This window comes from Vicia villosa, unplaced genomic scaffold (assembly GCF_029867415.1).
Source record: "Vicia villosa cultivar HV-30 ecotype Madison, WI unplaced genomic scaffold, Vvil1.0 ctg.000175F_1_1, whole genome shotgun sequence".
Classification (NCBI taxonomy): domain Eukaryota; kingdom Viridiplantae; phylum Streptophyta; class Magnoliopsida; order Fabales; family Fabaceae; genus Vicia; species Vicia villosa.
This window is the reverse complement of record NW_026705050.1, coordinates 40,632-110,887: the sequence shown is the minus strand read 5'-3', so window position 1 is coordinate 110,887 and position 70,256 is coordinate 40,632. Positions and strand designations below refer to the sequence as shown.

The window sequence follows — 70,256 nt, the reverse complement described above, 5'->3', positions numbered from 1 at the left end:
TCCATTATTCTTTTCAACCAATTTGTACAATATGGTACAGACAGCATAAGCAACCTGGACCATCACCATTAGAAATGCTGCTTTCACTCCATTTATCAGCTTGCAAATAGATGACATTTTTGTATATTAATTAACGCTTATATGTTAATCAATCTTTGCTTTAAAAATAGTTATATATATGACATTACCATATATGTGCAAAGAATGATATTAACGTTATATATATATATATATATATATATATATATATATATATATATATATATATATATATATATATATATATATATATATATATATATATATATATATATATATATATATATATATATATATATAATTCTCTCACGCAAGCGACAAAAATATATCATTCTAACTAAGGTTGGTCAAATAATCCATACAGCCTAACCATACCATAAAATCAAACCATTCTTTTTAATTAATGAGGTCCATCATCTTATCTTGTAAGCTCTATAAATTAAATTAATAGTAAGGCTTAAAGTCCATGAAGTCCGTCTGAAATTTCTACAAATTAAATTAACAGTAGGACCTAAAGTACATAAGGTCCATCATCTTATCTTGTAAGCTCTACAAATTAAATTAAGAGAATTTCTTATTAGACCCCTTGTCTTTTTGTCACCCGCGCTGAAATTTTCAAAATGTTCCTTTATTTTGGAAATGTATTTTCAAAGGCAACTTTTTATGAAAAAAAAGTGGTTTCAGAGATGCACTTCCGAAAACACCTTTTTTGAAACCGCCATCTCAACCGATTAAAACCAAAGGTGCGCCAAAAAAGCCGAAAAGTACCCAAGAAGATACATCAACCAAACGATCTCCTTCCTACTTTGAACATGTTGATGCATTGATCCAAGATTCACCAACACCAGAGTCCAAGTGTAGTGGTAACAAAGGAGCGCGTATTTCGAAGCCGCCTCGCACACCTCCGATCAAAAAATCTCTCATGATCTACATTGATGAGATGCCGCTTTTTATACACAAATATATTGATAACATAATTGATGTTGGCACCGACGGCAATTGTGGATATCGGGCCGTTGCGGGTTTGCTCGGAAAAGGAGAAGAAAATCACACTCTAATTCGACGGGCACTTATTTCGGAGTTTACTTCGCATAGGGACATCTACATCCGACTCTATGAAAATCAAGAAAACTTTGAGAAACTTCATGATTCACTTGTTCCATCACTAAGCGGTATCTCCCCGGTTTCGAAGTTGATGTCATTCCCCGATATGGGTCATCTCATAGCAAGTGCGTACGATCGGGTGTGTGTCGATTTGACGAGATTTGGATTATGTGAGACAATTCTTTCCACTTCATAGACGACCGCCTTTGGACGCGTCGAGCCGCATCATATGTATCGGGTATCTAAGATCGCGCCACTTCTTGCAAGTTTTTTTGAAACCGGAGTGTCCTATACCGGCTACTTCTTATCAGTGGACGGCACATCATACAAATGAGGCGGAGACTTGGCCGGATCCTTTCGTTGAAAGAATGACGGAGTTTGAAGAAATGATGAAGCAAGAGCGTGAGGAAAATAGAGAGCGGTCGAAGAACATACCGATTTTAGATCTAAGCGCTACCGATTGGTTCGGCGAATTTTAGTTTTAACCGGACCATTGTTTTTTGTAATGACCGGTGCGTGTCATTTTTTGTATGTATTGTCGTTTAACATGTAAAATCAAACCGATTCAATGCATATATAATATAAGTATGTTTAATATTGTCATTGTTTATGTTGTGCCTATTTTGTATGTATTTGTTATTGTTATCTCAAAACAGAATGCAATGCACAAAATGTGATTTTTCACCTCTGTTTCTGCATAATTCGGAAGTTCATTTCCGAAATATAGCTATTTTTGGACTTATTTCGGAAGTTCATTTCCGAAACATCCACTGAATGTAAGATAAGGTTTGTTGGGCCATTATTACTCCAATAAGTCTATAAATACAACACAATTTTTTTCATCCTCATCACACCACAAAACACCAATGACACAAACCTAACCCCACCTAGCATTCGTCTACTTCACCAGTGGCTACCCGATGTCGTTCCAATTCCGCTTCTCGCGCGACACGCCGTTTGCGGAATTGATAACGTCGCTTAACACGCTATTGCAATATCTGGAAAATCGGAAGGTTGTCAAGCTTGAGTACCGTTCGCCATCGCTAAACGACGAGGGAAACGTTCAATTCACCCCATTTGAAGTCAAGAACGACGAAGATTTAGCGGTTTTGGGGACAACTTTCAACCAATTTTCTTCGAAGGGTCTGATCGAGTTGGATGCGAAACTTCAAAGATCGGGGGAAGACGTTATCAAAATGTTGACTCATCCTCACCTACCCGTGTTTAGGGCTGTATTTGGGAATGTGGATCCGAGATCCGGACCGGTGGAACTGGTCCAATGGACCGACCGAAACAGTGAATGGGATGGTAATGGATAAAAAAATTATCCGAATCTAGAATGAAGAACCGGACCAAATATCCAATGAGTAACCGAAAATAAAAATATAAATAGCCTTGTCATTTCATTTCCTCACTTTTTCCCACTCCCTCTCTCTCTCATTCACTCTCAGACTCCTCCGGTCCTCCCTCTATCACTCACTCACGTCTCTCTTCCTCTCCTCCCATGTCTCTACCTCAGCCACCTCCGACGGCCTCCTCTTCCCCTCCTTGTCTCCGATGATAACTCCTCACACACTAGTTATTGTTTTTACTTCTTCTTGAATCGTGATTTCGTGTATCTGTTTCAGAGAGATTTCTTGGAGTATCTTCTTCGTATAACTGTAATGTATTCAAACTTTTTGTATTGTTATATTTCACATAAATTTCATGCTATTTACCATGTTTGCATGTTAGGTTTGATGCTTCGTTCTATAGTATGTTGCTGTTTTTCCCTAATTTGTTTTGACCTAATTTGTTTTTCCCTAAATTGTTTTGACCTAAAATTTTTATAAATGAAATGCATGTTACAATTTTGACCTATGTTTTGCCTATTTCAATTTTCAAGTTTGATTAAGATTAGTAAAGCGTTAGGGTTTTTTTATACTGAGTTTTTTTTATTCATAAATCATAATAAAGCTCGATTAGGGTTTTGATCAAATTTTTGGGTATCTTCTAAATAAAGTTGGGCTTCTGTTGTTGAGTTTTGTTATAGTTTACTATTATATTATTGTTTAATTCTTTGTATTTTTTTCCATGTCGTTTCAAGATTCATCATTGACTCCTCCAACAATGGTGGATGATCTCATTGATATTGAGTTGTTGCTTGGTGACATCGGGGAAGAGGAGACAACGGATGGAGGTAATTTAGAGCTTGGTGAGATGATGGATATGGAGGTTCCAGTTCCGAGTGATACAACTACAAAAACCAACCCCACTGATAATACTACTACTCAGACCCCACTAAAAATACTACAAACACAAACACTGATGCTTCAACCCCTCAGGTTGCCCAAGCTCAAAGTTCCCAAAGTCAGAGAAATGCTGATGGTAGAGCTCCTCGTCCTAAAAAATCTGCTGTTCATTCTGAAATGGTGCTTATTGTAGGTCCAGATGGCATTAAGAAGTGGAAGTGCAGATGGTGTGGAAAGCTTTACACATATGATGCAAAGTGGAAGAGTACCTCTAATGGTAAGAAACATTTAGAAGCATGTATTCAGAGAAGGTTAAGGTTGAAAGGAAATAATGAGAAAGAGTTTGCTCAGTCTAGATTAAACATAGGTGATAATACTCCTAGTTTAGCTACTTGGACATATAATCATGCTAGGGTTAGAGAAATTGCAGCACACATGATTCTAGGTCATGAATTTCCTTTTTTTTGTTATGGAAGGTGTTATTTTTAATGAGTTTCTAAAAGAGATTTATCCATGGTACAAAAAGATTACTAGGCAACAGGTTAAGTTTGATTGGAGACATTTTATGAGGCTGAGAGAATTAAAATGAAAAGGTCTATGGCTTTGATTAACAGGGTCAGTCTCACCACTGACTTGTGGTGGTCTGGTGAACAGAGGATAGGCTATATGACTGTGACTGGTCATTTCATTGATTCAAAATGGCAGCTTCATAAAAGAGTTTTATCTTTTAAGAATGTGCCACCACCACATTCTGGAGAGGTTTTGTGCAGGGAACTGATAAAGGTAATGGATGATTGGGGAATAAGGGATAAGGTAGCATCTATTTCTGTTGATAATGCCAGTGCCAATGATAATTGCATTGCTAGGTTGAAGAGATATTATTCTGGTAGGAGAAATTTACCCTTAGATGGTAAGTTATTTCATGTAAGGTGTTGTGCACACATCTTAAATTTGTTGGTGCAGGATGGGCTTGATATGATTAAGATGTCTGTTGATAAGATAAGAAATGGTGTCAAATACTTGCTCAATTCTGAAACAAGATGCAAATCATTCAAAAAGATTGTTGATGAGTTGCAACTTGAAGGCAGAATGCAAGTGTTGGATACAAAGACTAGGTGGAACTCAACTTGGTTGATGTTGTCTACTGCATACCATTACAGAGAAGTGTGGCCTAGATATGCTGAGGAAAATGGTGCATTTCTCAGTTTTTTGCCTGATGCAAATGATTGGGAAGATGTTCATGATATTTTCAAGTTTTGGAGGTTTTTGATGATGTGACATCAATTATTAGTGGCACATCTTACCCTACTGCTAATCTGTTTTTGTCTGAGCTTTACAGAGTGAAGGTTTTACTTGATAATCCTTCAAGTATCTCACATAATCCTCAGTTGCAGGCCCTTGCTAGTGAAATGAAGCTGAAATATGACAAGTATTGGTCAGAGTCTAATACATTGATTTCGATTGGTGCAGTTCTTGATCCAAGGTATGAACATCTTAGACTATGATGTATGATTATTATCTGAGGCATGATTATTATTCTCTAATCTTGATATGAATGATTATTATCTGATGCATGATTGGTATCCTGTTATTGATATGTATAGTGAGTTGTGACTTAATTGTGTCTTATTAAGTTGCCTTGCTGCTGGTTGTGGTTTAATAGTGCCTACTGCCTGCCTATGATGTAATCTTTTCTTGATAATCTCATTTAAGTTGCCTTGATGTTGTGGTTTAATAGTGCCTATGATGAAATCTTTTCTTGAATTGTATGAATTATGATTACCTGAGGCTTATGATGGATTGTTTTGTTGATATGCATATTAGTGAGTTGTGACTTAATAGTGCCTATTTTCTCATTTAAGTTGCCTTGCTAGTTGTGGTTTAATAGTGCCTATGATGACATGTTTTCTTGATCTGCATTATTAGAATTCAAGATTCTGAGGCCTATTCTGTCACCTCTTGGTGACTTTAGTTGGGGTTGTGGCCTATTCTGTTACCTCCTTGTATGTTGCCAATGATGAACAATAATTCTGAGGTCATTAATTATTAATGTTGCCTTTCCTAATGAATTATTATGAGGCCATTGTTGTTACCTTATACTTTATTTATGCAATAGGTATAAGATGATCTTCATCAAATGGGTATACCCCTTTTTGTATCCAAATCTCACTCAATCAGATACATATCAACAACAGTTGTCTGAAAATTTAAGTACCCTCTTCCAATTGTATCAAAATTCCTATGGAACCAATGATGCAACTACCCCTACTGCTGCATCTGAATCTCCAGAAGTAGGATCTATTTCTGGATTGGGAAGGAGAAACTTTGAAATGTTTTTAGAAACTGTTGTGGGTAATAATTCCAAAACTGATCTTGAATTATATTTTGAGGAGCCTCCTTTGAAAGTTCCCCCTAATGTTAAATTTGATGTTTTAACTTGGTGGATGGGAAATGAGGCCAAATATCCTGTTCTTAGTAAATTGGCAAAGGATATCCTAACTGTTCTAGTTACTACTGTTGCTTCAGAAGCAACTTTTAGTGCTGGGAAAAGGATTATTAATCCGAAAAGATCTTCTATGAAAACTAAGACAGTTGAAATGGTGCTTTGTGGAGGTGATTGGGTGAAGAAGAAATATGGAATAAAGAAGGGGTGCACTGCTTCTATTGTAAGTTTATTTTTCATGTCTTCTTTCATTTCTAACTAATACATGTTTATTATTATTCTATCTTAACTAATACTTTTCAAATTTGTGTTGTAGCTTGAGGAACCACAAGATGAACCTTTGACATATCATTTTGGTGAAGATTTGGGTGTTTCATCTACTGCTGCTGCAACTTGAAAACAATGCCAATGATGAGATTGTTCTGAGGCATTATGAAATGTAATGATCTTTTGAGTTTATTTTGACTTATCATTTTGAAACCTCATGTATTTTTGATACAATTATCTTTGGTAGCCTCTTATCAAAACATTAACATTTGTCTTGGTATATTATATAAGTTGGTATATTATATAAGTGATTATGAAATGTTGTTGGGTTGTTAATTTGATATGTAAAATCATTAGTTTCATTTCATGTACAGTTTGGAAACCCATAAATAAACATGAAATTTCATTAATTTTTTCTTGTGTATCGGGTGGTCCGGTTACCCGACCAACAACAACGGTCCGGTTTCGGTTATTTTATTAAAAAAAACTAATTCGGTTCGGTCTTCGGTTACCCAAAATTGTTGGATCGGTTTCGGTCCAACAATTTATCCATCACTGTGTTGGACCGGTCCCGGTTTACCCGGATAAGTTTTCGGTCCATGAATCGGGACATCAATTATCCGGACCGAACCGGACCGATACCAGCCCTACCCGTGTTTAACAATATGTAACTTTAATTTTATGTAATGTGATCTTTGTAATCTTCATTCTTTAAATAAATCGAATCGTTGTTGTTTGTTATTTTTCTTCTGTATCAGACCTTATTTCGGAAGTACATTTCCGAATTCTTCCAAGGGGGTGAATTCAGAGATGCACTTCCGAATTCACCTATTTTCTAGAAAAAAACATTATTTCGAATGTACATTTCCGAAATCAATTTTTTTCATAAAAAAAACATGTTTTCGGAAGTGCATTTCTAAAACCACCTTTTTTCTCATAAAAAAGTGACTTCGGAAATGCATTTCCGAAATAAAGAGGCATTTTAGGATTTTCGCCACTTCAATAAAAAAATTCTAAAATTAAATTAACAGTAGGACCTAAAGTACATAAGGTCCATCATCTTATCTTGTAAGCTCTACAAATTAAATGAATCGTAAGGCTTAAAGTCCATGAAGTCCGTCTGAAATTTCTACAAATTAAATTAACAGTAGGACCTAAAGTACATAAGTTCCATCATCTTATCTTGTAAGCTCTACAAATTAAATTAATAATAAGGCTTAAAGTCCATGAAGTCCATCATCTCAACTTGAAATTTCTACAAATTAAATTAACAGTAGGACCTAAAGTACATGAGGTCCATCATCTTGTAATTTATACAAATTAAATTAATATAATAGTAATGTCTAAAATTCATAAGGGTCCATCATTTCATCTTGCAAGTTCTACAGATTTAATTAATAATAAGGCATAAAATCTATGAGGTTCATCACCTCATCTTGCAAGTTCAGCAAATTAAATTAACACTAAGACCTAAAATCTATAAGGTCCGTCATCTCATCATACAAGTTTTACAAACTAAATTAAAATTCATGAGGCACACCATCTCATCTTGCAAGTTCTACGAATAAAATTAGACAATTTATCTTCTCATTTTTATAGGTTCCTCAGTTTTTAGAGATGTGTCTTCAAACACACCATTTTTTTATTTTACTTAATTTTTGTTTGGAAATGCATCTCAGAAATTATAAGTAATATGCTTCAAAGATGTATATTCAAAATACCTATAATACTTCAAATGAAAAACAGAAACAAATACGGTATGAGGAAATTTATAATTGATAATCATAACAACTTGACATTAAATTAAAACACAAAACATTACATAGATCATTGATAATCGAAAAAATTAACATTACACGTCTTTATAAACGGGTAGTTTCAGACGTTGCAACATGTTGATAATATCTTCGACTGCTCTTGAAATCTTCGCATCCACTTCAATTGGACTCTTCGTTTCATATTGGCGAAAAGTACTCCACACAACCTTTAAATTTGCATCTGTCTTCAGTTCAAAGTTGATAACTGTATCTTCTCGTTGTTGTGAAACGAGGGTGAACGATACTCGAGCGTGATAGCATGTCGATTTTATGGATATCGCGGGAGCGTATTCAGTTTGGATATTAGGTCGGCGCGAGTTAAGTCCTTGCAAAACCTAAACTGAAGTGGCGGCTTCTCACCATTGAAATACACAAATGCAAGGTGGGATATGTATTCATTTTTTGACATTGTATGTTTTGTAAAAAAAATGGGATGAGAAACACCCTATTTATACAAGGCTTGGATTACTTTGGATCTTACAGACTTTATCCTCACAAACTGTGTACCTAGAAACATAATGGTTGTCATCCAAAAGCTTCAAAAGTTGTTGCATTTTGGATCTTGGACCTCTTATCGCCGTATTGTTTAGATAACGCGCATTGTATACCTGCTTGATATTTGAAACACTTACAGGTCTTTTCCGTTTCAAATATGCAAGTATGTTTTTAGGCGCCACACTAACTAAAGACATGTCTGAAACAATTTCTTTCTCCTCTGGTTTAAGGCGACGTACGATGGGATGACCAGCTAACTTGGATTGTAATGCATGATTATGTAAATCAGAAATCACATTAAATTTCCATGTATCATCTTCCAGACAGTATCCACACAATTTAAACAGAAACTGGCATTTTTTTATCTAATGTCATCATGTTTCAACTTCTGAATCGGTAGAATATTCGGGCCACTTCTCTCGCATCTCATGGTTACATATTTTTGCCTTTGGCTAGAACCATTGTCGGACCTTCCTATTACAGTGTTAAACCCCAAATTCCCAACCACCATGCAGACCCATTCGAGGATATGTTCACGAACAGTAAACAATTTTTCATTTGTAAATTGTTGACCAACATCTATCTCGACATCAACAGGTCTAACATCGTCTTTCACCTGATCCGGTTTAACATCGTCATTCACCTCATCCGGTTTAACATCATCCTTCACTTCATCATGTTTTGTATCATTACTTACAACAACTTTGGTGCTCTATGTTATAAATATACCACTGCTTATAAAAAAACTTACAACAACTTTGGGAAACATATCCGGTGCACCATATCTAATTCAAATCAAAGCAGAAAAACGGTTAAAAAAATCACAAGAACAAACAATTTCGAAGATGCATCTCCGAAATATATAGCAAATGAATTCAGAGATGCATCTGCAGACTCAATGTACATGTTTTCAACACAAAAACAAGATTAATGCAAGAAATTAAGGATGAAATGAATGAACTTTACCTTAAATTGCAACTTCTTTTGTTCCCTTTGTTGTGATAAAACACAAGAATGATAATTTGGAGTCAAAAAGTTGATTGAGAATGAATTTTTTTTAAGGTTTTTGGGTTATGGAGGATGAATGAAGTATGAGAGAGATGATCAAGTAAGGTGGTGATATATTCAATTTCCCGCTTGACATTTTCGGAGATGCATCTCCGAAAATTTCACAAAATGAATAAATGATAATTTACATTGAAAAACGTTGGGAAAATGGATTTAGGGATGTTTTGGAGATGCATCTCCGAATACACCCCAGAAATATTCGCAGATGCATTTCCGAACTAAATTTTGGTAAAAATGATTCATGGTGCATTCAGAGATGCATCTCTGAAAATTTCTGAGGGTATTTTCAGGTTTTCAAATGTGTGATTCACGACACAAGGGTGGAAAAAATTGTCTAAAATTAACAGTAAGGCCTAAAATCCATTAGGTTCATCTTCTCATCTTGCAAGTTCTACAAATTAAGTTAACAGTAAGACCTACAATCTATGAGGTTCATCATCTCATCTTGAAAGTTCAAAAATTAAATTAACAGTAAGGCCTAAAATCCACGAGGTCCATCATCTCATCTTGGAAGTTCTACAAATTAAATTAATACCAAGGCCTAAACTCCATGAGGTTCATCATCTCATCTTGCAAGCTCTACAAACTAACAGTAAAGTCTAAAATCCATGAGGTTCATCTTCTCATCTTGCAAGTTCTACAAATTAAATTAATAGTAAGGTCTAAAATCCATGAGGTTCATCCTCTCTTCTTGCAAGTTCTACAAATTAAATTAACAATAAGGCCTAAAATTTATTAGGTCCATTATCTCATCTTGCAAGTTCTGCAAATTAAATTAACAGTAAGGTCTAAAATACATGAGGTCCATGACCTTCAATTGGGGTCTCGAATGTGGGGGTTTTAAAAGAGAAAATGCAAGAATTTTATTATTCATTGTATGTGTCATACCCCAAAATTTGCCCATCATATTTCAAAATATTTTGGTTCAAGCACTGAGAGTAAGCCTGACTATCTCTCTCCTAAGCAATCAACCCACAGCTAGGGTTTTGTTTCTCTCAAAGTAAAATCAGGTTCTGACACCTCAAGTGGACCTCATGGCCTCTCACATGCTTCAAAGTATCCTCATGACAATTTTCAAGCTCTGATTCACAAGATTGCTCAATAAACTGCTCAAATGTTCAACAGTCGGCTAGTTTGACCTAAAAGTCAACTGTGGTCAAAATACCGTCAAAACTCTTGATTTTTTGTCAACATCCTTATTTTGAAGTCACATTCATCATTTGATCAAGGGATGATCATGATTCATCAAGAAAATCTCCAAAATCATCAAAAGGAAAAGTTTCTAAATTAGGGTTTTGAATGAAAAGTCAACTGAATTTTGACTACCCATAACTTTCACATGGAACATCAGAAATTTTCCATCCAAAGCTCATTTTGAAGGAAATTGAATTCTCTACAACTTTGTCTCTCACATGCCAAGGCTAAAAATGCTTCACTTGAAAGATATGGTCAAAGAGATTATAGGTCCTCCAAAAAAGTCAACGAAAGCACCTTTTGGGTCAAAGCTCATAACTTGCAAATGGAAAACTCAATTGAGATGAAACCAAAAGGGTCATTTAGAAGACATCCTTGGCTTTCCAAAAAGTCATATAACACCTTCATACCATAAAAATTGAAGGAATTATGAAGTGATGAAGTTGACCAAATTTCAAGAAATCTACAAAACCCTAATTAAGCAAAATGGACTTTTTGGATAAATGGGCCTAAGATATGGACTTCAAACGTGTCTATGGGCTTCATGATGACTCCTAAAACTAATTATTTTATTTTTATATTATTTATCTTATTTACTTGAATTTTAATTCATTTAAATATGAATAAATCATATAAATATGAAATAATTGGTTTTAAATCAAGGATTTGATTTCCAATCAGTTCCAATCATCCAAAAGGTCAAATATATGATCAAATTTCGTGAAAGGTAAGATTGGAAGGATATTGGACAAAAATAGTATGATTTCATGCAACTTTTCATCAAATCTTTTTAAATTTTCTTCTCTCCAATCAACTTGATTTCCAAGAAAACTCTTGCCCTAATTCTAAGCCTTATAAATACCTAATGCCATACATACAATAGAGAACGAAAAAGGGGAGCCAAAAACACTAGGATTTGAAGTTGAAAGTTGCAAGGAAAAAGTGCACCATAGAACTTACGATTTCAGACGTATTCAAGTGATTCTAAAAATCTGAACAAGCTCCTGAGGTTTTCAAGAGTAAGTCCAGATCACAATCCAGATCCAATCATGCCCAGAACACACATCTCACGAACTCAGTTTGCATGCATATTCATGAACGTCGAATTTTAATTTTTATGGTGTTTTAATTTGAATTAATTATACTAATGTGTTCCTGAGAGTATTTGAGACAGGTATGACCCTTTGAACCACAACTTGGAGCCCTACAACAAAGTCTACCATGGCTAGGGCGTAACCACGACCAAGAGGTTCCCCTCTGGATACAGGCGGTTTCAAGCCAAAAAACGTGTCCATTGAACTCGTAAAGATCTGAATACACGATCTGGGTTGTTTTCATGTGGTGTTTGATTGTGTTTTTGCAGGTTTTGAATCGTTAGGGCGAAGAAGAATAACCTGCGGGAAAATCCGCTGGTAAAGTCACAGCTATTCCCGCAGGTAGCAAGGAAGAAGACAATGAATAGTGCTTCGTTCCATGATGGCGCGCGTGTTGCATTCTTACTGGTTGGTCAACAATGGCAGCATCTCTCTCCTCTCCCAATTGGCCGGTCAATAGTCAGATATCCTCTTTCTCTCTTTTTATTGGCTGGCGCGTGAGTGTGTGGGGCCAGCTTATTGAATTGGTCCACTCAGCATTACGTTTTAATATTTATTCATTGGTTTTCGGTACTTATACAACTAACCATTTCAGTATACATGGCAAGGGGAGTACGCTAGTAACCTATGGAACTTGGGATCGATTCCCAGCCATGACAATATTATTTTTCATAAAGTTTTCTTCGCAGATCCAACGCTCCACCCATGCTTGGCTTATGGTTTGCCCCACTGCTCCAGCCGTCAGATTGCTATGTGGTTAGATCTGACGATCCAGATGTGCGCGTCCATGGTACACCCTCCAGGAATTGTCACACAGGATCGCTAACGCCCAGCCATGTTTGTTTTTCTCTCCCTTTTCTTTTTCTTTTCAGTTTTTTGTTATTATTTATTATTATTTAATTTTTTTTATTCCTTTTAATCCCACTTAACAAGTAGAATTAGGATTAGTTAAATTATTTTAGATATTTATAATAATTAAGTTAATAATTTTAGTTGATTTAATTAGTTAATAATTAGGTGAACAATTTAATAATTAATTTTAATTAGAATTTAATAATTAGTTAATTTAATTAGGATAAATAATTAGTTTTAACTTTTGTAAAAAATAATTTTAATTAATTAGTTTAATTAAGTTAAATTAGTTAGGTAATTAGAATTTAAGCGATTTTTTTTTAATAATCGTTACAATTAGGTTTTTTTTAATTAATTTCAAATTCAAAAATTTTTCGTTAATTTCAAATTCCTCCCGTTTCTCTTCTCATCTCAAACTCTGTTGATTGACGCATGCTTGTCTATTTATCGTTTTTGTTTTGTTATCTTATTTATTTAAATTTTAGAAACGATGTATAGGTTGCAAAGTTTTTTGATGTAATAGTTAATTAGGATTTTATTTCCTCGCATTTACTTTTCGCATCCCCCAGTTTTGGTTTTGTAATCCCCCTCCCCGAAGCCTTGTAATAGCATAGGACATTTACGTTTCCGCATTTTATTTTTCTGCATGATATTAACTGCGTAGTTCGTAAATAGGGAGTGCAAGATAATTAATTGAACGTAGCTCACTAATTCAAGATAAATATCTGAATACAATCACGTGATTGCTACACACACCCACCTTTAAGGTAACCACTCTTATGTTGCCTTCTCGATCAAAAAATCAAGTCCCTTCGAGCGTAGGGATACCTTAGCTGTCTGCCTTCGATTCAAAATCACCGTGTCCCTCCGATAAAAGATCATAGTCCCTTCGAGTTGCCTACGATAAATATGATTTCGTCCCTCGATTAAATGGTGATAGTCCCTTCGATTGCTAAGGTATCCTTACTGTTGCCTAAATGACTATTATATCCTTCCCTGAGACTACCTGCCCTCTTTATGGTAGGGACATTCTTATGGCAAACGATAACTCCGATTACCCTTCAACATCCAATGAAAGGACTACCTACCCTCTATGGTATGGATAGCCCCTTCACCCTGAAAAGCTAAAAGAACAGACTCTTCAAACTTAGGGTAGGTGCTCTTAAATGCTTGCTCTTTCAAATTCAAAACCATCTTTTTCACACTCTTTTACAAAATACTTTCAAACGAGGCTACGCTTATTTACAAGCTAAAGTCCTTAATGAACTTTTTCTTATTCACACACTATACTTCAAACAATTCAAACATTCAAAAGTGAGCTAAGCAATTAAGAGCCCATGGATAACCATGGATACAAATGGTGCTTATACCTTCCCTTTGTATAACTTACCCCCCGAACTCAAAGTCTTTTAAAAGGTTTTTTTTGTTCTTTTAGCCTTTCCAAATTGGATAAAATAAAAGCCGGTGGCGACTCTTGCTTAACCGCGACATTTCAAAAAGTCAGTTCTCCCACCGTATTACAGTATGCTTTATTCCCTAAGGTGTGTGCTAATCGTTGTTTTGTTGTTTTGCCGAAAAAAATTTCCAATGATGAATTTTTATTACAAGTGATTTACTAATTTTTGTAAGCAACTTATTAAACAAGAGAAGTTGACTTATTATGAGACATCTCGTCTCTTCTTCACTATAGTGTGCGCTTTCTGTCTGTTTGGATACGCTTCAATATTTATTTCAATATTTGTTTTCTTTTTCGTTCAATCAGAAGTTTGCAAAAATTGCGTTCAAACAAGTATTTTTAGTCCAAATTAATTTGGTAAAGATTTTATTATATCATAATTAGATTTGAATAAGATTTAATCATATTTGGTTTAGAAGAAAATACTTGGATTTGTTTTTAATGAAAAATATTTGATTAGCGATATTTGCATTTACTTAGCTTCTAGTTAAATTCTACTTAGCTTTTTCGGCTACAACTTGGTTGATATTTAAGGAGTTAATACTCCTTGTTTGAAGACACTTATTTTGAATATTTGTGCATGTCATGTTTTGTTTTAAAGAGTCTTTGTGTTTCATTGTAATCAGGGGCGGATCCAGACAATATATATTGGTGTGGCTAAATATAAACGAAAGTACGAACTAAATCACATTAAAAATGAATAATAATATTGTTTAATGCAATACATTACAATGAAAATAGTCTATCATTCATTTCTTGAAAATGAGCTAAAATAACATCATTGTTAATTGTTCCAAGAACATCTCTTTCTATAAAAGTTACAAGACGGTCATTTAACCACTGATCACTCATTTTGTTACATAATTGACTCTTCACAAACTTCATAGCTGAAAAAACACGTTCCACACTTGCAGTTGCTACCGGCAAGACTAAAGCCAAATTCATAAGCTTATAAACCATATCAAATGTGTTGCACTTATTTGTTTCCACAAGTTTTGCACAAAGATCTGAAAGTCCTTTTAAATTTGCAAATTTTGGGTCACATCAAACATTTCTAACATAATTTTGAAGTAGATGTCGCATCACCACTTCCGACACATCCACAAAATCATTTGGATAAAGTTCAACTATCCTTAATAACTTTTTCACATCAAAAGCTACAAATAACGATGAAGGACTCAAACATGAAACACATTCTAAAAGTTCAGTATTCTCTTCATCAAACCTAGCATTGAGCTCGTGCAACTGCAAATCTAAAACATTAAACAAACAATCATGCTTATAATGATGCAAATTAGAAACACTAGAAGTTGTAGCATGTCGCCTAGGTGTCTTCCCTTGCACATATGATGCATCCATGTCAGGCACATCAATGTCAAGCTTATTGCAAATTTCCATAACCTTAGATATAAGCTCTTCCCATCCATCATTCCTCATTTCTTGTAATTATTGTTTGGTAGCATTGACAAGTGACAAAGCATTCAAAAGATCTTGATCAAGCTTTTGTAACGCTACACTCAAATCATTTGTAAATCCTAAAATCTCAACCATCATATATAACATGAAGATAAAATCAAATGATTGAAGCACATCTAACAAAAGCATAGTTTCACCATATTTTTTAAATGACGTATCATTTCCAACTTCTTCAAGTACCCCAATAATGGCACCATACAAAGTCATCAAACTAGTGAGAGTCCTAAAGTGGGAACCCCAACGAGTGTCACCCGCTCTAGCAATAGATGATTCTTGGTTTAACCCACTACCAGTTTCTATTTGGCCCTCTTCAATCAATTTAGCAAACTGAGCTACTTGTTTGTCCCAAAGTAATTCTTGTCTCTTATTAGAAGATCGAATGAAATTAACAAGCATATTGACCTTACCAAAAAAACCACTAACATCTTTGTGAGTCTTAGCACATGCAACAAGTGTCAATTGAAGTTGATGGGCGAAACAATGCACATAATAAGCAGATGGGTTCTCATTTTGGATTAAAGTTCTCAAACCACCAAACTTACCTCTCATATTGCTAGCCCTGTCATACCCTTGTCCCCTAATGCTAGATATACTCAAGCCATTAATAGACAAAAACTTCTCAAGTGCCTCCTTAAGTGACTTAGCACTTGTTTCTTTAACACTTACAATGCCAAGAAACCTTTCTTTTACCAAACCTTCATTATCAACATAGCGAATAACAACAGCCATTTGTTCTTTACCAGCAACATCACCAGATTCATCGATCAAAACACAAAACACATCATCCGCAATATCACATATAATTTGTTGAGTTATTTCACATGCACAAGCAGCGGCAAGATCCTTTTGAATCTTAGGGGCAATCATAAGGTTATTTCCCAGAGCACAATTAATTACATTAGCTATCTCCGGGTTAATTTCCTTTAAAGTATCCACCAACTCAAGAAATGGCCCCTTAAATAAAGAGTTAAGAGACTCGTCACTCCCTCTAAATGGCATGCCACACCTCAAAAGAAACTTAGTAGCTACAAGGGATGTGTTTACACGAACATGATATTCGGCATTCATTTGCTTAGTTTGATTAACAAACGAGGCCTTAATACTTTGGTTTGGATTCATGAGAGCATAATTAACAATCAACATGACTATTGGAAGAAGTAGCATGATTAGTCAACCTTTGAGCATTCTTCCAATCCCCAAAACCGTCTCCCACAAAATGATCCCCCCATAATTAGAAACATTTTTAAACAAAAAATGGCAAACAAAACACTAGGTACTTAGATTCACTATAATTAATCCAATCATACAAATCAAACCAATTTTTGCAAATTCGACGTTTTTGTTCACCTTGAATAGACCAAGGGTAAACGAAATTGTGAGGAGGTTGATGACGACCTATTATTAAATAAGCTTTCCTTACCTCATTTTGGATGTCGGGATGATAGCTTGAAATTGGAGGCCTAATTCCCGGATCCCTTTCCAACAATTCATAATCAACAACTTTGATACTCTCACTTCACTACAACACGGAAGGGCTTTCACAGCGCTTTTTTTGGCCTTTAACAGCGCTTTAAAGCGCTGCCAAAGCCAGCGCTGGCGTAGGCTACGAAAGCGCTTTTAAAAGCGCTCTGGTAGACCCCCCCTTTAAGAGCGCTTTCCTGGAAAAAGCGCTCTGGTAGGACCCCCTATAAGAGCGCTTTCCTGGAAAAAGCGCTCTGGTAGACCCCCCTTTAAGAGCGCTTCTTAGTAAAAGCGCTGGCAAAGACCAGTAAAAAAGCAAAAAAAATTAAAAAATTACGCAGCATACAAAAGCGCTTTTGGAAAAGCGCTCTGGTAGGCCCCCCTATGAGAGCGCTTTTTCCAGACAAAGCGCTCTCATAGGGGGGCCTACCAGAGCGCTTTTCCCAAAGCGCTTTTGTATGCTGCGTAATTTTTTAGTTTTTTTTGCTTTTTTACTGGTCTTTGCCAGCGCTTTTACTAAGAAGCGCTCTAGTATGTGGACCTTTAAGAGCGCTTTTTAGAAGCGCTGTAGTTGCTAAATGAGGTATTTTTATGTGCAGCCTATAATTTAATCCTCCCAGTCGACCTGTAATGTTTTCGACCTGTAATATTTTCGACCTGTAATATATTTTCGACCTGTAATATATTTTCGACTATATTATTTCAGCCATCAGTAAGACAATATATATACTAATATATACCATTATAATATCCAAAATTATATATATACATCATTACAAAATTATATATATACATCATTACAAAATCAACAATATTATAGTTCAAATCTGCATGAAAAATTGCTTAATATAAAATTGACACAATTCCTCTTTGATTTCTTCTAACTTTAGCTTCGAGTACCCAGCAGCACGGAATTCGTCAAGGTACTATAAAACAAAAACATAATATGAATAATATATTTAGGTAAATGTAATAAATTATATGAAATTATCTTAAGTTATAACTTTATACCGTGGGAGGAATCTCTAATTGATTCGCCTGAATGATTTCTTTCATAAACCTCAATACAAAGTATCCGCAGTCTGAACTGTTACGCTGTATCGGACACTACATAGAAAAACAAATAAGATTCTATATAAGTTGTCTTGTTTTACCAAGTAGCATAAATATTATAAGCAAATTTGTGAAAAGTAATGTACCTGCACTTCGATCCAGGTGATGTTGTTTGATTTAGTCCGGGATACCTGTGCGTCCCGTTGACTACGGAATACTTGTATTGATCTAATTAACAAATATATAAAAGCATATGTTTAGATCAATCCCACAAATAAGTAAATATATAAATATACACGAATATATATTTAGAACGATCCCACTTACAAATCAACGATTTCCTTCATGGCCGGATAATTGGTCCATTCACCCTTTACCGAATTCAGATAATACACGACTTCCCTTATCGGGTTGATAGCAAGCAGCAACCAGTGTGCTCTATAAATTAAAACAATAGGTTATATGAAAATATTGCTATACACTAAAGAAACAGAGATTAGATGAATAAAGAATGAGAAACTAACCCTACTGGTCGGGTATTATACGCCCAAAGATGCAGACATTCTGTATTGCCGGTGGACATGAATCTATCGACTAAGCGCTGTCTAACAGATTCCGGATCCGAAACAATTTCCATTCCGCTGCAATGGGCGGAAGACACGAACCGGAATCTGTTAGACAATGCAGTCCCGCGCAACACTCTGTCATACAACAACCTTAAATAAAAACATAATAAACATTAGATTCTTTTTATTGAAAAGTGTAAATAAATTATATTGTGGGACTAATTAAATAATATATCGGATGAGTGAATATTACCGGATGTATGATTGCATATTACTGACGCCTAGTTGATCCTGGTCAAAAATCTCTTGCAAGTCGTCAATTGTAATATGTGACTTGAACTCAATACCGAAGACACTTTCATCCATATCGATTTCCCGTAAAGCACCATCCTTCATATCGGACATATCAACCATTGTTGCGAGTGTCGCCCGGTATCGAGGCACAAAAGCACCGCCTTTTCTTGCCGCTTGCTTCGGAGGACCACTGGGTGGTACGCTACGAACCTGCTGCGTCACTTGTTGTGACTCCCGAGCGGATGCCTAAAAATCATATAAGTTAGGTAAAATATAAAATCATGCATATTTTGATTCAGATTATATATTAACACTTTAAATGTACCTCTTTTAGCGATGCAACAGACTCCTCCTCCTGTAAAATCCCTTTACCCTTAATTGCGGGTTTTATAGGAGCAGTCTAAAAATAAAATGTAAAACATAATTAATAAACGGTTTAGAATTGACATTCGAAAACTAAATGATTCATAATCGTTTTCAATTTACCTCATCACTAATGGTAATGAGCTCCGAGGGCCATGCAACAAACGATCCTATTGCATCTCGCAGCAATGTCGTCTCTGAGACCATGTCAGGTACCGGTAGAATCGCATCACGATCTAATACAACATCCACCGATACTTTCAGGTGTCCATCCGGGAGCGGTCTGTGGTGAAGTAAATCTCCCGAAGTGTTGTGCACTTTTCCCTTGCCAACTAGTCGATAATTCGGTTCCGATAAGTATAGTTGGCAAGATGAAATGCCCTAAACCAAAAGTAAATATAAAGTCATTATCATTAATAAAATAGAACAGTTTGTAAGGAAAAAAACTTATAATTACCTCGGGAAATTTCTTTTGATAGTTGATACTAGCCTTATCACTAGTTTCTCTCACCGATGAAGTGTTGCACTTTTCTCTCATATACATATCTTTATCTCTTTGCAATTCAGAGACCTGTGCTTGCAATTCCTGCAACTTTTGCAACACTTCTTCATTGGTAAGATTTGATCTTCTCCTAGAACTCTTATAAAAAGAGGTTGGAGTCACACCATGACCCTTACCCCTCACCCGACCGGGATACTCGGGAGCATCTAGTACTCTACTAAGTACGCTCTCCTCACCGGTGGATGCCGATTGCGACAAGGTCTCCTGTAATTCATTTACATTTAAATAATTATTAGTGGAGATAAAAAGTCATTTATATATTAAAAAACATTTGATTTAATTAAAGACACAGTATTATACTTACACATTCAGTATAAACTCTCTGAACATCGGGATCGACAGCGTGATTCTTGCCCACACGAGCTTCCTTCCACAACACATGTACAGGAAGTGAAGCTTCCTCACTTTTAGTCTCCTCCAACTATGCATTGACACAAACGATAAAATCGTCAATTAAAACATGCACATGTAGACAATTAATTAAATCGAATTTCTATTTACTTACAATTTTATCCTCTAAGCGTGCATATCCCAAACGCCCTTTTTTGTATGGATACGCGGGTTTGGATGCTCTCTCCCTATTCGTGGCACTCTTTTTCTGAAAAGCTTCATCTCTTTGCTTTACAAACTCAGCCCAATCTGCTTCATCAATGAAGGTCGCATACTTTGTTGGCCGTCCCGGTGCATCTTCAAGAAATTTTCCATCTTTATCCTTAAGATAGGTGTTTGTCAAAAAACTTTTCCACCCTCTATATCTCTTGCCGGCCAAACTAAGTATGTAGCTTTTACGTTCATCTGGTATCTCAAAAGTCCTCTGCAAAAAAACGTACGCATAGTGTGTTAGTATAAATAATTTAAACAATTTATCGTCAAGATAATAACAACAATTAACCATATATGATATATACCTGAAGCTCTTCCCAAATCGCTTGTTTTTTCTCCTCCAATTCTAAATTTTTCGTCTTCGATTTCCAGGTAGCTATGGAGACTGGAATATGCATACGGACAAGTGTACCAATATAACTTGTCAACTTTGCAGAATTAGGACCAATTGGTTGTTTATCAGAATTCCATTCCAATCGGTATACTAATCCTTGGTCTCTATGTCGTATGATATCCCTCATAATAGTGATGCCTCGTGCAACCTCTTTTGCTTCAGTATCAGGTGGAGCATTTGTATCCGAAGCAACTCTTTCTTGTGAGTTTTCTTGTAAGTTTTCAGGTGGGTTTTCAGGTGGAGCATCTCTATCTGAAGCCATTGAACCTGTATCAAACAAACTAAAGCACATTAGTACACTATTAATAAGCTAACAATCTATACAAGTCAAATGGAAGTCAAACCATGCATGTACAAGTAAATCGGAAACGAAATCGGTACAAATCAAAATAAGCGTAAAAAAAGAAAGTTATCGGAATTGAACGAAATTTACATGGCTATGGTAAAACGTCGCCACGGACTCAAAAACAAAGTCGGTTTTCCGAAATTCAGACCCTAAGCCCGACTTTTGATTACGGGCAGAAGCAAAACCGATAAAAAAATAGTCCCGAAATGTAAAGATAAGTGCATGAGCAGCTCCGGAATCGTCAAAATAGTATAGTTACATGTAAAGAAGTCAACAAGCGGATACATGGTTCAAAAGTTATGTACAAAACGAGAATATGCACCAAATTGAATAAAACAAATTAGTCGGACTATGTATACTATTACCTTTATCACTAACGTCTCTTTCTTTTCTTGGTAGGTTTGTGTACTACGCGTCTCTTAACAATGCGGACGGTTGGATTGATCCAAATACCCTCATTATGATCATTTCTAATACAAGATTCATTCTCATTTTGATCGTTTCTTGTACAAGATTCAATGCCAACACCAATATCACCTTGATCTTCAATTTTTTCATCAACTATTTTGTTAGATAAAAGCACTATAGACCATTTCGTACTTGTCGGATCATTGACATAGAACACTTGTTTAGCTTGAGAGGCTAGAATGAAAGGCTCATCTTTGTACCCTACCCTATTGAGATCCACTTGCAAAAATCCTGACTTATCCATTCGTACGCCACTATTATTTTCAACCCACTTGCAACCAAATACAGGAATCTGAAACTTCGCGTAATCAAACACCAAAATGCGCTCGATAACCCCAAAATATGACAAATTTGCAAATTTCGGATTTAAGTCATTCGCACTTGATATGTGCATAGCTTCAGCTACCAAGGTAACACCACTATTTTGCATAGTACTTTTATCATCCTGTTCTTTGGTATAAAATGTGTATCCATTAATTGCGTATGCGCTATAAGAAAGTACAATTACAGATGGACCATAGGCTAAACATCTCAACCTTTCTGTTACTGAAGCAGGATCTGAACGATACTTTGAATAAATATGATCTCTAAACCACGGTATGAAACTTCGATTGTGCTCTCGTACTATCCAGTTCTCATTTCTATTTGGATTTAAATCTCGGAGAACAACTTTGTGCATTTCAACAAACGGCTCAACCTCAATCTCATTGTGCAGAACATACAAGTGCACTTGATCCCGTTCGACCATTGATACTGTCACAACTTTATTTCCAATTAGCCTTTTTCCTTCTTTTTTTTCGACAATATGAGATTTGGGGAGTCCAATTGATTGAACATTTGACAGATATTCAGTACAAAACTCAACCGCTTCTTCAGCAACGTATCGCTCGGCAATACAACCCTCCGGTCGACTTCTGTTTTTCACGTACCCTTTTAATATTTTCATATAACGTTCAGCAGGGTACATCCATCTCATATAAGCTGGTCCGCACAGTTGTGTCTCTTTCACAAGATGAACGACTAGATGAACCATTATGTCAAAAAACGAGGGAGGAAAATACATTTCAAGATCACATAAAGTAACAACTATCTCATTTTGCAATGTTGGTAAGATCGCGGGATCGACCACCTTACTGCAAATAGACCTGAAGAAGAAACACAGCTTAGTTATTGCGCTTCTTACTTTTTCTGGCAGAATAGAACGTATACCTATTGGTAAAAAATGTTCCATTATAACATGGCAATCATGCGTCTTCAAACTCTTTAACTTGAGGTCTTTCATGGACACAAGTCTTCTAATATCTGAAGAGTAGCCTTCTGGAACTTTTACTTCACTGAGGAACTTACACAATGTTTTCTTCTCCTTTCTAGATAGAGTGTAAACAGCAGGTGGCAGATATGTTCGTCTTCCTTTCGTCACGGGCCCCAATTCAGTTCTCATCCCCATGTTTACCATGTCATTCCTTATGTTAACGCCATCCTTAGACTTTCCTTGTATATTGAGTAGCGTACCTATAACGCTGTCAAATACATTTTTTTCAATATGCATAACATCCAGGAAATGTCTTACGTACAACGACTTCCAATATGGAAGTTCAAAGAAAATTGACTTCTTCTTCCACCCACCCTTGACAATTGAATGTGCAAAAGGCTTGCCAAACTGAGTGCTCACATCTTTCACCTTTTCAAAAATTTGATCACCTGACAAAAAAGGCGGGGCTGTACGATGTTCGGCCTCTCCATTGAATGCTTTTCTCCACCCACGGTAGTGATGATTAGAATTTAAGAATCTACGATGGCCGAGAAAGACATTCTTCTGACAAAGCGCCAATCGTGTCGTATCGGTTTCATCTTCACAAACAGGACACGCCTTTTGACCCTTGTTGCTGTACCCGGATAGATTTCCGTATGCTGGAAAATCATTAATTGTTCCAAACAACATCGCCCTCAAGTTGAAACTTTCTTTCCTATACCCATCGTAAACCTCCACACCTCTCTCCCACAAAAACTTTAAATCTTCGATTAAGGGTGCCAAGTATACGTCTATGTCATTCCCTGGTTGTTTAGGCCCAGAAATTAGCATAGATAACATCATGTACTTACGCTTCATACATAGCCACGGAGGTAAGTTATAAATCATAAGAATCACAGGCCATGTGCTATGCGAGATACTTTGAATACCATGCGGGTTCATTCCATCAGTAGACAATGACAACCGAAGGTTTCTTGCTTCTTTTCCAAATTCAGGATATTCAGTATCAACTTTACTCCATTGTGGTGAGTCTGCCGGATGTCGCAACTTTCCATCAATAATTCTTTCATCTGCATGCCAAGTCAAGTGTCTTGAATCGGTCTCACTACGATACATGCGTCTAAATCTCGGAATTATAGGAAAATACCATAAGACTTTAGCAGGAGACAACTTTTTCTTATATCGAGGGGCACCACATTTAGGACACTCATTCAACGCTGCATACTCGTTTCGAAACAAAACGCAATCGTTTGGACATGCGTGTATCTTATCATAGCTCATTCCAATAGAAGACAACATCTTTTTGGCTTCATACGTTCGATTGGGAAGAACATTATCCTCTGGTAGCATATCTTTCATAAGGGCTAATAACTCTGTGAAACTTTTATCCGACCATCCATTGTCCGCCTTTAAGTTGTACAACTTTAACACCGCAGACAATCTTGTGAATTTTGAACAACCATCATACAACGGTTTCTCTGCATCGCTTACCAACCTCTCAAACATTTTGGGACAATCCGCTAGATCTTCTTCCAGCGCTTCTGCAATCTCTTCGACACGATCACAATCGTATGTGTCTGTGCAATCGTCGTTTGAAGCATACTTCCTATTACACCTCGACCCAGCATTCCCGGTACTTTTCTCACCATGCATTGTCCAACATGTATAACTTCTATCAATTCCAAACCGTAGTAAATGAGATCCCAACTGATTCCCGTTAACCTTACCCCCGGCATAACAGCAACCCAAGCAAGGACACGGCATTCGAAGCGGGTCTTTGGAGTTCGCAACCGCAAACTCAACAAATTCCCATACCCCTTTCTCGTACTCTTTCGACAATCGGTTTGAATTCATCCATGTCTTATCCATGTCTTAATTAAGCTAAACAACAACGGTCAAACTTCCACTCTTCACAAGTAACCCCTATGGCGAATTCAATTCACAAAGTTAGTAAGTACCTCCTATATTAACTCTCTAAACACATAAAACTAATGTGTTTCTGTCAAAACGCAAAGTATAAACGGAATGAATCCGAAGCAATAAAACGTAACATATATAATCACACAATTTCAGACAAATTCATCATAATACCAGTAATTTGAGAAAGAAATTTACCTCGGATGTTACCGAACTCAAGAAAACGCCAAACGTCGAACTAGGCTGGGAAACGATCAAACTTTCACTATACACAAGTTACCCCTATAGCAAATTCACAAAGTTAGTAACCACCAAGACAAAATCGATTGAACAAAGGAAATCAACAATAGTTTGATGTGTGTACATACTCCTAAATATGTAGTACCAGAGTCAATGATACGAGCTCCAAAGAGATCCAAAGTTATCAATCCAGTCAGACCTATACAAGAAATTCAATTCAATGTATGATTATAATAAGAATGGGTGAATAGCTCATGATGCAGTTAATTAAATACACCACTACTAACACTACTAACACAAGACACACGATGCAGTTAATTAAATACACCACTACTAACACGAAGCTATAAAACTTTTTGCTCAAAAGCAAACCTTATGAATCATCCTTGTCTATATACATTAACTCACTCTTGTTTCATTCTTTACCTTCTCTCTTCCTCATTAATTCAACTCTCATAAGGTATATATTATTACTATTATTATATATTATTTATTATTTAATTTCTCTATGTGCTGTCATTCTCATACTTTACAGTACTTGGCATCCTTGAACAAGCCAATTTATTGTATAATATATACCATCACTCTCAATCTCATACACACACAACATATATATCATAGAGTTATTATATATAAATAAAAGTATATAATATATATTTTATCAAATTCCAAAATCTATATAGCTATGTATGTACTAGCTAGGGTTATTGTTGTTGTTATTATATATAAATAAAAGTATATAATATATAATATATATTATATATTATATAGTTTATATATATGCATAATATTGTTTGGTGCAGTACTGTCCATCTCAAACTTCCAGATATGTATTCATCAAATAGTTCCCTCAATGGAAATAACCTAACATTTTCCTCTAATTCAAGAAATACTCAAGTAAAAAACTCTTGTAGCTGCTGCAAGGCTTCATGTTTCTCCATGACAGTGCCCAACAATTGTATTTGTTAAGAAAAGAGGTAATTCAATTAACAAAATGCTGTGTTTTTGAGTGTAATCTAACAGATTGAGAAACACATACACTTGTTTTATATCTATCTTGCAATTTTCTCTCTTAGAATATATTATTAAACACAACAATCTCATAATGAATCTAAGAGGAAAAGAAAACAACAAAGAACAACAATTGATATTCACAAATACTCACAAACATGAAGCCTTCCAGATATGAAAGCTATGAGAAGTGTGATACCTGGGTGGCGCAAAGCAAGTTGCTACCAGAGGAGAAGAGACGGAGACGAAACGATGGTGGTGGACGGAGGAGAAGAAGTTCGCGCGATGGTGGTGGACGGAGGACCGATAAGGTTGACGGAGGACCGATAAGGTTGACGGAGGACCGACGACGGTGAGGGGTGGGGTTTCTGGTTCGCGTGCAGAGAGAAAAAGAAAGAGAGAAAGTGAGAAACAGTAGAAGCGTGTTTTTGGTTTTAATTTTAGTAATAAGGCTACTAAAGCGCTTCTGGAAAGCGCTCTCATAGCCTGGGCTATACCAGCGCTTTTGACAAAAAGCGCTCTCATTAAACACCCCTACCAGAGCGCTTTTGAAAAGCGCTTTCGTTCCCCCCACGTTCCCCCCACCTACCAGAGCGCTTTTGTAAAGCGCTTTCGTACCCCCCCCTACCAGAGCGCTTTTGAAAAGCGCTCTCATAACCCCCCCCTACCAGAGCGCTTCTCAAAAGCGCTTTCATACCCCCCCACTATTAGAGCGCTTTTTTAGCGTGTTTTTTAATTTTGTCTTTAGCGAAGCCTATGCCAGCGCTTTTCCTAAAAGCGCTTTCGTAGGGGTGCTGCTAAAAGCCAAATTTGGCGTAGTGCTTGGATATTGAGTTTCCAATGCTTCTACATTAGTCGAAGAAGTAGCTTTGTCTCTAGAGAGTACCGGAAAAAATTTCTTCATCCTATAAAGAGAACAATGAAACCAAATGATTAGAAATTAAGAGAGAGAAAAGTGAATTGGTGTGCTGTGGTATTTTTTAATTTATAAATTAACTTAATTTTAATTTAACTAAATATTATATATAATATAAAAAAATTTGAAAAAACTAGTGTGGCTAAAAGCCACACCCTGCCTCACTATAGGTCCGCCCATGATTGTAATACTCTATTCTTGTAGGTCTTTCTTATTTTAGAAGGATATCGTGTTTGGTCTATAATTGTGATTTGAATCACTCCGCGTATAATTGTTTTCTTGCAAATATTTAAGAGAGTGTTTGAATGAAAGTGAGGGAATCTCATATTTAGAGGGACTTTAAGTTAAAATTCACAGACAATATTAAAAAGGATATTGAATTGAGAAAGTTTATAAGAGATCATGGTGTAATATTGATTATTGAATTAATACATTTCTTTTTATTGAGATATTCTCAAGCCATAAGTAAAGTTGTCCTGAACCGAATTACTATAATCTAAGAAATTGTCTCAACATAATGTTGTGTGTGTGAGTACTTTATATAGTACACTATTAACATTTGAACTCATCAAACTCTACATATTATTTTGAAGGCAAAATAAGTTGACACTTTACTATAAGTATATAATAATGTTTGAAATTGCTTTAGAATAGAATTAACAAAAAAATTCAAAATAATGAATGATTTCATCACTTTATGGTCGTTGAATATGCCTCCCATGTGATGATTATTTTTAAACTTGTCATTTTCCTTTTGTTTATAGATAATTGTTTTCCTTCAAAACAATGTTATCATCAATCTCAAGACTTTTAGCATCTTGAAGCTTTGTGGTTATTATCTCCAAGGGTTGAATCTCAATAGTTTTCTTCAATTCTCTACCTTTACCCCACAAGACAATGTATAGCCCAATCACAATGATCAATGATCCTATTACACTGTAATGTTAGAAGAAAAAAAGTTGTAAATAATAATAAAAAAAAGGCTTTCAAAATATTAAATAATAAGATGAGTTAAATATTTGAACCTTCCCAAATGAAGTCTTTCATCTAATAAGAGAGATCCTCCAATGGCCACTAGAACAAGAAAGAGAGGGTTGAAAACAGAAGCATAGAGTGGACCTTTTATGCGCACACACCATGCAATCAAAACCCAAACTATTCCGGAGGCCATAACACCCTACAAATACAAATGTTAACAACTTGTTTATATTAATACATAAATATAAATAAATGATATCGTCAGAGGTTAAATCTTAAATTAGGTTTTGTGATATATTATACCGCAAAAAGTGCAGTGAAAAGTTTGATATCCCAACCAAGCTTCCATTGATTCCAATCACCTCTTTCCATGAATAATGCAAATATAATTGATTGGATAGAAGCCATCACTGACATCAATGCTGCACTTGTATAATGCCAAGGAAACTTCTCACTCATCTTAGCCTATAATCATACACAAAATATATATTTAATACAAGTTGCAAAATGAAGTTAATTAGATACATTGTTTCGATAGTATAAAATTAATAAATGTGTGACCTGAATTATCAACCATATTGAATATGATATACAAGTGCCCAATGCAAGAGAAGAGCCCCATATATTATTAGTAGAAACATTTTGTGGTTGTAGATGATGTTTCAACAAATTCACATTAGTAGACCATATGTGAATTTCAGTGCTTTTATAAAAAGTGAGAATCATAGCTCCACTAATTCCCATTAATGTGCCAATCACCTTGGCTTTTCCGGTTAATGTTCTAATGTTTAACCTTTCTAATCTGAAAATTAAAACCATTATTAATTAATTAACACTAAAAAAATTTAACATCAAGGCTAACTTCAAGGTAAATTTACGCAGTTTTTGTTCGATTTCAGCCCTGCGCACGCAGCGTATAATTTTTCTTGAAAAAGAGTTTTGCCGTTCATTGTAATCTTTCCCATTTCAAAGAATTAGTCTCTACATTTACCTGAAAAAATATCCAACTTTTACTAAAAAAAAAGTTAATTTACGCACCCGAAACAGACGGCTAAGGTGAAGGTTGCACCTGGAATAAAATTATACATGACCGTAGCATATGTTACACCCGCTAAAACTACGGCTTCAACGTATAAATTTTGTTGTAAGGTTGCCCTAAAATAAATTTTGATTAATTAATGATCATATTTTATAAATGTTTATTTAAAATAATATCGAATAAACTTACCCAAATAATCCACAAAGAAAAGCTTGAAAAAGAACTTCTGCAGTGATCTTTGGTTTGCTCTTCCTGTGGAAGTATAAATCCTGAACTGTTATATTGAATTATTATTTTTTTGCCTTAATAAAAATATTTTCCTTTATTTTCTCACTTCTAATTACTAATGAATCTTATGAATTATAATAGAATTAAAGTGGCACCTCTCAGCAAAGTAAGCAAGAGGAACCATAAAAATTGATGCAAAGAGGTAACGATAAGCCACAAGTACACACAAACTCATCCCATTATTATCTGCAACCAATTTGTACAATATGCTAACAACAGCATAAGCAATTTGAACCACCACCATTAGAAATGCTGCTTTTACTCCATCTATGAATTTACAAATAGATGACATGTTAATAAAATAGTATTAATCACAATTATTAGTGTTAAGAGAGTTTTGTTAAGTATATTATCCATTCAAACAAAATCTTGTTTATATATTAGTCATAATTGAATTAATAATTCCAAATTAAAATGCATGAATTCAAGGTGCCAAGAAGACACATTCTGTTGAAACATCAAAGAGGCACATTTCCCTCTACCCCTAAAAAAAAGGTTTCGTAATAGAAAGTTTATCAAATAATTTTAAATATTCCATTTTAAATTTCTTTGACCAAGCACTAAGCATAGTAAAATAATTGCAAATATTTATCAAAACAGTGTCAAGATTATGTATTGTGAATGAGTGAATTCAATTTTAACAAAAAAAAAGAAAAGAATGAGAGTTTTACAAGGGTTTATTTGCTTCTCATGCATCTAACAATAACATCAACAAATTTCTTATACATGTGTTGCTTCAAATACATCTTCTCCACCTTCTTTCTACCTTCCATTCCCATTTGTTTCCTTGCCAACTGGTTTTTCAGCAAATATTGAAGATTCTGTGCAAGGACATCGTTCCCTGCTGCACGTCCAATTGGATGAACAAGACCTGTAACATTGTGTTCTACTATCTCTTTCGTTCCTCCCGCATCAGTTCCAAGAACCTGCTCACATAACATTAAATGGAACACAACTCAAACGGATGAACTGTTGTTAATATATTACATATAGTCACTAATTAATTGATGAATAAGTATTGAATTTTGCTTTGAATGGATGAGTTAAGTCATTCTATTATGCAGACGAGAGGCTATTTCATCGTCCTACCATTTAGTTATTTCATCGTCACACCATTAGACGGTTAAAATGTTGAAAACCTAGACAGAAAAGAAGGTAGTTTGCTCTCTCGTCTTGTTCTATACAAATCCTAGTTCTCTCGCCAGCATCTCTCAGTTTTTATAGATCCTAAAGATACACATTCTGATTCCTAGTTATGCAACTAATATGCTATTTGAGTCATTCTTCAGTAACTTATCAAAACTCAGGCATGAAACTCAAAATACGTGAATGCACTAGAAGTCATACCGGAAGACCAAATGCCATTGCTTCTATAGTCACCCGTCCGAATGTCTCTCCAAGTCCCTGTTCACCATTTGTTAGTTAGCAACAGCTTCCGATATTGGAGAATATTTCAGTAATTGAACTATAGCTCTAAATGTAGTTAACAGCTGGAATTTATAGTTTCAGTAATTATCTGAAGCTGTAAAATAATGCAATACAAACAAAGCCAAGAATGTCATTTCGTTACTATTTTCAACAAATTCATTGATTACTCGGTAAATCTTATCCTTTATTTATAAATAACACTAAATAGATTAGATGAGAATTCAAACATGTTAAAATAACATAAAAACTCATCATACACATGAGAGGCTATTCTAGAAACGGGATAAAGCGATAACTTTAAGGTAAGATCACAAGATTCCAAATCAGAAAATAAAATAATATATTTCATCTATCTCAAGTTCTCAACAGATAACACAACATAATAATATTTCCAACATGATTGAACAACTTTTCCATTTAAAATATCTTTGCTTGGAGCTATATGAATGTCAGGTGCAAACTAGATTCATAATTATATGCATATACTAATAACGAATGAGATAACAAATAACGATATGAATGTATAAGAATTTTACCTACTACTTTATAAACAAAATAAACAGGACCTACCTGAGAGTTTATGACATAAACATCTGCCGCAGAGTATAGTGAGGCAACCTGTGTTGTGGATGGAGTCCACAAAACTGATTTTGAAGTGTTGGGATGCTGTTCTAAGAAACTTAGAAGGCTTTTAACATAATCCCCCTTGTTACTTTTAGATCCAACAGAACCAATGAGAACTTTGAGAGATTGTTTCTTTCTGTGATTATCAAAGTTTACATAATCAGTGCAACAAATAAAAAACAGATACCACAAAATCATCAGTTATAAGAACTAATTTCCAGATTCATGTAACCAACCTGCTTATAGAAGTGCTTGAGATATCATTCGAAGCTACTTTGCCTTTCTTCAACAATGGTAACAGTTTTCTAACACGATGTCTTCTTGCCTGAGTAGACAAGCCTTCCTTTATATTTGATAATTTTTTCATTTTCTTACCATCTTCCAACTGTATATGTTCTACTACTGAGCTTGCTGATTCAAGAAGCAACAGCTGGCCCTTTCCGGGGTTGATGCTACTCAGAGATATTACAAGCATATCATTATCCGTTAATCCCATTTCTTTTCGGACTGATTCTCGCAACAACTGTTTTTTCTCAATCATTTTATCAGTACTAAAGGATGGAGTGTTAAGTGTAGAGGGAATGCCAGCTACAAATGCTAGTTCATCATTAACAGACAAAGGCACAATTTCGGGTTGAGATCTCAGTTTTATGTTTTCTTCTTCACACCATTTTAGCCATTGTTTAGATTGCGAATCAGATAGAAACACCAACATCTTTACTCTGTGCAAGACACCCTTTGAACGATCGAAGTACTCTCGACGATTTTCCATAACCCACCAAGCAACTTGACTCCCTCCCGCAGGAAAACGTTCAATATATTTTTCTAGAGACATAAGAAAACAAAGGGTTTGTATTAAGACAGTAAAAGCATTTACAAACTCATATTGATAATTTCTACTTGAAGAGCAAAAATAGTAACAGCAAAACAATCTATAGAAACTATACCCAATAATAAAGGAAAGAATAAACGATAATCATAGTTAATCATAATCAATCTTTTCATACCAATCCATGATGCACATACAGCGGAACCAGCAATTACGAGATCAGCTTTCATTGCAGTTTTGAAGCTGAGCTCTGCTTTGTCCTCCAGCACCTTGATCCGCCTTCTAGAAAGCTCAGACAGCAAACCACCCTTCCTGCTAAGTGCAACAGCTGAAACAGTGGCTCCACAGCTCAAAAGCTCTGTCGCCAACTCCATCATTGAAAGCGGAGCTCCGGTCATGGAAAGCTCATGGAACACCAAGATAAATCTTCTGGACCAAACCAGACGCGCAAAGTCCCCCTTCCTATTACATGTCCCAGAACGTTTCTGAGGACTCCATTCCAAAATCCTATCCTCTATCGAACCAAACGGACCAACAAGCAACCCATATGTACTATTGGTTTGAGGAATTTCTGGTTCCTGCTCCTCTATAGTGTTGTTCTTTATTTCCACTGTCGGTTTTTTCTTACCACGACCTTTACCTTTCGAAGATCGCCTGCTCTTTTTCTTCGAACTCGTTTTACGACGAGACGAACCATCACTATTATCATCATTTTCTTTCTTAGCCAAAGCCAGAGCCACATTTATTGTTCTACCAATCCCATCTTTATTTCTAACTGTACCATTATTAACAGACAAAGACTCATCACTAGCAATCAAATCACGTCGAACACTCGTCGGATCAGCGTCTGCGCCCGTATTCCTCGGCCCCGTCCCAAATCCAGAAAACTCCTCTTTCTTATCACTATGAGCCCACCTAGACTGAACAAAAAACCCAAGATAAGCCCATAGAGTAATCAAAAGCAACCATAACAACACGCGATTGCTCCGAAACAACACCGAACCACCAAAACCCCTTCCATCCTTCCTCGGCGTTCGACTCGAATTCAATCTTCGAAACGAAGGAGAATTACTTCTTGGAGTCGATCTTCCAGATAATGTTGATTTAAAAGTACCAGTACCAGCTGATCTTAATGAAGATAGTTTAGCTAAACCAGACTGAAATTCAGCTCTATTACTGCTTTCCTCAACAATCATGATTCATATATCAATCACTAAGAAGCTTAACCCTATCAAAAATCCCTTTTTAGGAATACACTAAATTCAGCACCAAAAAAAGCAATTGTGCAATAATGGTTGAAGCTGAAACATGAAAGATTTAATTTGTGAATCAGAATCAATAAAGAATAAAATCAAAATTAGTGATTCAATCAGAGTCCATGAAAGAGTGTTTCAAGATTGTAAAAGAAGTAGTAAAGAATTGGAAGCATTACATTGGTTTTGAAGATCTGTGATTGATTGTTGAAGTTGAGTTCACCACTGTGAGAGTTTGTGGCTACTTGGATGCAGCAAATGAAGAAGATTGAGTTGAGTTGACACTGTCACTCAGAGAGAGAGAGAGAGACAAGGTTTTAACTCTGAGAGACTCACTGAGACAAATTGATAGCACGTGCGTCTGACACGTGTGATATACTGTATTTCAGACTGTAATGAACGCGAGAAAATGTGAGTGTACTATACCGTCGGTGGGTCTCAAGTGTTATTATTCAAATATTGCGACCGTCTGATCAATCCAAGGGTCTTGATTACTACTTGTGTGAAACTTCGTCAAGTAGTTACAGCAGATATAATTCAAGTCTTTATAAGTTTTCCTTTTCTGGTCTTCTACTCTTACTTCTTTCATTTTTATTTTTCCTTTTTTGGGTACGGTTATATAACAGATTAGTTGACGTTTTGTCTTGTTTTAAAACATTAATATCTCTGTAGTTTTTTTTAGGGAGTTTCAAAACTATGTAAGTTTGATAAATATTTACAAACTATAAATTATGTTTAAATTAAATTAAAATGAAAGTAATACTTTTAAACATAAAATGTATGTCATGTCATGTTCATTAAAGTGTTATATAATTACCATACTATATTATTTTATAAAGGCAAAATACCCTGTTTGGTCCCTTAAGTTTGCCCTCTGGTTCACTTTGGTCCCTCAATTAATTTTCGTGTCAATTTGGTCCTTTAAATTTCTAAATGTAATCATGTTTGTCCTTCCGTTACTGAAACGTTAGCCAAAGGTCAGAAAAGCGTCTAGATGGCAAATTGTGTGATGACGTGGTCAAGAGGATTCCAGATGGCATAAAAATGGTTACGTGTACACATAATGATATTATAATCCTCAATCAACCCTCATTCAGTAGTAGCAAAACGAAGAAGGAGAAGCTGAAGGCGACTGCGAACAAGAGAAGCTGAATACGAAGAAGGAGAATGAGCGGTTGCAACAAAGAGGAAGCACATACGATTGAAGACGAAGGCACTATACCAGGTAAGTATTTTCTGCACGTTATTAGGTATTGATATAATTTAGGGTTTAACTAGATTTAGGGTTTTGTTTATTTAGGGCTTTCTGTAGATTTAGGGTTGAAATATTGTTAATGAACTGTGTTAGGTGAGCATGGACGAAATCCTTGAACTGAAAATTCACCATGGTGGTCATTTCGTTGACTCTGATTTTAGTGTGTACGAGGGAGGCGTGGTTGATAATTTGAAAGTAGATGCTGATAAATGGAGTTATTTTGAGTTAGTAGGTGTTTTGAAAGACTTAGGTTATAGGGACTTTGAGAAAATGTATTACAAGGATCCACAATTAGGTATGAATTTGCTAGTTGATGACACAGGTGCTTTAGAAATTGCAGACCTTTACAGGGTGCACCAAAGTGTTGACATTTACATTGAACACACACTGTCTCAACCTGAGTTTTATGATGGACCAGTGGATGATGTTGTTGTTGAGCCTGTAGATGAGGTTGAAAAGTTTCTTAATCAGTTACATGATGAAATAGCTAATAAATTGGATCAGATGAATGCTGACAATGTTGGTGTGGAAGAAGGGGAAGTTGGGTTGAATGGTGATAATGTTGTAGAAGAAGGGGAAGTTGATTTGAATGGTGGAAATGTTGCTGTTGAAGAAGGAGTTGCTAATATAACTGGAGGAAATATTGATGATAGTGGTGAGGTTCATGATGAAAGTGATGATGATAGTGAGGATGAGAACTTTCAGTATGATAGTGCCCTTGAGGTATCATTTGAGGATGAATCTGATGATTATGATGACATAGATGAAGATGAACTTGCTGATCTCATTTCATATGACAGTGATGGAAAGTCTAGTGGGAAAAAGAAGCACATGAAAGATACAGGAGAGTGTAAAGGGAGTGATAATGACAGTGATGATCTTCAAAGTGGCTGTGATAGTGATGCCAGTAGTGGAATTAATAGGAAGAAGTACCCATTTTACAAAGAAAAGAAAGATATGTCCAACTACAAATGGGAGCTTGGTATGTATTTCACTTCCAAGAGTGACATTAAGGATGCAGTGATATCATATGCTGTGCAGAATGGTAGAGATTTGAAGTTCATAAAGAATGACAAGAAAAGAGTAAGGGTAAGATGTAAGGGTGGCTGTCAATGGGAGCTCTACTGTAGCAAGTTACCAGATGGGGATTCTTGGCAAGTAAGAAAGATAATTGATGAACATAATTGTTGTAGGGAGTACAATGCGAAGTTGCTATCTACAAAGTGGTTGAGCAAGAGAATTCAGAACTCATTGAAAAACAATCCTAGGTTGAAGGTTAAGGATATAAAAGAAAAGGCTTTGAGAAAGTGGAATGTGGGGATAAACAAGACCAAGGCAATAAGAGCAAGAGTGGCTGCCAGGGATAAGGTTGATGGGTCATTTTTGGGGGATTACAATAGGATGTATGACTATTGTCATGAATTGTTGAAAGCAAATTCAGGATCTACAATTAAGATGAATGTGGACCCTGTTCCTGAAGGTGTTGATGACCAAAGACCATATTTTAAAAGGCTATACATTTGTTATGCAGCTTGTAAAGAAAGCTTCAAACTAAGTAGACATGTTATAGGATTGGATGGCTGCTTTCTGAAGGGACTCTGTGGGGGCCAAATTCTGGCAGCTATAGGAAGGGATCCTAATGATCAAATGCTTCCTATAGCATATGCTGTGGTGGAAAGTGAAAATAAGGATAGCTGGACTTGGTTTTTGGAGTTGTTGATTGCTGACTTAGGAGGTGCTAATGAGTGTTTAACCTACACTTTCATTTCAGACCAACAAAAGGTAATGTACAACTTCCTCATTGTATATTTATGTGTTGCAAACTTACTATTTCTGTAATGCAAACTTATTATTTATGTGATGTAAACTTTCATTTTCAGGGGCTATTACCTGCAATGGATGAGTTGTTGCCCAATGTGGAACAAAGATTTTGTGTTAGACACTTGTACAATAATTTTAGGAAAAGATTTCCTGGAAAGATGTTGAAGGAAGTTATCTAGAAGACAGCAAAGTCAACATATGCTCAAGCTTGGGAAAGAGAGATGAAAAGAATGAGACTGACCAATGCAGAAGCATATCTCCATATGATGAAGACTCCACCAAGGTTTTGGAGTAGATCCTATTTTAGGACAACCAACAAATGTGATGTTGTGCTCAACAACATGTCTGAGTCATTTAACAGTGTAATTCTTGACTCTAGAGGAAAACCACTTGTGACAATGCTTGAAGAGATCAGAACTTACCTCATGGAGAGATGCGCAAAAAATAGAATGAGGTTCCAAGATGTATCTGGTAATGAGATTTTACCTAACATTAGAAAGAAACTGGAAATAGCTAGCAATTTTACCAACATGTGGCTTGTAAGGTATGATTGAGTATTGCATATTAGTGTTGTTATGTATTGTTAAGTATTGTCTATTAATTGCAGCTATTGTTATTGTAGAATGGCATATGAGCATATATTTGAAGTGAGGCATTTGGAAAACCCAGCTGAGACATTCAGTGTGAATCTGAAGGATTTGCGTTGCTCATGTAGAAGATGGGAGCTAACAGGTCTCCCTTGTGTCCATGCAATGGCATCCATGAAGAGTAGGAATTTTAAGGTTGATGATTACATTCCTGACTACTATAGGGTTTTTGCTTACAAGGCAGTATACAAGCATGTTCTCTACCCGGTGAATGGGTCTAATTTGTGGGTCAGGACTCCATATCCAGATGTTCAGCCACCTAAGTATAGGAAGATGCCTGGTAGACCAAAGAAACAAAGAAATCTTGAGCAAGGAGAGATTGATGGGAGTGACAAAAAGTTGAGAAGGACAGGTTTTATTATTAAGTGTTCTAGGTGCAAGAAGGTTGGCCATAACAAGTTAACTTGCAAGGTGACACCACCAGCTCAGCCAAGTCAAGCAACAGTTATTGATGCATCTCAGCCAAGTCAAGCAACAATTACAAATACAAGTCATCCAAGTCAAGCAACAGTTACTAATACAAGTCAGCCAACTAGTACCCAGGTGCCTGCAACTCAGTCCTCAGCATCCACACAGGCTTACATGAGTGCAACACAATCTTCTAGAGAAAAGCAAGTGACAGGACAATGTTCAAGGGGAAATGCAGGTAACAATAAATCTTCAAAAGTGGATGGGAAGTTACAAAAGCTTGGTGTACGAAGGCCATTTGTAGCCCCAGGACCAACAACAAGATTATCTGCAGCAAAGAATGTGATTGGACCTACAACTAGAAGGACTACCCCAACAAAGAGGCTCCCATCAAAGAAAATTACCTAGTCTTACAATTAGTATTAATGTAATTTGAATTATGTTTGAACACTTAGGGTTATGGTTAATGTATTTTGAAGTCATTTTGAACAATTAGGTTTGTTGTTTTGGTTCTGTTTGTAGGCATTTTGGAGAAGTCTATGTAACATGTTAATGGTAAACATCATGATGGAGTTTGTATTATCAACATGTTTATGTCAAATGCTTTTTGGAATAGAGTGGAAATATCATGAAATGTGTTAATGTCATGTTTGTTTTGGTCTGTCAAATGCATTATACACCAAATATGCCAATACTAAAACTCATTTCATTTCACAACTGTGTTACAATTACACATTCAAAATACACATTCAAAGTACACATTCAAAAACCAGAAACATCCTAATTGCCAATACTAAAACATCCTATAAAACCAGAAACATAACATTACAAAACATATAAACTTCCACTTTTGAAACTTCTTCAATTGGCCTTGAATTTCAGTCACCCTATTCCCTAAATCCTCATTTCTGCTCTTCAGTTTTTCAAATTCCTTGGATAAGATTTCAAACTTATGCATCAAATCTTCACATTTGTCTTCCACCACTTCCTCATTGAACCACTTGAAAAAACCACAACCTCTTTGCTCAGACCCCTGTAAATAACAAATTTGTATCAACAACACAACCTCTTCACATTGCTTTAACATACCAAACCAACAATTAGGGGTTACCTTGTAATTGATACATCCCCAAAATTTCTTTCCTAAATTCTTGTTAGTGTTTTCCCTACGAATCACAGCAGCATCACCACAGTAACAAATTGGCATAGCACGAGCCCTACTAAGAACACAAGACTCGTTGCTTTCTGATTTGGTCTCTTTGAAGAACTCAGAACAATGTTTTTCCTTCATCGTTGGTGATTAACACAATGGAGAAGATGCAAAAGTGATGAACACGAAGGAGAAGGAGAAGAGAACAAGAAGTGCAGAAATGGGGAGAAGGAGAACGTGAAATTGAATTGGGGAGAAGGAAAACCTAATATACTATGACACATCACCTGCCAGCTAGACTAAACAAACGGACGTTAGAGCCAAGTTGACGGACAGGACTGACGTGATTACATTTAGAAAATTAAAGGACCAAATTAGCACGAAAATTAATTGAGGGACCAAAGTGAACCAGAGGGTAAACTTAAGGGACCAAACAGGGTATTTTGCCTTTTATAAATTTAAAACTCCTCATTCTGAAACTCGTCTTAGTCCTCAATATTGGTTGGACCGGCCCTGTTACCACAAGATTCTATCTTCTTCCTCTTTTAATTTTTGCTTTTTCCGTTTTTCCATAGCTTTCGATCACGATTAAGAATTGATCCATCGTGATGATCCTTTAACTAACACCGTCACCAATAAAATCTCCTTATGGATCCTCGAAACCCCTACTATGTTCATCCCGGCGAAAATTTAGGGGTCGTTCTTGTCACACCACCGCTCGACGTCCACAACTGGAGTCGTTCAATGCGTCGTGCTCTCACATCCAAGAATAAAATAACCTTTCATCAATGGAACCCTCACCAAACCCTCTTTCGAAAACTATAATTTTAAACTCTGGGATTGCGCAAATAGCATGGTACTCTCTTGGATCAACCGCATTTTTCCCTCACATTGCTCAAAACACAATTTGCTTTGATTTTGCTCTTGATCTTCGGGAAGATATGCGTGAAAGATTCGCAAAAGGGAACCATTTCTAATTTTCCGACCTTCTTTGAGATCTTCATTCCATCAAACAAGGTGACAAAACCCTCTCTCTCAGTACTTTACTGAACACAAAACTCTATGGTACAAACTTGAAGATTTGCACCCTACCTCAACATGCTCTTTCCAAATCTCTTGTAGTTGTGATCTCGCCAAGGCCGACCGCAAATATAAGCACATGGAGTACGTTTCTTGCTTCCTTAAAGGATTGAATGATTCGTACACAAACATCCACACAAATATTGATCATGGATCCCATTTCAAACATTAGTCGCGTCAATGGTATTTTAAACATAATTATTATATGGCAGAGTCGTGATTTTCTATTGGGTAACCGTGTAAGATAGCAAAGGTCTTGACGACCATAATGAAAATCGGTGATGGTCGGAACATTCTTTAGGATATATAAAGTTATGAATGGTACAATTAAAAAAAATCCTTTCCACCATATACATCTCAACTAATTCAATAATACTTAAGAAACCCCACACTGATTCAAAAGTATCTTTTCGATGTACCATGATATTGTCAAAAAATTGTAATTGGGATCAGAAACAAACGAACTAGCAATGGAAGCAGTCACGATGGCCAAAGAGGGATCTCGAACAACTCTTGAAAAAATTGAAACAAAAGTTACTAAGCAATCACTCTCATGAATACACTCACTCCCTTCACCAAATCATTAAAGTTAATTCAAATCGCTACTAAAACTTAAAATCTCCTTAAAATAACTTTGTCAATTCATATAGCAAGTTTAAAGAAAACAAACAAGTAATAACTTATGAGAGTCCCACCTTAAGAGCGACAATTTTGGAGAAATAAACAACTATGAGTCCATTATTGGCAGATTCATCTTGAGTCAAAATTATCATTTATCATAAACAAATTTACATGCTCTTTTTAGAGTATAGATTACTTAGAATCTAATTCAATAGTTTTTTTACACATGTAACATCCATTTAAGTAGGCGTGTACATGGGTTGGATCAACCCACAAAATTCGGTCAAACCTACCCACAAAAATCCATAAAAGTGGGTTAGGTCAGGTAATTGGGTGGATATGGGTTTAAAAATTAAAAAAAAAAAACCATTAAAAAATTTGGATTAGGGGTAAAACCAAATCCAAATGCAAAAAACCCATTGACCCACTAATCAAACATGTATTTTTACAATTTTGATGAATAATAACTTAATTGCTGCAATTTTATTCTCTTCAACATTTACTATTTTAGTGAACTATGATTTTAACTAATTTTGGATATTTCACTCTTTGGTTATTTTGATGTTAATACAAATTTATGTCATGTATGTTTAGTTTGTTGCTAGTATTTTATGATAATTTTTACTAGTTGATGTGCTAAGAAATAGTAAAAATGGGTTATCTTATTTTTTTAAGAAGATAAAAATATTGAATCATATTTATGGATAAATATGATGACTCGTCATTTAGTCATTTAATATTAATAAAATAGAAAAAATTATTTGGGCAACCCACTACCCAACTTAATCGAACCTGAAAATTAGTGAGTTTGTCTAAACCGACCCATTAATATAGCATATGGTTATTTTATATCAAAATCAGACTGTCGTATATGAATTGGGTATTGGATTTATTAGAGGTCAATGGTATTCAAACAAACTTTATTTCACCATTAGCACTTGTCATTAATTATTGACACTATGTAACTTGTCATTAATTATTAACAATTGTTACTATGTAGCTTGACATTTGTTACTAAGCATTAACACTTGTTACCAAGTACCTTAACACTTGTAGTTATGGTATTGACATTTGTGATTATGTAAATTAGGTTAGGTGTGTTTCAATTAAGCTACCATTATTTCCAATTCCTCTCCATTGCTCGTGTAACATCCCTGCATCTTCCTATTTTGCATGCATTTTTTTCTTTCATGAAATAGTTTATTACTTGAAATAGATTTTTTCCGTTCATGAAAAGTTTATTTGATCGTAGCTGAATAAGGTTAATGGTGAGAAAGGGCTCATTGATTTGGAAAAATTCAAGTTGGGGTAGATATTGAAATTGAAACCACTAATGCGGTAAATGAGTGAATATATTGTAATGTTGGATAATTGAAGAATATATTATAATGCTAGATTGGATGATGGAGGACTAGATTGTAATGATGTAACAGATGATAATGTTGAAACATGATTCAAGTGTTTTAAACATAACAAACTTTTTAATCAATGAATTATATCATATATATTTATGTGTTTTAAGTACTAACATTTTAACCTGTCAAAAAAAAAATACTAACATTTTAAGTCAGTAGGTTCAATCAAATATTCTTTCGTTAAGAATTTTTATTGAAGCAAAATTACACCTAAGAATATAAATGTGCGAAGCTGAGACTAGTCATTCGAGGATTCATATGTCTGAGGACCTAAATTCTTACTTGGTCACCAAATTACAAGATATCATCATTATTAAAGATGGTATGACATAAGGCTCTTGGAAAAGTTAAGAATATGTTAATCACAAGTAATCAATTAGTATTGATTAGGATTTAATTAGCCTTAATTGTAATTATGTTATTTTCTATTATGAACAACCAATTTGCATATAAATATAGAGCATGTATGATCATATTTGACACATAGAAATACAATTACAACATAAGTATCTAGAGTTGGTTGACTCATTGTTATCCGCTAAAAAAATACGTTTTTCCAGCCACAATCGACACTGCCGCCAATAGCGTCGCCGATCCCGATGACCTTCCAGCAAGATACATATACCGCCTCCTCCACATTGGCCAGTCCCCCAAAAGATCGCCTTCACACGCGCCATCACGTGTCGCCTATCTTGTCACACGTGGGTCTCATGCCCCACCCCTCCTGTCGCGCGTAACAGTACGTCCGACAACTGGTTTTGTCATTATTTCCATCCCCTGTGTCACCTTCCTGCCCTCATTCCAGATTTGTAATAAAATTTTCTTTTCCATCCATCAGCTCAAGTGGGAGACACTGATTCCTTCATGTTTACCAAAGTTCCGCTTATCCCGTGCGAGAAACCAACAAGACATCCAACTAGGACATATGGGTTGGTGTTGTCAAGATAATGGTTTCAAGGTCAAGGACTTGAAGATCACCTAACCACATAATCAGATGATATTCCTGTTGCCAAACGCGATAAGTGGAAACTAGCAGGTGCCTCTGTATGCACTGTATTATGGTTTTTCATAACAACTAATCTCTAAGCACAGTACCAAGTCTTTACCACTTGCTATTAGGTTTGGGAGAAGACAAAGAAAGTCTTCTCCAACGATATCCATTGTCTTTACAGTCTCATCCTCAAACTCAACTCTTTGAAATTGGAGAATAAGGAAATGCAAGCCTATATGAGTAAGCTTGATGCGTTGAAGGAAAATTTTATAATCCCAATGCCCTTTACAAAAAATGCAACAACTTATGTTGAACAACACAGTAAGTTTTTCATGATCATGGCACTTGTCGGGCTACCACTGGCCATAACTCGATTTCGTCCATAACCAGATTTTATCAAGATCCATTGTTCCTAACTATGAAGCAGTTAGTGAACAACTGTTGCACTTGGCTACGCCTCATGTTTTTGAACTGTAATGTACTACATCTCCCACTGAATCATCTACTCTTGCTTTTCACTACCATGGTCGTGGTAGACGAAACAGAGTACTCGGTGGTCAACGCCATGGTATTCATTGTAACTATTGCAATAATTACGGTCACATCGAAGTTGAATATCATACAAAGGTAAGAGAACAACAACGACAACCACTAGTTGCTTTTGTTGGTCAATCTACTATCACAAAAGATGTTAATATTATTTCCACTAATTATAATTAGTTCCTTCATTTCAAATCAACCCATCAACCATCATCATTTGTCGTTGTTGCTCAGTATGGTAATCATGTATATTTTGTCTTTACATCATCTCTTGGTCCTTGGTTTCTTGACTCTGGTACCTCTGATCATATGACTGGTAATAAATCTCTTCTATCTTACTTATCTTATTCTGATTATTTTCCTTCTATCACTGTGGAAGATGGCTCTAAAATCAAAGTTCAAAGCCTTGGTCAGGCACGTCAACTTCCAAACTTGTCTTTAGACTTTGTCCTTTATATTTATGGTTGTCCTTTTAATCTAATATTTGCTAACAAGTTCACTCGTACTCTTGATTTTTTTTAGTCCTTTTTAATGATAATTTTGTTTCTATCCAGGATCGGCGTACATGACGGACGATTGGAGCAAGGATAGAGTTCAGAGGATTATATCATTTATCTCCACCAATGGCATGTGCTTCTATTGCTTCTCATGATCTTACACATCAACTTTTAGTTCACCACATCCTTAATAAATTGTGTCTTTTAGTTCCTAATTTTTTTAAGCTTTCGGAATTTGAGTGTCAGTCGTGTCAATTAGGCAAACATATGTGTCACACCTATTGTCAACGAGTAAATAAAAGTGTTGCATCACCTTTCTCTTTAGTTCACTCTCATATTTGGGGTCCTAGTTGTGTCAAGTCAACTTTAGGATATAATTATTTTGTAACTTTCATCGATGATTTCTCACGATGTACTTGGGTATTTCTGATGAAAAATCGTTCTGATGTTTTTCATATATTCCAAGAATTTTATGTCAAAATCAAAAACCAGTTTGACACTTCCATTAAAGTTTTACGCACTGATAATGCTCATGAATATATGTCATCCTAGTTTCAATATTTTTTAACATCACAGTAGATTATTCATCAATCATCGTGTGCTCACACACCACAACAAAACAATGTCACTGAACGGAAGAATCGTCGTTTAGTTGAAACCACACAAACTCTTTTACTTCACCACATTGTCCATTCTCGTTTTTAGGGTGATGTTATCCTCAAAGCCTGTCACCTTATCAACTAAATTCCTTCATCGGTCGTTCAAGATCAGATTACATACTCTATCTTGAATCCACATTATGATCTTTAGCTCGTTCGTTTTTACATATTTGGTTGCACATGCTTTCTTCATGACCTCAGTTCAGGTAACGACAAACTTTCTACCAAATCTCTCAAATGTATTTTCCTAGTCCACTCACGTATACAAAACGTTTATCATTGTTTTTGTCTCCAACTTCAACGATATATTGTTTCCTCCAATGTCATATTCTTTGAAACTTCCACATTCTTCTTTGCCTCTGTGTCACCTGACATAAATTATACTTCAGATGTTCAAGATATCCCTTCAATCGTCCTCACACTCATTACAGTCCCTACACCTCCATTGCAAATCTACCAAGGATGGGCACCCCGTCCATCGGAGGTAAGAGACGATATTGATCCACCAGCAGGATCTTCTGCTCCAACTGCTTTTCTAGTTGCATCACCTGAACTTGACGTTCCAATAACATTACGAAAAGGTATTTGTTCTCATCATCTTAATCCTAAATATGCTTGTGTTTTAAGTTATGATTGTCTCTCTATTTCATATGTCTCTTGTGTTTCTGCTTTGAATTGTGTGTATATTCCTAAGTCTAAAGGTGAAGTTATGATAGATCCCAATTGGCGTCAGACAATGGTGGAAGAAATGGGTGTATTGCATTAAAATAACACTTGGGACATTGTACTTTACCTCTAGACAAAACTATAGTGGGGTGTCAATGGGTTTATATAGTGAAAGTTGGACCAGATGGTCAAATCGATCGTTTCAAAGCCCATTTTATAGACAAAGGATACACACAAATATTTTGTTAGACGCTAGGCTTGAGGATCTAGAGGGGGGGTGAATAGATGCCTCAGAATTTTTCGGAATTATTTCAAACTTAGGCGAAAGTGTATCGGGATCAACTTGCGTCTATTCCGAACCTCTATTGAAAGAATCGGATATGTGATAAAACCACAAAATAGTTAAGGATTATTGATGAATAGATCGCTTAGAGAATCAAATAGTTACACTAATGTAAATCGATTAAACTACTCGCTTGATTAACTTGTTTGCAATGACTTGATAATAGTTGAAGCAATCTATCAAACACTTGGTGATAATAACCAAATTGATTATGATTCAATGTATGGTGACTTGTGATGTTTGTGTTAGGTTTTAACACACAAGTTTAACACTTGAACCTTTGATCAATTTGCAATTATAACCAGAATAAAGCGAAATGTAAACGAAAAGATAAAAGCGATAACAACACGATATTTGTTCAGGCAATTCGTCGATCGTCCTCGCTACGACTACATCTGCCCCCAATTCCAAACGGGAATTGGGATGTCTTTCGTTATTATTGAAAATAGTTTATACAAATAAGATAACAAAGCGATAAACGATAAACCAATTATGTTGATCCTTTGAATCTTCTTCCCCCTTAATATTGAGCCAGATCAAGGTCTTCCAAGAGCCTCACTTTGATCCCTTTTCTGCAGTGTCTTGAATTGCTTGAACCCTTGTTCTTCAATCTTCACACTCAGGTGGATCCTTGATGAAACCTCTTGATAAAAACCCCCAAAATTCACCAATCTTGGAGGACAAAACCCGCAGATTTTATTCACCAAAAACCTCACAAATCTTCACCCACTAGGAATCTTCAATTCCGTTCCATGGACGTTATCGATCTTGATCGCAAACCCTCAACACAAAAATGATTGTGTGTAGTTGTGTTGGAGTTGAGAAGAAGATCGAAGATGAGAAGCCTTTGTGTCTCTTTCAGTTGTTGGTGTTGATTCTCAATAATTGACAGCAAACAATATATATGGGAGATGGTATGTTGATGCAGAGCAAACATTCAATTTGGCAGTTTTTGAGAAGATAGGTTGACCTACTTTATTGATTAGGTCGACCTAACAGAAGCATATTTAATCAAGTTGTAATTGTTGCCAGTTAGGTTGACCTGTTGAAGGTTTAGGTCGACCTAAAGTCAGTTGTTGCCAGTTAGGTCGACCTAAAGTCAGTTGAAATACGTTCTTGGGACTTTTCTTCAGTTTAGGTCGACCTAGGAATGTGGGTAGGTCGACCTAACAGTGACATGTGTAAATCTCTTCAGTTTAGGTCGACCTAGGAAGGTGAGTGAGTCGACCTAACAGTGGCATGTTTGAATCTTCTTTGTTTGCCTTAATTTGAGTCGACCAAATGATGCACTGGGTTGGCCTAGTTGATGCAAGACCATATATTGAGTAATTTGAGCTTTATAGGTTGACCTTGACACAGGGTAGGTCGACCTACATTGTCTTGGATAGCCAATGCTTGATTTTCCTTGAGTCATTCACTTGTGCTTTTGTTGTTTGTTCACTTATGATGTTTGCCATGAATCGAAAACTCCTTGGTGAGTATAGGCTTGTACTTACATATTTGGTCTTGAATATGGTGACACTTTTTCTCCGATGGCCAAGATTAGTTCAGTTCGCCTCTTTCTTGCAATGGTTGTCATTCAACATTGGCCACTTCATCAATTGTACATTAAAAATGCTTTTTTTCACGGAGAATTAGAGGAGAAAGTTTATATGGATCAGCCTCCAGATTTTATTGTTCGTAGCAGCTCTAGAGTTGTTTGTTGGCTTCGTCGCTCTCTTTATAGGCTGAAATAGTCTCCATGTGCTTGGTTTGGTCACTTATGCTTTGTCTTGATACAGTTTGGTATGACTAGATGTAAAGCAGATCACTCTATTTTCTCCCTTCTTTCCTCCACTGGTCGGCGCATCTTTCTTGTGGTCTATATTGATGACATTGTTATCCCTAGAAATGATACAGAGGGTATCCAGCATCTCAAAACTCATATCTTCAAAAATAATTTAGACAAAAGACTTGTGTCCACTCAGATACTTCTTAGGCACTGAAGTTTCTCAATCCTCATCAAGCATTACAATCAAACAACGCATGTATACATTAAACATCCTCGGTGAAAATGGTATGCTTGATTGTCATCCTATTGATACTCCTATAGATCCCAATGTTAAGCTTATTTCGAGTCAGGGGGAGCCATTAAAAGACTCGGGAAGATATCGACGTCTTATGGGTAGACTTAATCATTTTATAGTCACCAGATCAGATATTACATTGCGAGTCAATTTTTGAACGTACATTGTTATAGTCATTGGGATGCAGTTATTCGAATTCTTAAATAAGGGTGATGATAGGAAGAGGACTATTATATGAATATAATGGTGATGCTAAAATCAATTGTTATTCAACTGCTGACTAGGCGGGATCACTGTCGGCTAGGAAATATGATCTCATGGAGAAGAAAGAAGCAAAATACAGTTGCATTTTCAAGTGCTAAGTGTTATGGCAACACCTTCAAAGGAGCTTGCATGACTTAAAAATTTGCTCTCAGAGCTTAGGTTAGGAGACCTTCAGGCCACAAAACTCATATGTAACAATCAAGCAGCACTTCACATTACATCTAATCTTATTTTCCATAAATTGACCAAACACATAAAAATAAAAATAGACTGTCATTATATAAGAAACAAGATACTGTCAAGAAAAATAACTACTAAGTTCATCAAGAAAAATGTATTCCCTAAAATAATAATTCTAATACATTTATTATCTTAACATTAAGAAAAATAAATGTATAGTAAAATCATTTTAAAAAATAAAAAAATAAATTTAATAGGCCCCAGACAATGCCAAGGTGGATGTGGGGCGATTACTAACGTCTCCTGTCCCATATAATTAAAAACTGGTTTTTTGTTACACTCACTCCCAATTAAATCATTTTTTTCTCGTTAGATTCGGGACCGTAGTGGTAGAGTCCAGTCGGGAGATTTTTTTTTCCCATGCCTAGATAAAGGTGAATTAGAAAACATTATTTTTTTATTAATTAATATTATAAAATTATTTTTTACTTTAACTAATTAACATGTCAACTTTTGCATTGTTGACACCATGGTTGTCCTGTAAGTGCCACATATCAATTATAAAAAATTCATATGTGCAAAAGTAGATGCGTTCAAAAATGCGTTCAAAAATTTCAAGAATTGTGAAAGAGATGGACTAAAGCCGAATTTTAAAATAGAAAAAGTAAAAGGATAAAACCATCAAAAAATAAGTAACCAAATGTGCATTTACACTAGGGGTGGCAAAATGGATGGATTGGATGGATATGGATTGGATTGTTAATGGATGGATCAAAACAATCCATTAATCCATTAATAATCCACTAACACTATCTTTAAAAAATCCAATCCAATCCATCCATTAAGAATATAATCCATCCAATCCATCCATTAACAACTTTTTAATGGATGGATATCCATCCATCCATAAAATTAATTTAATTTTTTTTATTTTATTAAAAATATTAATTTTTGTAATACTTCTAAAAATAAGTTTTATAACAGATATTTTTTTAAATTACATAATTCTCTATTTTTACAAAAACTATTAATAGTTCCATCTAAATTATCCTTTTATTAAAAAATAAAATGTAATCGCACATAATTGTATTAAACATTATATGGACAGTAAGTTAGCATATATATTTTCAACAGTATTGTCTCTAGTCCAAATAAGTTAGCATCTGCTCCATTTCAAAAACAAATTTCAGAATATATTTCTTATTTTCTGTTATATTGCAGTTTGTAACCACCCATTTATAATCAATTAGTTACAAATAGCATGTGTTATATTGCATCCTTCTGCTACTTTTACTTTTTACGCTATACATTTATATGCTTTTCAATTATATATAAGGTAATAAAAATCAAAATGTGTTTTTCGTTTTTTTATGATTTCAGTTATAGAATTACGACATGAACAAATTGATACAAAATTTGTACTAATAAAGTTAATTGTTTAAATAAAATAGAGATTAGAGATTGAATTTAGAATAATACGACTTTTTAAAAATAAAATAAAGATAAAATTTAAATATTCTATTATAAAATTTAAAAAATAATTTAATTTATTGAATAAAAATATTTTATATGTTTTATAATAAAAATGATCTATTAAATTTAAAATATAAAATAAAATAATCCATTGGATTTTTGAAACATATTGGATGGATTAGATCCATCCATGACTTTAAATGGATGCATTGAATCCAATCCATTATCTAGCATTTTCCATAATGGATGGATTGGATGGATTATTTAGTGGACGGATTGGATGGATTCTTCTTTAATGGATCCAATTGCCACCCCTAAATTTTACACCGAAAAAGGAAATTAGATATCTCCACATGCTTATATCCCCTAAGCTTGCTGTGAATTTAAAATCCTCAAAGTTTTAGGTATTTTCCCAGCTGACTATGAATCTAATCTCCAGGGTTATGATTTTCATTATATAGCACATAATGGAATATTATTCATACTATAAACACACCAATTGCCAAAACAGCAAAAAGATGAAGAACATGGGACAACTTCTTGTCAACAGAAGCAACCCTGGAGAAGGATAATTATTTTCTTTATCAACCATCCAAGTTTACAATCCAATAAAATATATATTTAGAAAACATGGCCAAGAAAAAAAAAACTATCTAAAATTTAAACAGGCACCCATCTCTAGTTCAACTTTTCTACATTCACAAAGGCACGAATATATTGAGGTAATAGCCCCAAAAGAATGTGCTGTAAACTCCTGTAAATTGTAACCGACCCTAAGGATATTGTTATACCGCGGGTAAAATGACAAAACTCAGAGCACTACAAAACCACAACACCAGGAAACAGAAACAACCAGTCCGCAGAATCCATTAATGGCTTGTTGAGGAAACCTGCATTTGATATATTAAAAGAAAATTAAACTATTTTGCAAACCATCCAAAAACATGCAATGCAGATATGCAGATGAACACCAACACAGACCTAGTCTTCAATTAATAAACAATTAATTAACACTATCAAATAGTTCATCTGCATAAAATAATAAAAACACATGATAGTAAAAAAATCTTATTTGGTTACACATATACTGATGACCTCAATTTGCATTTTATTAGCAAAATTGTCCAAACAATTTGACAATTGATTTTCAAATGCAATATGGAAAGATTGGCCAAACCTCATATAAATATCCCAGAAGCTGGAACCGACTGTCTTGATGGGACCTAGTGATGTGGTGCAAGCACTGTCAACAAAGAAAAATATTTTAGGACTAATAACTAATAAAATCAAAACTAAAAGGAAACATGTTTATTGAGGAGGCGTTCATAATTGGGGTCAACAATTTGGTAAAGGTACAAAACAATTTTTTTTCAAATGTGCATTCAGAAAAGCCCAATATCTACAACCATTGTATCTAAAGAAGTTACAAGAAACCTTTTGTATTAAATGTATCCAAGATTTGATGTTAATAAAATAGAGTTGGGTGGTGCAACGATTAATAAAACTGGACAAATTCCCAAGCCCAAATAGTCTAAATTCATGGAGAAAACAGAGTTATGAGATTTAGTCAATTAGTCATTATCGACAGTGGACACCGTTTGAAAATTTCCTTCCTCATTCGCAAACATAAAGCCTAATAGCAGTAAACATCCAATATATAAAATTGAAAGCAATTAGAATTGTTAGGACTCAGTTGGTATTAGTAGTTAAAGCAAAAACAGGTAGTTGTCAAATGGGAGTTAGAAATGGCACTTCAGAATCAATTAATCACCAGAGACAAAATTTTGATTTTCACACCACCCCAACCAATTGCTTTTAGGCTGACGGGGCTCCTTCATTATTCGTACCCCACTCTTCGTCAGCCTCGCTGCCGTTTACAAGTACTGCACCATCTGTTGATTCGGCATCCACTACAACTGCCTCTTCTTGGCTTCCTTCCTCTCCATTTTGTTCCTCAGTGTAGTGTTCTTCCGTAAAGTGCTCCTCATTTTGTTCAGTCAACTGCAACATAGGACATCAAAATAAACTAACAGTTAAATACCACAGACAAACAACTTACTGTGGCTATGATCTGTGCAGCATAAAAACAAAATACAATATTATTTGTCAATTAGAATTTCTTGCAACCTATTTTTGTGATGTTTCCCTATATTTAGTATACCTCATGATTAGAGTCTCCATTCTCAAGAGGCTCCTCCTCTTCAATCTGCATGTTTCTGAAAGCTTCAACAAGGGTAACATGTGGTTTATCAGCATGGTTGCTGTACTGGTCTGCTGGAGGGTAAACATTCCTAAGAAAGATCAAAATTATTGTAAGTAAACATTACATAGAGATGTTCAGCATACACAACACAAATACAAACTGTCAAAGCTGCAAGATACATGGAAGAAAAAAGGTGTTTTCCACACTGACAATGTTTCTGCGGCTTTAGACTCAACAGCAAGTGCAACTTGCCAGTCTTCAAACAGATTTGGATATTCCTCAGGATCAGCCAATGATTCAGCCGCTTTTGGATTAACCTGCACTCAAATATACTCTAGTTAATCTACAACCATTTAGCAACATGATAAGACTAACCAAAGAAAGCAATTGAATAAGGATAGAGGTTCCTAGCCACAATATCTGGTCAGGATTATTTTTACAAAAAACTGCAGAGGATCTCAGGTCTTGACAACAATTTATTTTATGATAAAATGATGGAACCAAATATAATAAAATGTGTACTTGTCTATTTTATAATTAAATATTGAAACCAAATATAATAAAGCTTGTATCTATTCCTGAATTTTCAACCGGAGGCATGAGACTTTTTGGAACTGTAAAGGGGTGTTGTTTTAAGTTATGTTTGTTAATTTGTTCTCAGGAATAATTCTCTTTGGAATATAATGCTGGGAATCTTATTCTTGGGTTTTATTTTTTTAATAGTGTTCTGCTAACATATATAACATTCCCAGGAATTAATTTGTAAGAGTGAGGTATAGAGGAAGTTACACATATATTTCAATCTGAGCTCATGTGAATCTCTTTTTACCAACCCTATCTTTTTTTATCAACCCTCCCTTGAGAATTAAATCATGGGAATGTCGAAGTCGTTTCTTTCCTAGAAATATTTTATACACAAGAAAAAAAATTCACAACATAGTAACAAACATTGAAATACATATTTTCCACCTAATAAGCCTGGGAATGTATTAAAAAAACTTGAAACTTTTACATAAAAAAAGATGACTTGATAAAGGAGTTGGATTCCCACAATAGCATGCACTCACAAAAATCAGGAAGTTTCATCATAAGCAAATACCATTGCATCTGAACCAGACATTACCTTATTGAGATCCTTTCTCCAAATTGCCACTATCTCTGGGACCTTACTTGGGAGATAAGATCGAGCCATTAAAGCTGCCTCTGGAATTCGATTGCTGCAAAAAGCACAATTCAGCTATATATATAATTGCAGTCTGACCAATCCCCCCCACCCTTCCAGTAATATCAGAATTCTAGAAAATTACCTTTCTACCAATAGTTGAAGGCAGTCTTCAAGTTTACCCAACATAAATAAGCAAAGGAATGCAACATTGTTCTTCCCTTGCTCCTTAGCCTGGGTTGCAAGTCTTGAAATTCCTTCAGCATCTCCAAAAGAAGAATATAGCAGTAACAACCCACTCAAATCCATTGCATGATTCAAACATTCCTCAGCCATTTGTAACTGCAAAATGGAAAATACAGTGAGCTACAGCTGGACAAGAGAAATATCCAACAAGAATCATTGTTAAGTATCACCAGACCAGTTTACAGAATTACTAGTAATTTTGACAAATAAAACATTTAACATCTTACTTATACACAAGAATCAGAATCTAACAATGCAACAAAACAAATGTTAATTTGACCCTAACTAAATCTTGGTTGTCTTTTGCATCTCAAGATCTTCAATAAGAATTATATCCATCATGTGCACAGTGCACATGATCATGTTCAGCTAGGGGTGGCAAAATGGATGGATTGGATGGATATGGATTGGATTGTTAATGGATGGATCAAAACAATCCATTAATCCATTAATAATCCACTAACACTATCTTTAAAAAATCCAATCCAATCCATCCATTAAGAATATAATCCATCCAATCCATCCATTAACAACTTTTTAATGGATGGATATCCATCCATCCATAAAATTAATTTAATTTTTTTTATTTTATTAAAAATATTAATTTTTGTAATACTTCTAAAAATAAGTTTTATAACAGATATTTTTTTAAATTACATAATTCTCTATTTTTACAAAAACTATTAATAGTTCCATCTAAATTATCCTTTTATTAAAAAATAAAATGTAATCGCACATAATTGTATTAAACATTATATGGACAGTAAGTTAGCATATATATTTTCAACAGTATTGTCTCTAGTCCAAATAAGTTAGCATCTGCTCCATTTCAAAAACAAATTTCAGAATATATTTCTTATTTTCTGTTATATTGCAGTTTGTAACCACCCATTTATAATCAATTAGTTACAAATAGCATGTGTTATATTGCATCCTTCTGCTACTTTTACTTTTTACGCTATACATTTATATGCTTTTCAATTATATATAAGGTAATAAAAATCAAAATGTGTTTTTCGTTTTTTTATGATTTCAGTTATAGAATTACGACATGAACAAATTGATACAAAATTTGTACTAATAAAGTTAATTGTTTAAATAAAATAGAGATTAGAGATTGAATTTAGAATAATACGACTTTTTAAAAATAAAATAAAGATAAAATTTAAATATTCTATTATAAAATTTAAAAAATAATTTAATTTATTGAATAAAAATATTTTATATGTTTTATAATAAAAATGATCTATTAAATTTAAAATATAAAATAAAATAATCCATTGGATTTTTGAAACATATTGGATGGATTAGATCCATCCATGACTTTAAATGGATGCATTGAATCCAATCCATTATCTAGCATTTTCCATAATGGATGGATTGGATGGATTATTTAGTGGACGGATTGGATGGATTCTTCTTTAATGGATCCAATTGCCACCCCTAAGTTCAGCAGTACATCTCAGAGTCCAACATGCTTCTGACCAAAACTTCTAACATGCAACAAAATAAATCTTAATTTGGCCATAACTAAATCCTTGTAGTATTTTTCATCTTAAAAGCCCCCGAAAGGTATATCCATCATGGGCACAGTGCACTTGATCAGGCACTCACTTCACTTCAATATTTTAGGACATGGACATTTAGGAAAGAAATCAAGCTAAAATGTTGGATAAATTACCAAATTTGAAGATTTAAATCATATAAAGAAAAACACCTTGCCACTAGACATAGCTAACTCTCCCAACTGCTTCCATTTAGATTCACTCTGCACCTCTACTGCAATGTCCTGCAAGGAAAGAGAACATATATTATCTATGATATAAAAGACAAACCAAACACAAAGAATAGATACCCAAGTTAACAACTTTTACTGGTGAAGCAATATCTCCCTAGAGTCATTACATGAACATACCTTTGCAACTTCTAGTCTTCCTAGCTGTATTGCTAGATCAAATCTGTAGTCAGGGTCTGTAGCTACTTCAAGAGCATCCTCTATCATCCCCCGTGATTCCAGGAATCGAGCAACACTACCATAAAATCAAGGATTTCAATTAGGATGCGGATAACATATGGCCAAACTGCAGATCTGAAACTATACTCGGAAGTTTGAATAAACACTAGATGGCCAACAGAACAAAATTCTAAATCAAAGCAACAGGCAAATCTATGAGCAATAGTTATTTGTACAAGATTATGCATTGCTATTATATAACATTACAAGTAAATATATATGACGGACAAGCAAGAAAACTGTACAAAGTTCAGAGTAAACGTAATAACTGTCCATAAAATATTAAGTGTCAAAAGATTTTTTTGGTCAGCCACAAAAAATTAACCTCCATTTCCCAGCAGGTTGAAATATCATAACCACACTAGCTTGGAATGGACAAAAAATTAGAGGGAAATGGCATTTACTAATGACATGAAAATAATCTAGATATTGAGTACGAAAAGCATTTTCTCAACATAATAATCATATTTCTGCATGATGAAAAGAAATTAATTATTCCTGTATAATATAAATACAAGATAATTGTACCTGTTATGATGCTCTTTAGGAATTGATGGTAGAACTTCATTGGCCCTTTCCAAATCACCACGCATCACAAGTGTTTTGTACTCAATCAAGCTCAAAAGAAGGGTGTATCCCACAACACTGAGAGAAATAAACAATAAAAAGAATAAATAGTTAAGATTTGGGCAACAGGATACTTTATTTAATTGAAACAAACTGTCCACTTACTTAAATTCTTTGTCAATCAAAAACACCCGACTTTGGTTTGCAAGATATCCCAACAAGTACATAGGGCGGTCCAAATGGAACATTGTAGTTACCTAAATCCATAATGTTACAACAATAGGTTTCATGCTCCAGTATTTTAATAAAAAGTATGCATTTTTCCATAAAAGGAACGCAAGTTAATACCTCTCCACCAACACAGTAGTTAAGTCTCCAAGAGGAATTGTTGTAGATAAAGCAATCCCCAACCCAGATACCGGTCCTTACACGTTCATTCATTTCATGAAGGAGCTCAAAAGCATCTTCAACACCTTCCTCGTCTACAGGTTTTCCACTATCTATATGTGATGCAACAACATCACGCTGCACCAATGGAAATCAAAGTGATTAAAGTGCTCATCGGTAAAGATCAATCAAATATCCACTCAGAAAAAGCAAAGCCAAAAATATAAAAAAGGATTCGGTTCTTAAGAATCCTCACATTGTACTTCAGGATGTAGAATGATGTATCACTAGCAATTGTTACTAGATCACCACTATCAGCCCAGTAGAGGTTCTGACACATTCACAATAAAATCAAACACTGAAAAAGAAGAAAGAGAAAAGTAGAACTAGATGTCACTTAATCAAAGCACTTACTTTCACATTGACATCAATACGGTAAATCAATCTGCATTCAGTCCAATCATAAAAGCAGATGAAATCATTTGAACATATTGCCAGTAAAGTGCCGCCAAATATTCGTTCAGCTGAAAATGTTGGTCGGACACTCTTCTTTTCCTGAAATATTATTTAAACTCCTATTAAATCTTTCCTAGATCCTGTTTTTCCATTAGAAGAGCTATAACTATCAGAATGCAATTTTTGTGCACTTTCCAGAGTTAGAACCAAGCCAGGCAATAAAGAAAAATAAAATGCGAAGATGTATTGCTGTTTGCTTGGGACTTGGGAGCATATTTGTCAATTGTTTCTACTGACAGCGATTGCCTTAAAGAAAGTTAACAGCTAAGCTCACATGTTTTATTTCAAGCTCCTTGTCATAAACAGTATCATCATATATGAACCAACAAATAGATCAGTAAGTTGAAAGAATAACTCTGACTATAATACAATCACTATTGCTATAGGAGTGGGATATCAGTCCAGGAGCCGATCTATACAACTTTAAAAAGAGAACAGGAATAGAAAAAGAATGACTGAGATCCATCAACACTTTCAGAGGACTGCTTCCTCCCTACCCAAGGACCCAGATTTCCTTAGTCAATGACTGAACCCACTAGGATCCTCCTCTCCCCTGTCTCAATGATAGAGATTCATCAACACTTTCAGAGGACTGCTTCCTCCTTATCCAAAGGCCCGGATTTCCTTAGTCAATGACTGAATCCACTAGGACCCTCCTCTCCGCTGTATCAATGAAAGAGATTCATCAACGCTTTTAAGGGTCTGCTTCCTCTCTACCCAAAGGCTCAGATCTCCTTACTCAATGACTGAATACACTAGGATCCTCCTCTCTATTGTATCATAGCACCCCCGTGTTTGCTATCCCTTCCCACACCCCTTGCCATAATAACAAGATTTTTACTTCCTAACTCCCCCTTCTTCCCTTTGCCTCTCATCCAGTGTTGTCCATGGCGGTCCATGGCGGAGAGCCAAAATCCCGCCATACCGGTCGCTTTGCGGCGCCGTTATTGCGGATTATGGCGGAAAAACCCACAATAGCGGCTGATATTTACCATTGCGGCGAGCCCAAAACCGCCGTGTATATCCGCCATAGCGGCCATGGCAGGGCAATTTGATAACACTGCTCTCATCCCCTCCTAACTTTTATTCTTCTCATGACTTCATAGGGGCAAATTTATTGGTTTTCATCACCATTTACATTAAACCTAGTACAACATAAAAAATAAACAAAGTTCATCAAAGGTTCAAACCTGAAAACTTTTGCTGAAAATTTTTATTTTTGATGTACTTTCTCTGACAGCATACTCTCCATCAGAAGACCAAGCAAACTCTAGCGCTGAACCAAATGACCTGTTTCTCCATGCCAATGCAGTGTATATAATATACTCACCATCTCCACATACAACAACGAACCTTCCATTAGGATTGTGCCTTAAATTCTGCATAAATTAGCTCAACAGTCAACCACCCACACTTGAAACAACAAATACTGCTGAAAATTGGAACCAGCAATAAGGGCTATAACTATTATTTTAAACCCGCTTCGCTGAATATAGATTGGAGATTAGTCATATTACACAAACTTTGTTCCAAATTACTAACAAATTTGGTTACTTCGCGTAGTTTATTTTAACAAATATCAAAGTCATACAAGATACAGAGGTTCCTGCAACGGCAATTAACTTCTGAATCTCAATGTAGATTAACATTACATAATAAAATCTATAACCAGGTCATATACTGCATATAACAAAGTCATGATAAATATGCAAAATGTCTGATTTGACAAATAATGTACATATACCACTTTCCTAAAATCTGTCAAGGGTTGTAAAATGAAAGCATAAATGATAAGAATAGAGAATCCGTGCAAAAGAGCGATGCATAATATTGAGGAGGATATTAACTCACTTGTGGGTAAAGATCACAAGTGCCCAGCTCCTTAACAGCCAAAGGCAACCTTTCTCCATCAGCAACCTAAAATGCATAGTACATGCATGTGTCACTTAAAAAAGAGCTTTACACTTTTTGCCCATACATAACAAGAGGTATAAATGAGCCTATACCTCCAAATCTGCTCCTATGCTCTTTATATTGACAGTCTGAATTTCATTATGTTTAGCCCAAATAATTTTTCCACTGTTGTCCATGCTAGCTACAGGTACTTCTCGACCAAGTTTGACCATAATCGTTCCTTCATCATATCCAATCACAACCCTGCATGAAAGATGCATGGATAATTAATGTAATGAGGGAGGAGTGAACATGAGAACACTTCATTATTCAGGCACTCTTTGACATTACTTCCAAGTAAAAATTATTCAAGTGCCTAAAATATGAGATTAAGAAATTACATGCAGAAATTCTATACAAAAACACTCACCGGCGTGAACTCTTCAAGTATGCAATAGCCCAAACTCTTTCAAGACCATAGTTCAGTGTATTCTCGAGCCTGCACACAGATTGAAAAACCGACAAACATTGAAATGGGTGAGTTAGTTATTCATGAATTCAGAAAGAGACAGACAATATATAGTAGAGCTCATTCTCAAATTTAGTGCAATCTCAACTTTAAACAAAAATCTAGGCATTACGGTCACCAAAATAAACCTTTCATGTAACAATAGAAACTACAAAAAAAGAAACATGAAGAAGCAACAAATCAACCAAAACATCATAAAGTTGGCCTCATTTTAAAAAGTCAAGAGTTAACTCCGGAAAAATAATTCAATTTCATGCAACAGATGAGGGGTAAAAAAGAGGAAAATGCGAAATAGAATAAACATAAAGCTCATAACTCAGTAATCTGAGCATCTCAAATTACCTATAAGTTGTTGAGTGCCATATGCGCACTGTACCATCCTCAGAACCAGTAATGATTATAGGAAGTTCGGGATGAAAGCATACAGCAGAAACATTGTGTGTGTGACCATCTAGGGTCTGGACACAACTTTTGGTCTGATAATCCCATACCTGCTCAATAGGTTCTACAGATGTTATCGATATACATAAAATGTATCATGAACTTATTGTTTATTGTGAGAAATAATAACTTAGAAACGTTAGACCATAATCAGTGCACAAGATTAAAAATAAAAATAAAAACTTTCCGTGACCATATCTTAACTGTCTCCACTGTATGCTACCTCTGTATCCTCCCCTTCCCATGCCACCCTATGCTACCTCTGTGCATCCTCCCCTTCCCATGCCACCCTATGCTACCTCTGTGCATCCTCCCCTTCCCATGCCAACTCCAAATTTCTCTGAACAAGAGCTTTTCTTGGTTCCCTAACTGGATTGTGAATTTATGCATGCTACTCCGTATTCACATCATAAAAAAATCCCTTTTGTATTATTTTTGCATAAGCAGATTTTATTTTTTATTCGATTGCCAAATTCTCAGAGCTATCCTCTTTTGCCGTTGAAGTTTCCAGGAGCCTTAGTGTGCGCCTTTTCTTTGGAATTACATTTCTTTTTTTGATTTTTAATATATCCATAGGTGAAAGGCTTTGACTGGGTTCTGTTATGACTCACTGCTATGATTTTTGTTTTAAATGAAGTGAACCAAAACCAGTTACTCGGTATTAGTTTAACTGTTTATTAAATCTGGAATAGTCTTAGTTTGAGAAGGCACTAATTTTTTTTGAGTAACTTTGAAAGAAAAAATGGCGATTTAAAAGATGGGTATTTTTGCTGCAGACTACTATTTATTTATTCTAATATGCCAATGGACTTCTACAACTTTAGTCGCAGAAGGCGGCTGGGTTTCCTTTCCAATTAGATTACTTGGAAGCTTAGTTTTTTCACAAAGTTAAATAGAGACTTCGCACCCGTGAGTGCATATTTTTTCACTACATAAGTATCTAGCGGAATATGTAAGGAGAAGAAAATCCTTGTGTTAAAGTCGGCAGAACGAATATTAAGTGGAGGTAGCATTGGTCACATGACCCATGGAATTGAGTTTTTTTTTAATCATGACCACTGATTGTAATCCAACAGTTCTGCTTTCTGATGAAAACATGTGAAACAAAAAAAAAAAAAAGTGAAAACAAATATTTAAGCAAAACCTTTGCTGTATGATCGTCGGAACCGGTGATTAGATAAGGTTTATCACCGCCTGTAAAGTAATCAACGCAATTCACTCCTTTCTGGTGAGCATCCAATGTAAAATTAGGATCAGGAGAGCCAAGATTCCAAATCTGAAAAAGAAGATAACAGGTGCAACATGCATTATACTGTGAGTATGGGCATAGAAATATTTAAAAGAAGGAAACAACTGGCAACGAGATCACAGATATACCTTTATAGTACGATCAAGAGACGCACTGGCAAAGGTGTTTGTGTCTTTAGGATTAAATGTCACTTGCATAACATAATGAGAATGTCCTTCGAATATCTGGGTACAAATCCAGCCTTTTTCCCAATCCCAAAGCTTTATGAGCATGTCATCAGATGATGACAGAACATAAGGAAGGGTGGGATGAACTGCCACACACCTAATGTAATCTGTATGTGCTTCAAAGACTTTGACTTTATCCATTGTGTTGTAATTATATACACGAATAAACATATCATCAGCTCCAGCAACAACCCACTGTTTGCGTGCAACAAACTTGGCTGATCTAACTGCAAAATCATGTGGGAAAAAAGCCCCAGTGGTCCTCAGAGTAAGAATATATGAGTAAAAGTATGTCGTCTAGCAAATGCATCAAGTGCTTTCAATCAAAATGCTTCAAGGATTCGAGAGGAAGACATGCAAACGGACAGATAAAAAAAGATTCATATACCTGGTAACTCAGTAACCTCAAAGGATTTAGCCATGGTCTGAAATAGCATAAAAATATTAGAACTGACTGATTACACAAGCAAATCTCCATAGAAAATAATAATGCCTCATTTCGCAAAGTAGAATTGTGAAAAGAATTTAAAATAAAAAACAGGAGAGTCGCAAGCTATCATCTCTTAATACCAATCTACATATTAAAATATATTACTAATTTACGATCCCAATACACAGACTCGGGCTGTAAATTTATCAAAAGTAAGATTGTTTACTAGAATTTCTTTGGAAACTCAAAGGACATTGGTCATTTTGCGTCAACTACGTGTATGAATTGATAAAACAACTCCAACTATCATCTACTTTGAATATAAAAATAATAATTTTAGCAATGCTTAATATTAATAACCCTTTATGCAACACGACTGCAGAAGTATTTGGATTCATATTGTAGGTTCAATCAATCATATAGCTGCTTGAAATTTGCAGGAAACCATGATTAAAAAGGTCCCTCCAATCGTGAATCAGCAGCTCATTATATTTAGGCACCATGCAAAAGGTGGCTTGTTTGAATATCAATCAACAAACACCCGTGTCTGACTTAAATGCCAATCTATGGTATCCCCCGTTTCATTTCTCAATTCAGTGAATTTCATTTGTAAGTTGTAACAGCATACGACATCTCAGTTTATGAAACAATCAATCACATGCATACCTGAGATTGGTAGTTCCAGATACAGACCGTTCCAGAGTATAAACTTGCCAGAATCCTGCATTAACAAAAGGTAATTCAAATAACTAAAATTTAAAAAAAAAAAAAAAAAAACATCAATAGTAGCATCATATAACAAACAACAACAACTAAGCCTTAATCCAATAAGTGGCGTCGGCTACATGGACCAACTTTCGCCATAATGTTCTATCTAAGACCATGCTTCTATCCAAATCGTTAATCTCAATATATTTTTTAAAAACTTCTCTCAAGATCATATAACAAACACCACTAATAACTATTAGTGACTAAATCTCAATAAACCATCCTAGTAGAATCCATGATTGAGACATATCTAATGATGAAAAAAATTACAGATATTCCTAATTTTAAAATTAGTCAGGGATCATCATAAATTAATTTCAGAAACTAAACAACGCGGCAAAAGGTGAAGCATTACCATGGTTCTGTTGGATGTAGATCCACACATTTCACTCTTTCCGACCTCTGTGCAAGCTTACGCTGATCAAAGATTAAGCAAACACATTAGCTTAATCCACGTTAACCTCGGTTTTGCGAAATCTAACATCGGCAAAATAAACAACAAATCAAAATTGAAAGCAAACATACCTTGATTTCGAGTCTGAGAGGCTACAAACACAATGCAAGCAACAAACAAAAACCAAAACGAGTCAGTTACACGGCATAACACTAGATCCCATAGAAATTCAAATCGCAAGAACTAGCTAAGCAAATCAATAACCTCGCATTCGAAGTTAGCGATACAAAAACGAATGAAATCAGAAAATCGAACAGAATTGAATCAGATCTAAGGTTGTTAAGAATGCGGAATCGATTGAGAATGAACAACGGATCGAGATAGAAGGTTACCATGATTGAAGATTGGAGATTGAACTAGCCTCTGCCGTGATCAATCGTCGGAGATCAGAACGCGAATTCTTCGTCGACGAGCTCAGTGATGAAGAGAATGGCGAGACAAATGTTTTTGTATATTGTGGGAGATCACAGTGTAAATACAATGGGGATGAAAAATTTGCAGTTAGTGTGAGATTACGGAAATGCCACTGGATCTATAATTTGGTGGAGTGTGGATTGTACGGAGATCTGTGAATGTTATGGATCCAACGGATGTTATGTAGGATGCATACGGTTGATTACGTAAAAGAAAGTAGAAAATAGTTTCTTTGGTCCTAAGTTAAAACAAATAAAAATAAGAGAAAAGATATATGTACACTGAAAGTGTACACTACACCGTATAAATCTACACTTAATATACTATTTTTATTTTTTTATTAATTTATATTTTTTTGGATTTTGTGCGATCAACATTTGCTTTGTTGTTTTTTTACGGTGTACATACCTGTGTAAGAAATAATAGTGTATAGATAGCAGCCCTGTAAAAATAAAAACATTCAAAACCAATTAAAACAACATATTCATTTGTAAATAAAATTGAGAAATGTTCTTTCCAATTTTTTTTTTGTATACTACACTTTTGAAATTCTAAAATTATTGTTCATGCATTCAGTGATACATGTTCAGGCGTACTAAAATTTAGGGGTGCTTAAAACCAAACCAAACCGAAACCGCAAAAAATCGCATTTGGTTCGGATTAATTTGGGTCATTTTTTAACAAAACCGCACGGTTCGGTTCGGTTTACGGTTTGTATTGTAAACCGAACCAAACCGAATCAAACCGCATTATGTTACAACCTAACTTTTACTTAACTCACATCCAACCCAAACTTAAATCTATTATACCTTAACCTTATGATTACGAACAATTTTCTCATCCTTACGCATGATTTTAGTCTCGATCTTCTCAAATCTCTAATAGCATTATCGCGCCTTCTTTGCCACATACATCTTCCCTCTTTTTCTATAATCTCTACTCTCTTATATTCTTTCTTTTTCACCTTCTCATTTTTATGCAAATGTTCCTCATTCCAGTTTCGTTTTTATCGCACATCTTCTTCTCTAATCTCTCAACTCTTTTTTTTTTTTTTTTACTTTTTCACCTTCACTAATCTCTCATCTCTTCTATTTTTTTTTGTTTCATTCTAATAATTTTTATATTGTTTTATACTATTTTTTATGTTTATTATTTCACTTTTGTCTAATTTAATTTTTACATATTAAATAGAAAGTTGTTGTCAAAATATGACGAGTTTTGTTGTTATTTGATAGTGTATGAATGTCTAAATACAAAGTTATGTTATCATCTATATGTATATGTATGGTTCAATAAAATATTTTGTAAAAAACCGAACCAACCGAACCGAACCGCATTAGTTTGGTTTGGTTTGATTTGGTTCGGATTTTTTTTAAAAGCCAACCGAACCAAACCAAACCGCACGATTTTTTCTCTTGCGGATCGGATGATTTTTTTGGTCAAAACTGCCCAAACCGCACCGCGAACACCCCTACTAAAATTACTTTAGATTTTATATTTTTGAGATTCACCCTAACTTTAAAAAAAATAAGGTTAGGAAATGCATCTCCGAATACTATTTGGGTATATATGGATATGCATATCTGAAACAACCTTTGAACTTATTTATTGAGTTTGTTTTTCACTCAGATGGTTGAATTGACAAGCCAATGATATTTCTGAAGATGCATCTCCGAAAATGGCCAGCAGAAAATTTTATAGGGCACCACCTTACATGATCTTCTTCTTCATGTTAAAACAAGAAACCATTCTCAAACCCTAGAAAAAGTTTCTCTCATTATCAATCAATTTTTCAACACCAAAACATCATTCATGCAGTTCATCACTTCAAAGGGAGCAAAACAAACTGAAATGTAGGTAAAAAATCAATCATTTCATCCCTCATTTCTTGCATTAATTTCAGTCTAGGGTCTCCAACAACATACTTCTCGTCGATCTGAAATCAAAACTGAATACTTTTCTGTGATATCCAAAAAATTAAAAAGTTGTCAAGTTCGAGTATCGTTCATCCTCCATTGACAACGAAGAAAAGCTACGGTTTACCATGTTTGAACTGAAGACTGATGATGATTTGAAGGTTATGTGGAGTACCTTTTATCGTTATTCAACAAAGGATCTGACTGAGTTGGATGCGACGATTCAAAGATCGACCGAAATTATTATAAGGATGTTGCGATGTCCTGAATCATCTATTTGTAATGACATGTAATGTTAAATTTATGAAATGTTTATCTATGTAATGTTTAGTCTGTTGTTAATTTAAGTTGGTTTTCCATCATGTCATTTTTTCTGCATGCTGCTGTTTTGAAATACCAATTCACATTCTAGAGATGCATCTCCAAAAAGTTCACAAACTAATGAATTAAATGGGACTACAGAGATGCATCTCCGAATCAACCTTTTATGCATTCGGATAAGCATCTCCGGGTCAAATTTAAACATAACAAGGGTTTCTCAACAATTTCACTGAGATATGTGTGAAAAAATGTGCGTTAGGAGATGCATCTTCAGACGCTATGGGGCGTTTGAGACTTTTCATTGTGGTGTGGGATAACTCATATAGGGTGAAAAGAGCATTTCCAATAAAATTTGACAGAATTAAGGGTGTGAATAGACTATGTCGTAGGTTTTGCTAATTCTGAGTCCTACCTGTTAAAAAATTCAAAGCTTAAGTATGACTAGTAGTCTATTATAGGTTTATTTTTAAGTCTGGGCCTAGTTTTTCTAATGCTTGATTAACCTACTAGCCTACTTAAAAGCCTACTTCATTTGAATATTTATAATAAGCAATTCAACTAATGTAAATATATTATCAAATTAAAAGATCAACAAGCATAAATGTTTGTTTTCATTGACTCATTTGAGTTTACCAATTAGCATAAGTTTTGTGATACTATTTGTTTGAGAGAACATATTGAAACAACTTATGACAATAACTTATAACATTGTTTATTAGAACTTTTCAACTTATTTTTGTTGTGATATAATCCAAGTTCTAGCATGATCCGCTGTCGCGCGCGGATCAAAAACGAGTTGTTTTGAACAAAACCGTAGAAAGCGACAAATGACTCGCGTATCGTATCACAAGGATTCTCGTTGATTATTAACCAAAGGTAAATCGATTTAGGGGGGTTGTTTTAGATTTCTATTAAACAAAATAGTGAAAATAAGTGATTATCAAAATAAGCTGAAACGATTAATCTACTGTTTTGGCTTCCTAACTTATCATCGATCCAAATAATTTCCAACTCACAAGTGGATTCTATTCCCTTTCCGATTATAACAACAATTATACAAGCGCAATTGATATTATGTAATGTATGTTCCTGATTCCCGAATTAAGCAAACGGATTATATATAGCAATTGTGAATTAAGCAAACACGACAAACATACGCGGATTAAGCAAACGCGATTAAAGTATAGGAACATGCAACCATCGAAATAAATCAATTCAACCTTGGATAATATCGAATTAAGAAAACAACATATCAAAGATTAGAATTGAAAGGAAATAGATTAATTGGAAAATATAAGAACCTCAAAGTATCGGCGGAAACCGTTTACAGCAGATTAACCTCTAAGAATTAGTTCTTCATGATCAAACGTACAAGCTCTCCCAAAAACGTGAATAGTAAAATCGTGAATGGTCAATGGTAAACAGTGTTTCGTGGCTTCTAGACCTATTAGGAATCAACCAAAATATGTTTATGACCCAACTGGGTCGAATTACAAAACCCGACCCACTTCTAGTGACCCGAAACACTAAAATAAAAAGTGATGCAGCTTTAAACGCAAAACTGGGAATTATCGGCTTCGAATCTGACTTTGACTCCAACATGAAAGTCGTAGCTCTCTCTCTTAGCTTTCCGGCGATTATTAGAACGCATCAATCGGACTCCTAGAACTCCAGTTATGACCGTTTCCGTGCAGACTGCTAAAGCTGAAAAATAAAGTGCGAAAATTAAATAAAGCTAAAAATAAAATAAATTATAAAAACATATTAAAACATAAAAATAATTAAAATAAATGGAAGAAATGCGTGAGCACAAACATGGAAGAACGTGCATCAAAATGCACTGATCAAATTCTCCCACACTTGAACTTTTGCACTCCGAGCAAAATGAAAAACAAAACAAAGAAAGCACAAATACATCAACAGTTACTCATCCTAGGCTACAAATCTTCTTCGAGTAAGTTTGCATCGATAGGTACTAATCTTGCACACTAAGGATATTGTAAGAACACTAACCACAGTTATGCAGATATAAGCCTCCTAAATACACAAACCAATTCAAATCATATTATTATACCATAGCCTAACTTACTCATCCTTTTTGCTTTTTTTCATTCAGGTGCAATCACATTAAGCCCGTTATCTCCACACACTTATAGCAGGACGACCGGTTAGTGACTCTGATCCTTTTCTGCACGGGATTCTGGTACTTACGTGGCATAACCCTTTGCTTACTCAGATGTAGTTGCGGAGGATCGGACCGTAATCCTCCTTACCAAGTTCAGCACCAGAAACCGCTGAACCAACTAACAAAGAGTTTTGAAAATTTTTTTGAAGGTTCCACAACCGTTGGGTTAAGTGACCGGGTGAGGGTCACCAAACTTAGAAGGTGCGTTACCTTTTTCTTTTTCTATTTTTTTTGGAACACTCACTTATATTCATCGGCTTCTCTGCGTAAAGTGTGTGAGAGATGGTGCCGACTGCTGAAATAAACTACTCAAGAGCTGTCAGAGAATGAGAATTTAAGGCTAAAACATAATAAAAAATTCAAATCAATTTCCATATGCAGGAGACTTACGGTGTTAAAACGATACAGATCTTGTGAATTTTTCCCAAGTCTCCGCAATCTCGACTCAAATCAGTCTATAGCCTAAAATTTTCAAAACGATGCATATATATATTTTTAACAACTCAAAACAAAACAAAAAAATTGAAACAAAACAAAACAAACAAATGATTCCCTCCCCAATTTGATCCGCTGTCGCGCGCGGATAAAAAACGAGTAGTTTTTCAAAAACGTAGTACAGCGACAAATTAACTCAGATATCGTCTCACAAGGATTCTTGTTCTTATTAACTAATTATTGTAATGATTAATGCGGGGTTTGGTTTTAGGATCGATTTTATGGAACAAAGAATTAAGCGATTAAAAATAAGTGATTATAAAATTAAGCCAATCTACTGTTTTCGGTTCCGGCTTATCATAGGTTTCTACCTTACCAAATCCCTAAGCGGCTTCGATCTCTATTTGATATCTATATCAATTGGCAAGCGCAAAATACATAAACTAGATTGCCATTCCTATATTCCGAGTTAAGCAAACGGGTTAAGCCCTCGTGAATTAAGCAAACACGAATTACAAACGCGAATTAACGACAAAGCGACGTAACGGCGAATAAAAGTTAGGGATGCAATCTTACGAATTTAATCAACACAATTCCATGTATACACAAATTAAGCAAATGCAATTCATAGATTAGTATTGAAAGAGAAACGAATTAAATTGATAAAGTATAAACCTCAAAGCGTTGGAACGCGATTACAGCAGATTGACTCTGAAGAACTTAGCGATCCATACGGTTCGTAAAAGCCAAAAGTTTGAAAGATGAATCGTGAATAGTGTATGGTGATGAACCGTACCACGGCTGCTAGACCTATTAGGAATCATCCAAAAAACATTTATGACCCAACTAGGTCGAATTACAAAACCCAGCCCGCTAGTAACGACCCAAAAACTGAAAATAAAATAGTGTTGCAGCTTCAAACGCAAATCTGGGAAATATAGGTTCCGCATATGACTTCGACTCCAACACGAAAGTCGTAGCTTTCTTTCTCATATTTCCGACGATTATTAGAACGCCTCAATCGGACTTCCAGAACTCCAGTTATGATCGTTTCCGTGCAGACAGCTAAAGCTGAAAAATAAAGTGTGAAAATTAAATAAAACTAAAAATAAAATAAAATATAAAAACACATTAAAACATAAAAATAATCAAAACAAACCAAGGAAATGTTTGAGTACAAACATGAAAGGACGTGCATCAAAATGCACTGATCAAATTCCCCCACACTTGAACTTTTGCACTCCGAGCAAAATGAAAAACAAAACAAAGAAAGCACAAATACATCAACAATTACTCATCCTAGGCTACAAATCTTCTTCGGGTAAGCTTGCATCGACAGGTACTAATCTTGCACACTAAGGATATCGTAGGAACACTAATCCACAATTATGCAGTCATAAACCTCCTAAATACACAAATCAACTCGAATCATGTTATTATATCAAAGCCTAACTTACTCAATCTTTTTGCTATTTTTCATTCAGGCGCAATCACATTAAGCCCGTTATCTCCACACACTTATAGCAAGACGACCGGTTAGTGACTCTAATCCTTTTCTGCACGGGGTTCTGGTACTTACGTGGCATAACCCTTTGTTTACTCAGTTGTAGTTGCGGGGGATCGAACCGTAATCCTCCCTGCCAAGTTCAGCACCAGAAACCGCTGAACCAACTAACAAAGAGTCTTATTCAACTTTTTCTTTTGAAAGTTCCACAACCGTTGGGTTAAGTGACCGAGTGAGGGTTACCAAACTTAGAAGGTGCATTCCCTTTTTCTTTTTCTATTTTTTTCGGAACACTCACTTATATTCATCGGCTTCTTTGCGTAAAGTGTGTGAGAGATGGTGCCGACTGCTGAAATAAACTACTCAAGAGCTGTCAGAGAATGAGAATTTAAGGCTAAAACATAATAAAAAATTCAAATCAATTTCCATATGCAGGAGACTTACGGTGTTAAAACGATACCGATCTTGTGAATTTTTCCCAAGTCTCCGCAAACTCGACTCAAATCAGTCTATAGCCTAAAACTTTCAAAACGATGCATATATATTTTTTTAACAACTCAAAACAAAAAAAAACAAAAAATTGAAACAAAACAAAACAAACAAATGATTCCCTCCCCCACACTTAAGACATACATTGTCCTCAATGAAAGAACATTAATATAAAATAAGAGTGAGAAAAAAGAAAGAACACACCCGAGTAGTCAAGGAGGATATGTGATCATATAAGCAGCCTTTCCCAAAGAGATATATTCTACATTTTCTTCTTCCAAAGTGGAGATCTCATGGAGTAGCTTTGGGTAATGTCCATTGAACTTGAAATTTTTATTAGTGCCTTCGCCTTTTATTCCAGGATCAAAGAAGAATCTTCGATAAATAAAAGTGTTGAATGGGAACGTGA

The 70,256-nt window shown here is 35.2% G+C and overlaps 10 protein-coding genes across 13 annotated transcripts in view; 1 reads left to right on the top strand and 9 right to left on the bottom strand.

The window, feature by feature from the left end:
* The window catches only part of LOC131624955 (WAT1-related protein At1g25270-like), a 10,623-nt gene extending 10,439 nt beyond the window's left edge, over positions 1–184 (bottom strand). The window contains exon 1 of the mRNA XM_058895878.1: positions 1–184. This exon is cut by the window's left edge and continues 80 nt beyond it. Coding sequence (XP_058751861.1) covers positions 1–117 — 117 coding nt within the window. The 5' untranslated portion in view covers positions 118–184.
* An 8,166-nt stretch (positions 185–8,350) lies between these two features.
* LOC131624939 (uncharacterized) lies at positions 8,351–9,302 on the bottom strand. Its single transcript, XM_058895861.1, has 3 exons — positions 9,222–9,302; positions 8,856–9,108; positions 8,351–8,712 (listed from the first exon to the last, which is right to left on the bottom strand). Exons 1-3 carry the CDS (start codon positions 9,300–9,302, stop codon positions 8,351–8,353), a joined length of 696 nt encoding a protein of 231 aa, XP_058751844.1.
* A 5,802-nt stretch (positions 9,303–15,104) lies between these two features.
* Positions 15,105–15,497, bottom strand: LOC131624937 (uncharacterized). The gene has a single exon (XM_058895860.1). The coding sequence runs from the start codon at positions 15,495–15,497 to the stop codon at positions 15,105–15,107; it is 393 nt and encodes a 130-aa protein (XP_058751843.1).
* A 9-nt stretch (positions 15,498–15,506) lies between these two features.
* Positions 15,507–16,700, bottom strand: LOC131624936 (uncharacterized). Its single transcript, XM_058895859.1, has one exon. It carries the CDS (start codon positions 16,698–16,700, stop codon positions 15,507–15,509), a length of 1,194 nt encoding a protein of 397 aa, XP_058751842.1.
* A 1,043-nt stretch (positions 16,701–17,743) lies between these two features.
* On the bottom strand, positions 17,744–26,371 carry LOC131624954 (uncharacterized). Its single transcript, XM_058895877.1, has 7 exons — positions 26,266–26,371; positions 18,870–19,006; positions 18,575–18,766; positions 18,378–18,488; positions 18,197–18,278; positions 18,009–18,104; positions 17,744–17,923 (listed from the first exon to the last, which is right to left on the bottom strand). Exons 2-7 carry the CDS (start codon positions 18,980–18,982, stop codon positions 17,819–17,821), a joined length of 699 nt encoding a protein of 232 aa, XP_058751860.1. The 5' UTR covers positions 18,983–19,006; positions 26,266–26,371; the 3' UTR covers positions 17,744–17,818.
* A 1,076-nt stretch (positions 26,372–27,447) lies between these two features.
* On the bottom strand, positions 27,448–29,751 carry LOC131624952 (WAT1-related protein At1g25270-like). 2 transcript variants are annotated; one of them, XM_058895875.1, is made up of 7 exons: positions 29,383–29,751; positions 29,189–29,251; positions 28,999–29,115; positions 28,522–28,762; positions 28,264–28,425; positions 28,008–28,159; positions 27,448–27,918 (listed from the first exon to the last, which is right to left on the bottom strand). In XM_058895875.1, the coding sequence occupies exons 1-7, from the start codon at positions 29,577–29,579 to the stop codon at positions 27,741–27,743; spliced, it is 1,110 nt and encodes a 369-aa protein (XP_058751858.1). In that variant the 5' UTR covers positions 29,580–29,751; the 3' UTR covers positions 27,448–27,740. The 2 variants fall into 2 exon arrangements, with proteins under 2 accessions (XP_058751858.1, XP_058751859.1); XM_058895876.1 differs by lacking the exon at positions 28,999–29,115.
* A 97-nt stretch (positions 29,752–29,848) lies between these two features.
* On the bottom strand, positions 29,849–33,770 carry LOC131624951 (uncharacterized). Its single transcript, XM_058895874.1, has 6 exons — positions 33,601–33,770; positions 32,347–33,469; positions 31,576–32,164; positions 31,286–31,475; positions 30,635–30,691; positions 29,849–30,213 (listed from the first exon to the last, which is right to left on the bottom strand). Exons 2-6 carry the CDS (start codon positions 33,362–33,364, stop codon positions 29,965–29,967), a joined length of 2,103 nt encoding a protein of 700 aa, XP_058751857.1. The 5' UTR covers positions 33,365–33,469; positions 33,601–33,770; the 3' UTR covers positions 29,849–29,964.
* Positions 33,771–36,838: 3,068 nt separating this feature from the next.
* Positions 36,839–37,960, top strand: LOC131624935 (uncharacterized). Its single transcript, XM_058895858.1, has 2 exons — positions 36,839–37,041; positions 37,105–37,960. The coding sequence occupies exons 1-2, from the start codon at positions 36,839–36,841 to the stop codon at positions 37,958–37,960; spliced, it is 1,059 nt and encodes a 352-aa protein (XP_058751841.1).
* A 341-nt stretch (positions 37,961–38,301) lies between these two features.
* LOC131624934 (uncharacterized) lies at positions 38,302–38,843 on the bottom strand. The gene is made up of 3 exons (XM_058895857.1): positions 38,664–38,843; positions 38,439–38,585; positions 38,302–38,355 (listed from the first exon to the last, which is right to left on the bottom strand). The coding sequence occupies exons 1-3, from the start codon at positions 38,841–38,843 to the stop codon at positions 38,302–38,304; spliced, it is 381 nt and encodes a 126-aa protein (XP_058751840.1).
* An 11,203-nt stretch (positions 38,844–50,046) lies between these two features.
* On the bottom strand, positions 50,047–63,069 carry LOC131624950 (coatomer subunit beta'-2-like). Of its 3 annotated transcripts, none has more exons than XR_009290691.1 (26): positions 62,916–63,066; positions 62,655–62,675; positions 62,485–62,546; positions 62,028–62,082; positions 61,320–61,356; positions 60,833–61,158; positions 60,600–60,731; positions 59,357–59,505; positions 58,916–58,984; positions 58,599–58,749; positions 58,444–58,509; positions 57,783–57,971; positions 56,491–56,631; positions 56,333–56,407; positions 56,038–56,214; positions 55,855–55,946; positions 55,651–55,767; positions 55,024–55,138; positions 54,826–54,897; positions 53,008–53,204; positions 52,824–52,917; positions 51,911–52,017; positions 51,659–51,788; positions 51,269–51,498; positions 50,675–50,740; positions 50,047–50,387 (listed from the first exon to the last, which is right to left on the bottom strand). XR_009290691.1 is itself a non-coding variant. In XM_058895873.1 (26 exons), the coding sequence occupies exons 1-25, from the start codon at positions 62,916–62,918 to the stop codon at positions 50,721–50,723; spliced, it is 2,751 nt and encodes a 916-aa protein (XP_058751856.1). In that variant the 5' UTR covers positions 62,919–63,067; the 3' UTR covers positions 50,047–50,387; positions 50,675–50,720. The 3 variants fall into 3 exon arrangements, 1 of the variants encoding a protein (XP_058751856.1); XM_058895873.1 differs by having other exon boundaries at positions 51,345–51,498; positions 62,916–63,067; XR_009290692.1 differs by lacking the exons at positions 50,047–50,387; positions 50,675–50,740 and having other exon boundaries at positions 51,360–51,498; positions 51,880–52,017; positions 62,916–63,069.
* Between the last annotated feature and the right edge of the window lie 7,187 nt (positions 63,070–70,256).

Coding starts and splice junctions, on each gene's coding strand:
- LOC131624939 (XM_058895861.1), bottom strand. CDS start 9,302: ATGTACATTGAGTCTGCAGATGCATCTCTGAATTCATTTGCTATATAT. Junction 9,109..9,221: donor CTTCGAAATTGTTTGTTCTT/GTGATTTTTTTA, acceptor TTTATAACATAG/AGCACCAAAGTTGTTGTAAG. Junction 8,713..8,855: donor AATAGGAAGGTCCGACAATG/GTTCTAGCCAAA, acceptor ACTGTCTGGAAG/ATGATACATGGAAATTTAAT.
- LOC131624937 (XM_058895860.1), bottom strand. CDS start 15,497: ATGAGGAATGATGGATGGGAAGAGCTTATATCTAAGGTTATGGAAATT.
- LOC131624936 (XM_058895859.1), bottom strand. CDS start 16,700: ATGCTACTTCTTCCAATAGTCATGTTGATTGTTAATTATGCTCTCATG.
- LOC131624954 (XM_058895877.1), bottom strand. CDS start 18,982: ATGGATGAAAGTGTCTTCGGTATTGAGTTCAAGTCACATATTACAATT. Junction 18,279..18,377: donor ATGAAGGAAATCGTTGATTT/GTAAGTGGGATC, acceptor TTTGTTAATTAG/ATCAATACAAGTATTCCGTA. Junction 18,105..18,196: donor TCACCTGGATCGAAGTGCAG/GTACATTACTTT, acceptor TTTTCTATGTAG/TGTCCGATACAGCGTAACAG.
- LOC131624952 (XM_058895875.1), bottom strand. CDS start 29,579: ATGTCATCTATTTGTAAATTCATAGATGGAGTAAAAGCAGCATTTCTA. Junction 28,426..28,521: donor CAATATGGTTGATAATTCAG/GTCACACATTTA, acceptor GTATGATTATAG/GCTAAGATGAGTGAGAAGTT. Junction 28,160..28,263: donor TTTTCACTGCACTTTTTGCG/GTATAATATATC, acceptor TTGTATTTGTAG/GGTGTTATGGCCTCCGGAAT.
- LOC131624951 (XM_058895874.1), bottom strand. CDS start 33,364: ATGATTGTTGAGGAAAGCAGTAATAGAGCTGAATTTCAGTCTGGTTTA. Junction 32,165..32,346: donor TGTATGTGCATCATGGATTG/GTATGAAAAGAT, acceptor TTATGTCTCTAG/AAAAATATATTGAACGTTTT. Junction 30,692..31,285: donor TTTATGTCATAAACTCTCAG/GTAGGTCCTGTT, acceptor AATGGTGAACAG/GGACTTGGAGAGACATTCGG.
- LOC131624935 (XM_058895858.1), top strand. CDS start 36,839: ATGTCTGAGTCATTTAACAGTGTAATTCTTGACTCTAGAGGAAAACCA. Junction 37,042..37,104: donor ACCAACATGTGGCTTGTAAG/GTATGATTGAGT, acceptor TATTAATTGCAG/CTATTGTTATTGTAGAATGG.
- LOC131624934 (XM_058895857.1), bottom strand. CDS start 38,843: ATGAAGGAAAAACATTGTTCTGAGTTCTTCAAAGAGACCAAATCAGAA. Junction 38,586..38,663: donor GGGGATGTATCAATTACAAG/GTAACCCCTAAT, acceptor TGTTATTTACAG/GGGTCTGAGCAAAGAGGTTG. Junction 38,356..38,438: donor ATGAGGATTTAGGGAATAGG/GTGACTGAAATT, acceptor CTGGTTTTATAG/GATGTTTTAGTATTGGCAAT.
- LOC131624950 (XM_058895873.1), bottom strand. Junction 62,083..62,484: donor CTACATCCAACAGAACCATG/GTAATGCTTCAC, acceptor TTGTTAATGCAG/GATTCTGGCAAGTTTATACT. Junction 58,510..58,598: donor GCATAGGAGCAGATTTGGAG/GTATAGGCTCAT, acceptor TATGCATTTTAG/GTTGCTGATGGAGAAAGGTT.